We start from the raw sequence: 55,318 nt of genomic DNA on the forward strand, positions 1-55,318 counted from the left end.
TAAAACTTGAGAAAAGTGCCTAAAACGGTTTCTGATTTCCTGATAATAATCAAGTTTTAAACATTTCCACCTTATTTGGAGCGAATAAAGAGCCTCCTCAAAATGAAAGCAGTTAACAGAATATTTCTTATGCATAAATGAAGCGATAAAGTTTCATATAATGCGTCATCGCTTCATACGACGTATTTAGCTGAACCAAAAGTTGTATTTGTGAACCATGTGTGGTTCCTTACGGTATCAAATAAGGGGAAAAACATTCTCAGGCAATCAATTTGAGCCGCAAAAGCCTGCTGAGTAAAATCTGATGCTCATTAACGTCGACTTTGGATCAATTAACGTTCGGTTTGCGTACGTGCAGCCGATTGACGTTTGTTCCAATTACTAAGTATGAAGGCGAGCCCCTGTTCCTAAATATGTATTCGCAAAGAGAAAAAAAAAATCTGCTCCTTAAGATAAGCTAGTTTTTGAATATTTTCTCTAGCATACCAATAGAAATGGAAACAGAAATAACTATACAGTTTCCGACAAAGAAAACAAGAGATGAAAAGTGCCTTGTTCAAGTGGCATCGGTACCTAATGGGCAATGTTTCGTCCTTCTTGAAATCAACTGGAAAAAGTACAAAAGAAATCCTTCCCCTCACACGACACGTAAGGAAGGGCCGGCCTGTATTCTTCGATGGCAAATAGGGCAGATACACCCGCAACGGTGGTGGTAACACTAAGAAGGATTGACACAGTTTCCCAGTGCTGCTGCTGCTGTTTACTTTAACCTTGCTGGAAACGAGGTGGCAGAATGTGTTTGATGTTTATCTTCGCCAGCTCACCCCGGTGCCGTTGGTAGAATTAAACACTTTCCCAGAGGTCGAAAATGGACTCCGATACTCGACGTCGATGCCGATTCGATTGACCGTGCCGAGTCTAACTTCACATCAAATAAATCAATGTTGCCAGTTGGTTTCTTTTTTATGAACTTCCCTTTCTTTGTTAAAATCCTTCAGCGAACTGCACTCGGCCATTTCTAGGGCCCTGTTTATTTAGGCTTCCCGACCTTCGGGAAAGCGGCTAGCGGTAGGAAGAGGTCGGAGCGTCGTTCTTTGACCGCTTAATGATCCGTGCCCTTCGTTCACACCCAATCGAACGCAGCGAAGGAAGGCTGAAGAGAAAAAGAGTCGAGTTAAGATATAAAAAAAGGAAAAACATGCGTGTTCTCGGTAACGCACCGTTGCTTAATCTAAAGCCCCACATTCCCTCCTTGCTTTCCCGCCAAACGCTGCCACAACGCTCTTTTGAAGGCGCCATTTGCTACGGGGTGGGAAATTCTTCCCGACTCGTACGGTGGCTCCGATTGGATTCGTTTGTGTACGCAGGAAACCTGTGTAAGCGCGCGGGCTCCAGGACCTGTGGTCTGATAATTGATTGACTAAATAGACCGCGTACCTTTGCCTGGTAGGTGGCAGTTGAAGGCCCCGCGCACAGCGGGGCTATTGTAAAATGACTTCGTTTGTAGCTGACCTAGGCAGACGGCATGGGCTCCTGTCAGCAGCCAAGTTTTGACTGGCGTCAGATAAATGACTGAATTGCCCAGCAATGGCTTCATCTTCATGAGGAAGTTATTAAAATATCATTCACATAACGATACTGAAGGGTTCATAATCATAACAACGATTAGTTGAACTGTTTCCAACCGGAAATTCTGCTCATCTGAAACAACAAAAGACTTCAATGCTGTGAGGAACGGAAACAAACATCTTAAGTTTTATGGAAAACTATGAGATAAAGCTACAAGATGAAGGGCATGCTTGAAGCTAGTTGGAATATAATCTTGTCCACCAACTTCCAATCCCCTTAAGATATTCTTCAACCCTCCAACGAATCTAGGTTACTATTTCAACCAATTTTTCTTGCAACATTCTAGCCAGTGTTCGAACCAAAACACTAGACTGGTAAATTCCCTGGCAAAGAAAAACGAAACCAGAAATAATAAAGCAATTTGGAAACTGGGAAGAAACGGAATGAACGGATTATTAATAACACTCCCATTAATTTTTCGGGCGATATGATATGTGTCCGGCGGGAATCCTTTAAGAAATTAGGAAATGTGATTTGGAGAAAATGTGTTTTTTCGAAGACGCTTTCTTCCTACAAAGCAGAGAATAGATACATGACAACATGGAACTTCAACGAAATAATTGCTTTGCTTGGAGAAAAGTATCGTTGAACGAAGGGGTTTTGAAGAGAAAAAAACAGCATCTGGATAGAAGAGAGCGCATCGCGGGGTGATATCCAATGACCGAAAGAATCCGGAACCGATTTGTTCTAGCCAACAGCCATTCGTCGGACGACAAACGGACGAAAATTAAGCCCTAGTGGTCCCGCGTGGAGGAGATTTTTATCAGCAAGACGTACAAATTGATCGAGAATGGGAATTAATTATCAAGATCGTATCGTCGTGAGTGGTCGTGGAAGAAAGATATCAAGTCTATGTTAAAGGACACCCATGCGTCAGGGCACATCTATCATAACCTCCACTGAATAGTTCAACCCGACGCCCGGACGTCCTTTCGTGTTTGCGTTAGTCTTTGCGAGCGGCCTAGAGAAAAAAAAACATATTGTTTGGAAACGATGAAAAGAACACTGGCGAGAATTCATCCGGTGACGACATTTTGCAACGTGAGGACAAACGGCGTCTTATGCGTAGTTGCCATCGTTATGATTGTCTGCAATTTATGGTTTCGCATAAATACGGCATCACCTTCCTCGGGAACCAGCGGGGACCTAACCCGATGCGGAAATGCTTGGGCGCTCAAGATTCCAGCCCATTCTTCTCCGGCCCGTAAAGTGTGCGCGATTTGTAGGCCTAGAACGTGGCCACTTCTTAGCCATCAGCACACACACACGTGCACACATTCACAGAAGAGGGACAACCATCGACAGGGCGTGCAAGAAAGTGATACCCACTCGAGAAGTGCCTCTCGACGGCGACTTCCGGAACCGGACCATTTCTCCAACTGGGGGTTTGGCATTGGCTTCTTTTCTCCCGTTTCTCTCGCACTTGAGCGGAGAAAGTGTGTGGCGCGATTGGTCATGGAGGTGTTGCTACTGTTTCCGGCCATTTAACAGATTGGCACAAACCCGGTCGGCCGTTTGAAGTTGCAGCGCTCCGTACGGGACGGAGGTAACCCTGCCGCCGTACGGGAAACCGAAGCGAATCGCTCTAGAGGAGGGCTGAAAAGTGGACATCTGTCATTGATTTCCGAAATCGTCGAGCTCGAACCGGGGCGGGGTACGAATTTCCTCCGGCGACGGGTCCTATAACACCCAGGGATGGGACGCAGTTCTTTTCTCGAGTGGCTTCGCGGTTAGGGTTCGGCAAGGGAACCCGAACTTTCGATCGTAGATAAATTTGTCATAATCTATTAGCCGCCACCTTCCGGTGGATGGTTTTGGTTCGGTGTTGGTTGATTGATTGTACACGCTTCGGTTTCGTTGTGGCCTGAATCGACCCCGAGGTTTTGGGAGAAACTGAAACGAAACAAAAACTGGTAAGCCCAACATCATAAAATGCAACAATGATTCAATTTGTTGTGCGTTTTGTACAGGGCTGATTAAAATAATCAATAGTAAAAATCAGCATTATTTCAAAAGACAAAATGAAAACATGTTTAGATCGAAAAAGAAAAGTAACGTTCTGCTTCACTAAACGATGGCACACAACCTGCCGACAATGCCTTCCATTCAAGTGGCAATAAATGTTTACCGATGGAAGATAATTTTACCCCAAATGGTCGACACAAACGGTGTTCTCCCCGATCAATCGTGGCTGCTTGCGAAACCGAGAGTCGTTTGAACGAGTGCAACTGATAAAATAATACATAACGGCAGCATATTGCCGCTCGCTGCATCGTCTTCGCTGGCATGCGATAGGAAGTGAGGTTTCAATTCGCCGCTACCGAGACGAAGTGTTCCTTGAGAATGAACCAACGCGCGATGAGCCAGCCGTTTCTAATGGCCACCAACTTTAAAGACACTTTCAATCACCAGCACGCTTATCCACTCGATTTCAAGTGTAGGGAGCGCTACTAATCATTCGCCACCGCTAAATGGCCGCTTGTCGTTTTTCTCCCCCTGGTGGCGGTTGGGGTTCGGTCACGGGGAGGTCAGGCTCTCGGTCTCTGTGTTCTATTTTTTGTTAATGTAAACGATCTTAATTAAAATCATCAACTTTGGCGCCACTTCTGGGTTGTCTTCCCGTGGCTTCATTCGTCCCGGTTTCCGCTGCAAAGAATTGCATCAACCCTCGGCCGGGTCTTCAGAGAAGCCGGGACAGGACAACAAAACGGGGCGGAAAACAAAAGTAGCAAGCATCTACCTTCATGTTCTGTTTGCTTTTGTTTGGGAAACGTGTTAAAGATGGATACTTCTGCAGGACTGAACTAAAAAGCATCCGTCGTGTCGCTTAAAAGGATGCGGCTCGAAAAGAACTCTGGCAAAACGGGGAAGCCGAATGGATTGACTGTTAAATGCTTGTATCTCATCCTCCGCTCACCCGAAATGCCAGGAGTGGCAGAATGACACCTGAATGAGGGCTAACAAAGAGGTGTGGAACGGTGCATGGTACAAGTTCTAACAAGTATAGCAAAGATGAAAAACCGTCGCACAAACGGTTACGACAACGGCGACATTTTTGTAAGACTCACTTCTGTGCTCCTCTTCGATGGTTTGTCAGAAGTCATCCGCCATTCGGCTGTGCTGCGGGAGACAATAAAACTGTCACCGGCAGGACTTCTTTCGGTAGTCCTCTAAGGAAGGGTATGACTTACCAGTCGAAGGGTGTTTGCGACTTTACGGATTCGTTTCGAGGGCATATATAAATCGTCGTAGGTCAGTAGGATTACACCTGGATGTTTTTTTTTTCACCACCACGAAAGTCTTTCGAAACAGTCCGTTCATCGTTCGTTTTTTGGCGAAGTTCTGAAGGCATTAATTTGGCAGCCAGGGTATCCTAGAATTCCGGGGCTCACAACCTCGACGGCGTGGGTTCGAATCCCAACCGAGACCGGACCCTCCCCTGTACGAGAGGACTGACTATCCACGTACACATAGGGTAAAAAGTCTCGTAAGTCCTTTACGGGCAGGCATGACCAAGAGGTCGTTACGCCAAGAAGAAGAAGATATCCTAGAATTAAAGAAAAAGTAACGAGTTAAATATTTGTTTCATGATATTTTGAGTTGTAAGCCAAAGATAATAAGGCAGAAAACGATCTTTCCTTGAGGCAGCAATCAATTTACACTTTTATGCACATCTATCCGGGGAATATTACATGAAAGAGGAAATTAATTCGACAAATCTTAATGACGGTCGCAGGACACACGCTTAATTGGGACAACGAGGATTCCGCGAATAGTTTTACTGCATAAACATTACACTCATTCTCCCGAAATTATTTGGCTCATTGCATCCGGTCACCGATGCTTCTGTTGGGTTTCGCGGGTTCACTACTTCCGAGAGTTTGCTCGTAATTTTTTCCATTTGGTGCCGTCGACCCACCCCTCGTAAGGACACGTTGGGCCCATTTTGGGTCGATTGGCAGAGTGTGCTAATGGCAGTTTTATGCGTTCGGCAGGCTAGGCCTGGAAATCGTCGATTCATAAAACGGCTGGCCATCCCCGGACGAAACCACCATTGCGCAATGCGTTTTGTCGAACGGTATTGCGAACGGCTGGGATGATTTAGTTGAGAACTTTTATCGCTCCTCCCCTCGCGTGGCCAAGTTTGAGCGCGGTACAGTTTACCGATGCGCACTTAATGGAACAGAATCATTCGGATTCGATTTCTATTTGCACAAAGTGATAGATATTACGAGGTTTTTGAGGCGCAAAAAAAAAGTGCTAGCTCAATTCGAACAGACATGTTAAAAACCACTATTCAATTTGCGGAATCGGTCAATCGACACCTTGCATCCCGTAGATAAAAATCTTCGATAATCCGTTTAAAGAATTAGATTATTGTAGGATTTTCTTCCTATTCCCAGCCAATTCACACAATTGAGGGAAAAAGTACAGGCGCCTTTTGGAATCTTATATAGAAAGATGATAATCTTTATTGCTGTTAGCATTTCCCTTCCTTTTCTTAAGGCAGCTGGAGAGGTTTTAAGCTGCTGGAAACCATGCACTATCGATGCGCTGATGTAGCTAAGATAAGGAATTCCGAATTGATGGCGAAGGAAGAGAAAAGAACCACATTTTCGTGTGACAAGGGATGCATCAAACACGTCATTTCAGAGAGTTTGACGGCAATAAAGAGATCAGCGATGGACCCGGTTGACGTTCCGATAACATAATTCTTTCTATTCGCAGGATAACTGATGTCCTTCTGTATACAATGTTTTTAAGTTATTTAATTTGATTTCTTACTCTTATTTCAGCTTAGACCATTTTTTTCCAATTTTGTACTTTAAAGCTCTCGCTCTCTCAAGCTCTCTCGTTTGTTTGGTTAATTTCTGATATGAGAAGATTATTAAAAGTTTTGAAGCATTTAATTAAGAACTTTTTTTAATTCCGTTTGCAGATTCCGAACCTGCCTCAAGATGGCCGACTCCAGTGATTCCAATCTGGTCGGCAAACTGTTCTTCAACATCGTGCAGATGAAGTGTTTCGTGCTGAAGCCGGAAACGGTGTGCGTGAAAAAGTCCTGGTGGGGCAAGTGCGAAAAGAAAATCCGTCGCAAGCGGGCCCACCTGCGGGACAATCGCAAGTTCTAAGCATCTCTATAAGCTCCTCTCGTCAGACTGTGTTACAGAGCCAGAGCGACGCGTTACGTTACGCTGTACATGTTACGTGGGGTTTTCCTTTCCTAAACGTTTCTGCAAACCGGACCTGTTATTTATTGTGTACGATACATATTTATTGCCGCCGTGCGCTACGAATGCGGTTACACTCGGACTCCGAAGGGTGACACTATTTATTCTCTAGCAGAAGAAACATAGATGAAAACAAAACGCTTCGTTTATTGTAGTCCCGAACTCTGCTGGTCAAACGGGGAGTGCGCGGACAAGTGAAGATCGGATTCCTATTAGTTTTGTAAGCCAACAACTGACAAGCAGTGATCAAATCAAACTCGGGATAGTGAGTAGGAGGCTAAGAGCAAGCTAAGTCGGAGTAAAAGGACGTGATCATGTGACTGTAAAAAAAACGAAGTGAAGAAAAACTAGTATTCAGCAGCCTACCTAGTATACAGCTGCCAAGATCTGACATAGGGGTAAATTATAGAAGTACGAAGAGGTAGTATTAGTAAATGTATAGCTTATCATAAGAAGAAGACAAACACTGCAGGATAAAGGTTCACATTATAATAATAGGACGAATTCCATGACATAAATACATTGAAATAACATACATGCACAATAATCCGTAGAGAATTGCATCTTAAAGTCTTGCCCAAAACATTAACATATGGTAGCGATAAAATATCTCTACACGAAATTAAAAGCGTATTTAAAACAAACTAGCGTAGCGGATAACATGTATACTACTGGATAAGGCGTGTGTTAATAGTAGTGAAGCTGTTTTTTGCAACGTAAAGGCCGTTGTTCCAAATAGTTTTGGATGTTCGGAGACTCATACCCACTCGTGACGATATGCGTTCATATAAAATCCGTTGCTGCGGATAACCAATCAATAAGTTAGTAAAACACTAGGATACTATAAACACATAAGGTTTAGAAACTATTTTAATGTGTACATAACTATTGTGGAGCATGAAAAGGATAAGATAGATAGATTATTTGTAAATATAACCAACAGCTAGGCTACATGTAAATACAGCCGTTAAATATAGGGTGATAAAAATTATAATTAAAATTATTGAAACTACAACGTAAATGGTGTTTGTGAATGGTTGTTGATCGTGTAAGATACTGGCGTGTTTGGGAAAAATGTATGATAGGGAAATAACCCTAACGAAGGAGCTGTGTCTCTTAATTATCGCAAATCAAAACTGTACAGAAATTTCGCTTCTAACGATTTTTCTAACTCAACACATTTATGGCAGTCTAACAAATGCAACGCCGTTGGAAAATGTGGAGGAAAACCAAACTCAACTATAACCGGCACCCCTGAAACTGTTCAATAATCATGTTCCGCCAAATTTTGTCAAATGAAAATAAAACTTTTGAAACATGTAATCGTCTCGTTGGTATCTCCTACATATAAGCAAATCTTGAAAGAACAAAAGGTGACAGATTTTTATAACAAACAAACAGAACTAAAATTTGTTTTAAGACATCTTATACATGCTCCGTTTGAATATTTCTCTATTCATAAATATTCTGTGAATATGCTGTTTTCATATGAAGGCCCTGGATCTCGCCTTTAAGTCTTTGTGAATCAAGTGAATTCGAACATAGGACATAGCGGTATAAATCAGCCCTCAATAAAATAGAATGAAAATATATGTTATACACCCTACAATGCAGTTATTGAGGTCCCGTACTTCTTTACTGCTAATTCCATTACAGTTATAAAAGTTTTTAAATTTCATAAAAATTGTACACAACATAGCTAAAAGTTTACAACTTCACTGCGTACAAGTTAAGTGATTGCATGCAACCAAGCAACATTGGCTAGATGGCGCTAGCTGCCTTGATGCTAAAAATAGAACGGCACTACCACATACGCGTGTGCCGATTCGGAGAACGTGTAAACCTTCGAACGCGTCTCCGTTCGACTGGGAGCGTGGCGTCTCCTGTAACGCGGCTACCCGTGGGTCGGATTACGGACTGATTTGAGGGCGGGAGTCCTGAGCGCTGGACTAGGCCATGTTGACGGGACGTCCGCACTAAGCTGGCCGTCAATATGGGTGTCATGGAGGAGTCCGAGACATTCAGGTTGGCCAAGGAGAGACAAACCGAGCGAGGGGTGAAAACCAGCAGCTAAGAGTCTCCGCGGCAAGCAGTAGTGGGATCGCGTCCCGGAGTGGACTGCCAGCGCCAGCCCGACCAATAAAGTCACACTGTAATCTTTTGCTAAATTTTTACATTTTGTTTTTAACGATTTTAACATATTGCTGGAGAAATAAGCTACTTTTTATGAAATTGACGCGCTGGAGAACGAGTTAGCCTCCCCGAGAGATTGTAGGTTCAAATCCCAACACAGACGAAAGAGAACTGTCGCGTATAAAAAGTGTAGTACTCGAAAAGAACCCAAGAAGAAAATTAATTTTTAAATCCGTATTAGGTTAGTGAAGGAAAACTTAAAGTACCCCGAGACGGTAAGGTAAGTAGTATGAAACAAATTTTAATTTGCCAATAAAAGTATTCTCAATATTTTCCACCAAAAAGAACGTTACCGTGGATGTCTTTTTGTAACACAGTCCTCGTGCCGGGTGGGCTTTGCCGCCCGCCACGTTGCACGTATGTATATGTATTGTGAATGTTGTATATTGGTAGTTTTATAAGTTATCGGTTTGATTGGTTTAAATTATATTACGTCTGCGCTGCTCCGTTACCGTTATCCTAGTTCTTTAAATCTCCACTTCATCACTTTTCCCTTGCTGCCTTTCTTTGTTTCAACATCAGACTACCGTTTTCAGTTATTATCCTGCTTCACTACTCTATCCATCGTCTTGTCTTTCAACAGCTACACTCCGTAAGAGGGAATGGCTTAGTATAAACGCGTTACTTTTTTGTTGTTGTCAAAAGTCCTTTTCTAAACGAGAGGAACCTGAAGCCTCTATATAAGCTTACATTTTACAATCATATGTAACGCTCTGCTCTGACTTTCTCTCTTGGGCAATAGCAATATGGACGAGGAGTTTATCAAAAAATGGTTGGGACCGCGCTTCGACAGATAACTAAACAACTGACAACTTACAATAAAGCTTGATATCTAAGCTTAGCACTCGGTCAGCTCTACATTAAAGCCATTTGTTATTAGCAAGAACACGCGCATAGACGATCAACACAAAAATGACCTCGAGGGGAATTGTTGGAATTGTTTAGGGGTATATATCTCAGAATGAATTGTATGTCGTTTTATATTATACTTGTTTTCCTTTCAATGCCTCAAACGGAATGGTCGAACAGTTTCACTTGGACTCATCGTAGGGACAGGGGATTATTGTGATAGTTATATCAATGTTTGCTGCTTGCTCGTTTACAGGGCCAACGTCGGTCACCACTTTCGCTAGTCGGTATGATTGCACATTTATCATAAAGGCATAGATAATAATCACCATCCACACAGCACGGTCCGCGTGCACGACTTTTGTTAAGTGTTGGTTAGTAAGAGAAAGTGATAAATAAAGCATACCTGGCGAGAGCTGCCAAAGCGCACGGCGAATTCCTGCTTAGACACGCTGTATCTCGAACAGTTTCACCTCCGTGTCGTACCAGACGGCCGGATCGACGTTCCGCAGGTAAATGACGCCCCACATGTACGTCCGGAACCAGGCCGTGGTGCCCCCGTTCGCCTGGTACTTGCGGATGAGAATCGGATGTGGCACCGGCAGCAGGCCGACGAGCGTACCGTGCTGCAGAAACTTTAGTATTTCCGACTCGTCGGTAAGGCCTTTGTCGATGCAAATTTTCTCCACCTGCGGCACGAGCACCTGAAGCAGACGCATGATGGTTTGCAGCGGTAGCTTCGAGCGCCACGATTGAACCCACTCCGGAGCCGGTTGCCACTGTTTCGCCTGCGGACCGTGCACAGGGGCTGGCGTGACGCGAATGCTACCTCGCTGGGCTACAGAACGCCGCAGTGGCGAAGGTGTCTTGCTAGGAGACACATCGGTTTCCTTAGCGACACTGTCAGCTTCGTCGTCATCGTTCACCACCGACACTGTGCCCGTCGGGGCGTTTGCAATCGACTTCGCTTCACCATCGACCGGCGAGGGGCTTGTGAGATCGCTCGGGTGGGCCGATTCGCGTTCCGTTATCTGCGCCAGGTTGGGCGTATCGAGCAGCGTAACCTTCAGCGTGCCGGGTTCAGCTTCCTGCGCTGGATGGGAACCTTCCATCGATTCTTCCACAATGTCACTACGGGCATCTTCATCGCCCACCAAAGCCACCGGCACCTGGCCTTCGGTTCCATTAGCATCCCTTAGCGACAGCTTTCCGGTGCGACCGGCAACCGATTCCTCCTCGCTTTCCTCGGCAGCGCTAACCGATCCTGGCGCTGTGAGGGCCGCCTTGCGCTGCTGGTAGTCTGCAGCATCGTCCGATCCGGCCACACTACGGCCACCCGATCCATGACTAGAGTTGTTCTGTCGGTTGCCGCCGCCACCACCACCACCGGCCCCTTTGCGATTGCTAAGACAGCGTGCAATGCCGGCGGCATCGGTCGGCAGGTTGGCCAGCGCGTGAAACACCTGACGCTTGCGGATAATGGTGTACACCAGGTTCGAGTTGCCATCGAACTGGTACTGGATGATGTTGTTGAAGATTTCCAGCAGGAAAAACACCAGATGGTGGTTCGAGGGTGCCGAGTAAAGGAACCACGGCGTGCTGAAGGCTTCCAACAGGTGCAGCAGTTTAATACTCGCCACCATCGAGAGCGTCTTCAGGTAGGGTGACACGTTCACCAGGATGGTGAGCAGACAGTCGAACAGGGGCTGCAGCCGCTGGTGGCCGGTGGCGATGATTTTGTGGAACACCGTTATCAGCAAGTCGGCGTGCGTTCCGGTGAACACCGGTATATCCATCGGGACGGTAGCTGTGTAGGGTTTGTTCAGTCGAACGCCAAAGTTTCGCTCGCCGGACAGTAGCAGCAAGATGAATACTCCGATGTGCATTAAACCGACACGAGCTGGAACGTCAAGAAATGTTAAACATTGTTGCTATGGTAACAAATCACAAAAGGCTTACATTGATCGGCACGAGAATCGTTGAGATGGTAGAGGATTGGTACGAGGATGTCCAGCACATCACTGCTTTTCAGTACGAAGTAAAGGAATTTCTGAAAATAGAAAACAATCAATTACACTTCCAATATTTAAAAAATAGTTTCCATACAACATACCTTGTTGTAGTCACAGATCTTCCAGAAAAACACCAACAGTTCCTGGTGACAGTGCAAACGTTTTGTCGAATTCGGTAAATAGCTTTGTACGAGCGGATTGTTTAGCAGCCTCGTGACGCCCTTCAGGATGAACTGAAAGTCATCGTCCCGATGGATCCGGGACAGATAGTTGATGAAGAGATTGTCCGCGATGGTACTGTCATCGTGGATGTACGCCGACGATTGTGCCGGCCCGTTGCTCGTGATGTCGTGGTCGAGTGTCACGATTAGAATCTGCAGGCAAACTTCTACCAGCGGCTCGAGCGTGTCGGTAAACAGCAGGTGATTGTACGGCACACCGATACCGACCGGATCGTACGCACACACCGTATTCAGCAGCGAGGTGAACAGGGGCAATGCATGCCGGTTCTCCGCACTGGTAAAGTGAACAATCCACCGGTTTGGTTCATCGCTGGCCGTCGGCGGCCGGTACATGGTTTCGCTGAAGCACGTCAGCAGCAGCTTCAGCAGTTCCGTGCGCCGGGAGTCCATGTTTCCGTTGCGCGGTGGCGACTGGGCGAAACCGACACCCGCCTCCCAGATGTACTCGCAACTGTCGATCGAGTTCAGCTCTTCGGCCTTCTCGGGGCCCGACTTGCGGTACCCGACGACGGTAAAATCCGGACAGAACAGCAGATCGCAGATGGCATTCAGAAGGCTCTGGGCCAGCGGAATGGAACCTGTTTCCTCTTTCTCTCCATTGGACGAAGGGAGCGACGACCAGAAGAAATCCTTCCACTGAACGTCTTCGAAAACGTACGGAAGAATGCGCGTCAGCAGGCGAACACAGTTCAGTACGGTCTGCTGCTCTCCCTGCGTCCGACAGCTGTTGTCCACCGCGCGCACCATCCGTTCCGTCGCCTTGTAGCACAGAGTGGCCAAATTGGTCGGCATTACATCGCGCACTTTTCGTATTTCATTGGCCGGCACCAGCGCAAACACGTCCTGCACCGGCGTGTTGTGTTCACACCAGAATTGTTCCCAAAATGCGTCATCACTCGCATCGATCGGCTGTTGTGTCGGATGACCACGGTTGTGGGTGGGGGTGGGTGGTTTGGGAATTGATGACGCATTACAAACCACGCAGGGAAAAGGAACATATGTTAGAAATGGTCGTAAAACAAACGTTTGATAAGCGCAGCATTCGATCGGCTGGAACGCAATGCCACCGTCGAAGTTTATCCGAATTGTGCTGCAATATTGCCAGCATTTTCACGGCACGAAAACTCACCTGACTTTTGCTCGTCAGCTGCACAATGGCTTTGCGAAAGTTCAGCTTCGTGTCCGTATTGCCCATGTTTGTGGTTGGTTTTCACGACTGCCACTCAAGGCTAAACGGTATAGAACGAATAAAAGTAACTTTTTCTCCTCATGAGCGAAGTGGTTCGATTTAAATCCTCTCGAAACTAGCGTGAAACTGCACAATTTTCATCAGATGAAAAGAATCACGACTTCACGATTTCACCAAGGTACTTGTATTGAGGTTAGTTCACCTTACCAACTCGGGCTGTCATAACTTTTGTTGTTTCTTTATCTTGGTTCAAAAGTCGGTTATTTACGTGTTTAGAAAAATTCCGTTCAAAATGCAATGATATTGATTAATCTTAGTGAATTTACATTAAAATCTATTTTTGGGTATAGCTATCGGTATCTATTCGCCTGCAAACCGATCGGTACTATGAAACCGATAATAAACTCAATGGCTGCGGTCTTTTTTGGAACGTTTTCGTTATTTGAAACACAGAAAACCGTTACCCTGCAACTTTGAAGTTATTGAAACAAAACCATAGGTAAGAAAGCAAGTTAAAACCTTACCAAATTGTATAATGAAATTTACCGAATAAAACGCATTGATGACTGATGAAATATTAACTAAAAAATTATACAGCAGTAAAATTTCGGTTTTGGGGAATATTTGTTATTCAAAATTTCAGTCATACTTCTTGGTCTTTCTGCCATTCATAATCAATGCCACAACCAAAACTTTGGTGTGTGCCGTTATCGCTAGTCCGGTCCGATTCGAGCCATTGGCACATACTACAAGCGCAGCCATACGAAACGTGATGGAAACGTGCCCCACTACGAAGTTCTTGTGGACATTACAACACCGGCTATTGGATTCGTTGGCTATGTATTTCACGCGACGGTAGCCCCCCGTGAATGGACGGAGGACAAACTTTTCAACGTTGTTGAACTTTTGATAATGCGTGACCGCACCGATGGTAATGCGTAGTACCGGCGCGCAATGGCGTCGTTCGGAGCGGAAATAACCCCAATAATGTAGACCACCCAGGATGAAAATATTCCAACCAGCTTCAATAAATTCCAGGAATTTTTTTAAGTGATAACGACAGCACAGATCAATGAATGATTTTGAATTTGTTCAGATTCACAGATCAATGAATGATTTTGAATTCGTTAAGGAATCTGAAATGCTGCTAAGGCGGTTACCAAACACCTGCCTTCTTACCAAGGCGTACGTGGCATTCGCTATGACGCTTCCAACGAATAAAATGCATCGCCTGCAATTCTGCACTCCATACCCTTATCAGCAGAGTGGCGCGATAAAGCCTAGATGGTCGGTACTTGCGGTGAATTTCTTGAATGAATTTTTTCCTCCTCAGCGAATCGTAATCTTATGGCCGACGTTGCCTTTTTGATGTTTTACTATTTGTGGCATATACCCGCCCCTAGCGTACCGGATCGGATGGTGTCAATGGTGTGTTGTTTGTTTTGGCTCATTTGAAGGTATCAACGACCCCGATGTGGGATTTTCAGAGGCACAACAACACCGACCGATGATTTATGTTCGAGGAAAACATTTGGAGATTAGAACGGACTAACGAAGATAGCCGCCTAGCAGGACTAAGAGGAGGCTGTTACGGTGGAAGGTCGGAAGGAAATGATTATGATGGTGGTTAATTGCATCAGCAAGAGCCTCTGTCATGTGCGTGTGCCTGTCGATCAACAGCGAATGAACTTCGACCACTATGCTCAGCACAGGGTGGCGGCGACCCTGCTCCTGGTAGTCCATGCCTGAAATACGTCAATGAAGTATAGTAGCACGCCGGGCCTGATAGTAAGCATGATGAGTAGCAGAATGAAGAATGTTTCGCAACACGACACTACGGTGTACGATAGTGGATTATCATTGCTATGACACGCGTCCGTCCAAGCCTGTCCATCAAACAGGAACTTTGAATTTTATGCGCTCAGGACGTACGGAAGGCGAGGAATGGCCATATCACACTAATGGCGACATGGCAAAGTCACTGGACTGACAAACTTTGGTTTTGAGACTCAGTTTGATATAATGGTGCTTCTTGGTAGTGTGATAAGGCCACCTGGAAGTGGGAGTTAGCGTTGCCTATATTTGATTGCCAGTGAAATCAAGAAACATGAATCACTTTCAAATCATCTTAAATATGCCATAGACAGTAAATTCCATATGAGCAAGCTCATTTCCAGTGCCTTCGTCATAACGCACCAAGCTGTCATCAGCCGCACTGTGTAATGCATAGATCACTGATGCCTATCCGATCAATCGTATCAAAGTAGCCGCGATTTACGACTCGGCACGTCGAGTGCCGGACATTCACCGACGTGCGAGATCGATCAATCTGCTTCTTACAACTCTTGTACTGTAAGTACAAGTTTACTATTCGGGTCAACAATCTGGGTCCCCGGGGCGTGGGGAACTTGCATTATCTCCGACCCGTTTGTCATAGCAGATTACATTATCCGGTGCCGGTTAGAAGCTGTTCGAAGCCGTTTTTGTCGGTGAAGTCCAGCATGGCGGTGCGAAGTGGTGTCAAGGCTACGTTACCGTTACTCATTCATTCTAATCTGCGCAAAGCAATGCGTTGTTTTAACAAATATTATCGAAAATGTGTCTTAACTCTTGCTGGAATTTTCCAGGAAGTTACGCTAGTCACGTTTGCAGTGATTAGTAGACGTCAATTCAAAAGAAGTTGAACACAAAAAATAAAACATTCAGTATCATCATAGGAAGAAACAAGGAAGAATAATAAACACAATGTTCCTTTTAATGGCGCCGACATGTTTGTTACAAATCTTAGCTAGAAGTTTCGGATGGTTCGTTGTAACGGCACAAACAAAAACAAAGTCGTCCTTGCTGCTTTAGCCTTTGTATTTATTTTACCAGTAAAAATTTGTCACATGTCTACAACATCGGTAGTTGCTCGCAAGTGTGTTCGGTTTCACTATGGCTGTTCTCTAGAAGGGCCGTTAATGATGGCGACCGATTGTTGAACATGTTCCAGCACGGATAGCAAGGGTTTGTTGGAAGAAGTTACAATTAAATACTGTCTGTTGCGTTGAAGCTGCTATGGTAGCTATATGAGAAGGACTCTCTAACAATGGACAAAAAGCTGGAAACTTTTGGGCTGCCATTTTCGCGGATAACGATGCTTGTTATAACCTCACTTTGCAGCATGTTGCTTGGAGTCGTGTGTAATATACTGTCGATAGTGGAACGGCATTGGAAGTCCTGCGCAATTTTGTTCTGGTTAGTAATTGTTTGTTTTGGCCCTTCAAATGTTGATTATCATAACTAGTTTGCACTGTTTGCATCATGCACTGTCTTAAGTACGCGCGAAACTCTGCTGGTCCTTTCTGTATGTGATCCAACTGCGAGCTTATCGGTCGATTGTCCATTCGACGCCGTGAAGTTGTACCACTGCAGTTACAAGCTAATACTACCGAGCTAGGTGAGCAAAAAAACCGTGTTTTTGTGGTGTGGATGCGTTGAGATTTCGCTCAGCTTGTTTCCACCGATCGTTGGGCATATGGTAAGAGGATATAACAACTAAGTCTAGCTCTAACTGCCACTACTCTAACTGCCTTATAGCGCACTACAGCTAAACCCGACGGTTCGGTTACGGTGGCAAGGGATTTTGCGCATTAAATCAAGTCTTTTTTCAAAGGTAGACGGTAGGGTTTTTAACGTCCATATACCTTGGACTTTACTATTTCAATCAGGTATATGCTCGAGCCGTGTACAGAAAGAGGTAGGGAGGGAAGAAGTATGCAGAATCGAAGCATGGTTAGTTTTTACTGACCGCTATGCATGAGCTGCCAGTTTTTGTCAAAAACCAATTCTTACCGTAAACTAAACACTTTTGTATATTAAACGTAAAGAAAAGCTAACGTCAATATGACGTCGTCCTCGCAGTCGAGGCTATACTGAGCGCACTTTTTCCCTCGTGATAATTTAACGTCCGTGGATGATTGTATCGCTGTAATGGCTTCCTAGTACTTATTATAAGCAATATGAATAACATAAAATAAAAAGTAAAATAAAATCGCAAAAACATAAAATGCTGATATCGACTATACAGTAAGAACAGTGAGTGCAAAATAGTGCAACAAAACTTCATCCATCGTATCAGATACTCAACAATGAAACGAGATTCCCTTTTTTGTCGTTAAAACAAGAAACAAGTATGCGAATATAAATAAATTTTAAATATTGCTGCTCTCTCGCCCATTTTGGTGGCACCGGAAGGAAGAGATGTCGCGGTAGGGTTCGGTAGGCCGACCTCTTACTTTGCTAGGCTGCGCTTCTTAGAGGTCCTGCCGGAGGCTTGTCTCAGCGGTATAAGATAATGTTTATAGATTTAGTCATGTAGATATCGAGCTGTTACATTGTACACTCTCGCATCGAGAAGATCAGGGCCCGGCTTGGGGTCCCGAAGGGGAGTACCGGTAGCTTCCGTACAGGGTATCAGTATTCGTCAGTTGATCAGGATTCGGGTGTCGGTTTATTCTCCCGGCAGCGGTACACGTACGCGCTGATCGACACATCATCATCCGTGCGCATGCATTCGAGGGTCTTTTCGCATTCGCAACTGGTTTGGAAGAGAATTTAGGAAAAGGTAAATAAATGAATTGTGAAAGAGGTCTTAGGTACTCTTCCAAACAGAGTCAAAATGATCCCTGGACTAAGAACTTTAAAGGAGATTTTTAGATCAAACTTACGTATTTTTCATGAACTTCTCTATCTGCCGGGAAAATGGTACATAAAGCGCCCAACCGCAAGGGGTGTTGCTTTCGCACATCCTCTCGTTCAGAGTTTGGTTCGATGTCGAACGTTCGCCACGGGAGAGGAGCTGTAAAGTGTAAGAAACAAAAAGTTATAGGTTAGGTTTGTGCTACTTTAATACATCCGGTGTGCAATTTTGACAACTTCGTTTGACATTTATTCCTGTAATGGTGTTGATTCATCGATTCAGCTCTAACCAAGCGTCTTTTTCTTTACATCGATAGAGATTACGATGTGCAAGCACACCGCGATTAAGATGAAATCGTGTGCAGTAGTAGAGGTCTCGTGCAACAGATGAACCCGCCTTTCGTGGAACGCCTGCAAGGGTGCAAGTGCCCTTCCGACGTCTCAAAGGGCGTTATCAGAAATCAATACAGTACCCTAATCATCGTCCGGGGTTATCGGTTGATTCTCGAACGTGCCTCGTGCGATCGCCTGATGCTGACGCACGGGGCGTGCTCAGGATTGGCCCTTCTTCGCCACCGGACGTCATTTCGTTGTCTTCAGAAAGTACCAGAGCGTCCGGAGTTTACTTAAGAATCGAAATGTTTGAGATGTTCACAATATTTTTTAACACTCTCACACGGGGAGATATTGGAGTATCTCTGCTGTCGCAAGCGTCTAGGTATACGGTTCGCATACATTAGCGGCAACAAACTAGGAAGTTGCTTACGTGAAATTTTCCACAACCTGCCGAGGCGACATCAGACATCGAATATTCATGCTTGAACACATCACAGGCAACGCGAGGTGTCAACCGAGGAAAGGCAACGAGGTGGAATGGAAGCCGACACCAGTCAACTTTTCGCTCCACTTTTAGCGCCTCTGACTCGGTAGACATGGTTTTAGGAAGGTAAAATAAAAAAACATACTGCCACACTTCGCCGCCACTTTAACAGGTGGAACATGAAACCATATGCACTTTGCAGCAAAACAGAGACACAGCGCCAACGCTCGGTGTCGGTCGCCAGACTTCCAATGGACGCCGAGGGCACGACCATATTTGCATACGTACGCGTCGCGTCCAAAGGCAGACTCAGGCGGTCATAGTAAACAAGTTCTTCAGTTCATGAATGAGTGAGTAAAGATAGGAAAATTCACGGTCTCTGTTTGCGGAAGTACGCGTTGGCCCAGAGAGTTCCTAGAAATCCGATCTTAAGCCAAATTATGCTTTCCAGCCTGCTGGGTGGAAATTGTGAAGAAATCTTGTCCGACAGTCGATGGAGTTGTCTTCTCGGAACTAGGAGTTATGAAAAGTCTTTGAAAGTTGGTAGATAACTTTTTAATATCACGAAGCATCGGTTGGTTTTACAAAACCTTCAGAAAAAATTCGGAAATTCAAGTTTGATGGACTTTTCTATTTTAAAAACGAATAGGGTAAGTGGTTGTAGTGGAATAAAATCCTAGCTCTACGAAGAAAAAAATACAATACTCTTATTGGTCCTAGTTCTTCTACGGAGTGTACAAACGATAAACATTCCCAGTAATATAGAGGCTATAAAATTCCTCTTTTCTAAACAAATTGTGCTGGATTCCATAAGAATTTATAAGAATTGTGTATTGGTCTAACTGAAGCCGAAATATATTCAGTCTATAGAAGCCAACCACCATTTTAGGGACAACCTGCTGAGAAGAAATAAACGATGTGTTTTACATGCATTTTTAATGGTGTATAGTTTACTATTTTACTTTTGCATCTTTTAAAATTTCTTTTTGAGAAATGTTCATTAATTCATCAAAGAAAGTAAAAACAGGATAAGAAAACAGAGAAAAATTACCTGGCTTTATTCGTTACGGTCAATAGGCTATTAGTGGACATCAATTAGATTCGAGGAACTAACGTGGAAGTGGTAGATGGAATAAACCTAGATGGGTGCAATTCAGCGGTTGATATCAGAAACAGAGAGATAGAGAGATTGATTGGCACTTGGGACCGTTTTTATGACCTTATTAGAGCGTAGTAGAGTTGACTTGCACGAAAGGATGGACTTGGCTTACGCTAAGTACTGTTTTTATCCACTTTCCATCCCATTGCTGCTAATGAAAGCATTCTTCGGATCGGTTTTACCGTCTTGGCGCGCAACGCTTAACCGAGCCGACGTTAAGGGAGGTCATTGCTTGCAGTGTCAATATGGTGTTTAAATTGCATCAGATTTACAACAAGGTTTTTGTTCTACAACTTTTGCATCAGCAATAGCGAAATCAGTTCTTTCAAAAACACCGGTCGTGTTGTCGTGTGACTGTTTTGCTTTCACTCAGAAGCCGCACGAGAATGATAAATGTTTGCCTGTCCCGCCCTACCGGCTTGGGTGGAGGGCTTGGCATGGCATGGTTTGGGCCTAATTTTGGGCCTGTCGCAATTTAGCAATTGAGTCAACCCTATTACATAAACCAATCTGGTGCCGAAAAATAATGACCGGTTTGGCCCTGCAGTCCATCGTGCAGTCGTTTTCTCGCCCCGTTTCCGATGACGATACGCGTGGATATGAGGAATCTTTCTGATTTCTTTTTTTTTTAATATTTGGTTTTCCGTCTACACGTTTCGTGTCTGGGTTTGGGGTGCTGAAGAAAGCGCGGATGGGGGATCGCCGCGACACATAACGTGTAACACGTAGGGGATTTCACGGGGCGGCCAGGGAAGGGCGGTTTGTTTTGGCTTGGTTCGGACGAATTGGATCATCTTGAAGGTCAGACAAATCGGGCAACGCATATTTCGGGCGGCGCGCGAGCGATTATTGGTTTATTGCGTTGAAACCAAAGTCAAGAACATGACCAGGGATACGGCGTCCCACACAGGGTGGTTCGACGAGATCGAGCTCACTCTTAGGAGGTAGAATAACAATTTATTTTTTTCCCGCTCTTTTCTGTTCAAACAAAGCGCCATTTGAAACGTAAGTTAAGGTAGGCAAAGTAAAGTCAGGAACTTTAAAATTACGGAGCACCAATGTTTATCACTTACCTGAACCGAAAGCGAAGCTTGCCGGGACACGTTAACCACGCTGAGGATACAGAGCGTCACCAGCAGGATAGCACTGATCGATTTCAACTGGAGAGCCATCTTACGATCTCTTACTTTTCCGACTTTAACTGTCACAATAGTGTTTAAAAGCACTTTTGTCAATCTTCTGTGTTACGCTTCGTAACTCTTAATTGTTTTTCAACCACAAATTGATATCCTTTACTTTTCTTGTTTGTAACAAAGTTATTCGTCTCTTTGGCACCATAAACCGCACGAAAAACGATCACGTTCACTTTTGTGATTGAACTCGTTATTTTCACAACACTTTTGTGTCAAACTTTTTCCGTGCGTTCCGATAGAGGGTTTTCCGTGGGAATGAGCAGTTTTAAAATCAACTTCAAGTGGTTGGGAAAAAAGGCGCGTCTCTACCGTCCGAGGAAATATTGATGCAGACCGATCTGTTCTGTGCGCTGGGCGTGAATGCTGGCATGCTGGCCGAATCGGGCCAATTTATGCTGGCTTCGTGCTCGATGAGCGACCCCGGCCGGCGCTTCGGCGGCACGCGGCCCGCGATCTCGGCTTCCCCGCGCGAAAGAGAAACAGAGACGGCGATAGAGCGACACAGCGGTGGCGAAGGGAGAACGGTTGTGTTCATTCGGTTTTCTGCTCTCTCACTCACCGATCATGCTCTCAAATGATGCTGCTAATGGTTGCATAGCTCGTTTTTCTTCCCAACATAAATTTTAATATGTTGTGTGCCGCCTCATCCTGGTTCCTTCGCGTGCGTGGGAGTGGACATTTTCCCGTCTCCAAGAAACCCTGGTTGCGGGAACGGTGGGATGACATTTTCCTTTCACCCGATTTTCCCTTCCCGATCGACTGGGAACTCATTTTCCTTATCGCGTGGTGTCGGCGGGGTCGGGCGGAAACGATGCAACAGATAGAAAACGGGCTTCAAATGACGCTGAGAAGAGAGCGACAAAGAGGAAGGGAGAAGGGTAGGGAATAGATAGAGGATGAAAGGCGATGCGGATGCATGAAAGGCATGAAATGCATTCATCATCAACCGGCGAGGGTCGGCACACAGGGTTCGGTTTTCGTTGCATGCGCCCGATTTTTATTTTTTTTTCTTTTGCTGAGAAATTGAAGTACTATCACGTGCTCAACTGCACGTGTGACTTTTTACTCTAAGGGATTTCGGATTAGAGGGTTGAAGAATCGTTTTGCTTTTTTTCGTTTCGTTGTCTGACAGAGGTATTTCGAGCCAATCAGATTTAAGCACCGAAACAGGGTAGAACATCTTCTGTGAAATGTTTGAATCGAAGGAAGAAAAAACCGTTATAAACCGTCACGTTGAAAATGTACACCGCATTTTCAGTTTCTAGCTTTAACGTTATTTGGTTTACAGAAAAGTTTACTTAATCACGAAAATTCTTAAGTTTGAGCAACGATCAGACCTAGAATAGAGCTTGAGATTGATAAATCTGAATGAACATTTGTGTTAAGCGCGTAAATTCAGCTCAGATGATAAGATTTACAGGGTTTTCCAGTCCTTGATATGGCCCTTTATTGAATATTTAGCATTTTATACCCCTTACCTCGAATGTAAACATTAGATTCCAATGAGAAATGTTTCATGCTGATGCTTAAGGATTCCCCTACAACGTGACATATTCCAATATCGTTACGCTTTAGTTCGCTTTACAGTGTCTTCCTTTCAGACAGCAGTTCAAATTTGATCCGTTAACGCAGCTGCAAGCAACCCCTGTCAAGGGATGCCGTTTATTTTCTACAGCACTGTGAAGCGACTGTGTAGGGTTCTCCAGTCCCATTTCCGATCTTCGGATCCTACTCTTGAAATCGTTACCAGTTTCCCAACCATTTTTGTTTCTGTTCTGTCATTTTTAAAACTTTCTCACAGAACCGAGGATAGCGTATAGGGTTTTCTAACTGACTTTAACTTGAATGCCCTTTTTTCCTCCCGACAGGGTTTAGCATGTCAGGGTTGGCTTCTGAACCGACTCATTTTCATTTCTACTTCTTCACAAATTCTATGCCAGCTGTAAATCTATGACAACCCTTTTTCTCACGCAGTTTTTGTGATTTATTTCTGGGAAGAAACCCTGTGGCGTGTTTCAAGCTAGATATTCTACAGTAGGCTGTCCACAGTTTAGCTTAGATTCATAAGTAGGATGTACCCTTGCTTCTGTCAGATACTGTGTGAGTAAGATTTAAAAAAAATCAAGTTTACGTACTCTAAGATACACTCGTAGCAAGGCACAAATGTGAAAGAGACGCAATTCCTTCGTTTTCGTAGAATGTTCTCGTCGGGATGCTTATGATTTCAGTTAGTCTAGAAACAGCTGACAAAACGCCATGCGATCGTAGAATCGTTACCTATCAAAACAGTCTTTCGATTCGGTGATCATGAAATCAATAATCTTGTTTCTGGTACCTTCTGTTTTGCGTTTCGCTTATCGCCACGCTTCGAATCATCGTTTGCGGGTTGAGCATACTTCTTTCCGAAAACCTCATTCTTCAAAAAACATCGCCCTACTGTAATAATAAATAAGCCGCGGAGCGTTCTTAGGTGGTAAAATGTATGTAATTTATATGTTTGTTTACGTCCGGTTTTTTTTCGCCATCAACGAATCAACGAACTCACGTGTGAGAGGACGGTTGGAAAAATACAAACATGTCGTGGACAGGGTCTCCATCGCTGTACACGCACCCCTCATCCAGGCGTATATTTTTGGCGGACATTTGGCCCCGCGAGCAGTTGTTTTTTTCGTAGCATATTCTATGCTCTCTCGACACCAGCTCGATAGGTCGTTGATTTACGTCTCGATGGTGGTCCCATCTTGCGTGAGAATGTCTATGGCCCTCGCTCGGCTGTGAGTCACAAGTGATCGTGTGTCAACGCTTTTGACGCATTTAAGTTTTTAATTATTTAAAAAAATTGTCGAAATTTAAAAGTATATCAAACCTGCACCATAAAACAATCGTGCAGGAATGTTCCTCGCCATTCTGAACGGGTTTGGACTCTCTTGGCACACGGTTGTTGTTTATGTAAAATATTGAAAGTTCGCGTGTCAATGCGTGCGTATTTCGCCACACAGGGTAATTCCATAATTGGGAGAATGAGGCATACGAGCAGGACACACCATATGAACTGATCGGAATGCTCGATGCTGCGACGCTGCTGATAATGCGCAATAACACCAATTATCAGCAAGCAGGCGAGCGTGCGTCGATGGAATTCCGAATGCGTTCCCAAAGGGGGTTTGTCGGGGTGTTTTTTCCTTCTTTCGACCGTAAAGTGGAGTTCCTTCGAAAACACCGAATGTAGTCGAATAAAAGAAAGTATAAAATAAATAAATAAAGTCAGAAGCGAAATTCGATGACTAATGATGCATTCCGCGGATCTTGGAACGCAATCTGGGCCGGGAGGATGGGGTTCGCATACAGTGGCAGAATTCGGCGCACCCCCCATCCTGAACTCTGGACACTCTCAGGAGGCGTATATTTGTTGTGACAATTTTCTTATACCACCCAACCGGCTCCCGATGGGCGTTTGGACGCGTGAATTTCCCGCGGCAATCGAATCAATTGCGATTTTGCTGCCGCTGCTGCTTTCCCAACATTCCGGTGTGATCGGATGACGTGGGATGTTGTCGATGTCAATTGAATTATATCATCCTCTTGGGTGTGTATTGATTGGAACAATATTATGCTCCCAATTAAGAGGCATGCGTTGGTGGTTCGGTTGTTGGGAGCGGCGGGGTGTGAGTGAAGTGTTGACCATCGTTTTCGCAGCATATAATACTCATGTTTGTCATCCTCAATTGTTATGCTTTACAAACAATCTGCTGGCGAACCGAAAAGACAGTAAAAAAAATGACAAAAACAAAAAAACGACGGAGATAACGAATTAACCGGACGATCATCGGGAAGGAAAAATGAAGAAGTAAAAATATATATGAAGATTGTATGAGGTGCATTTTATTCGGTCCGGTTCCGTTCGGCTTCGAACCGGTGCGATCCGACGCGGAAGGCAAAATCCCACCCGTTCCGGCCCGGGGCAGTAACATTTGACGTCCGTAATGAGGCTCGCCACCCGCCCGGCTAACCCATCCGTCCGGGTTCGGCCATCTTCGGCCATCCTTGGCTTCAGCGCTTGATTGGCGCTGTCATATTTTTCATTTTCATTCCGCTCCCTTTCCTTTTTATCTACCGACCGTTTTACACACAATCACCCACATCCGCGCTGCATCACCTTCGCTGGCGGATTTTACATCATAATTATGCTCATTTGTGGCAAATGTTTTACGATCGCCAACGTCGGTCGTCATCGGCGTCGTGCAACCAACTACGCGAGGCACCGTGCAGGAAGAGGCAGGACCAGGACTCCACCGTACAGCAAGCGAACTTGCTTTCGAACCGAGGCGAGTCGCAATCCTGGTGGAAAACCCGTTCCCGGTCGGGTTATGCTGCGATCGGGACTTCGTTTGTGCGGGCAGTTCCGAGGGTTGGTTTTTCTTTACTACCGCGGGTGGAAATAATGATAAAATTTTGCAATGTTTACGATGATGATGATGAGCCAGACATCGTCGGCGGAATGCATTTCGACCGTCGCTAGGGACAGCTTCTGCCCGTACTTTGCTTTTATGTTTTTCTTTTTCTGTGCGACGGTTTCAGCAAAGCTGGTAAAAGTGATGCACCTTACGATGAAGTGAAGAAATTGTACGTAAATCAGTTTTACGAGACAACACCTAATTTTGTGTTACTAAGTAAATTAATAGGCGAGTTGTTGGCTACATGGTATTTGAGCGACATTCGTATAAATGCATTTAAAATGCGTTAAGCGCTCCTGAATAAACTAGGTTTACATTTGAAGTTTAACTGAATAAAATGATAAAACAAATTTTTAAGTTAAAACTAAAAAAATCAATTTGCTCCCGAACGCTTTGACTAGAAACTATTTGGCATCAAAATCTAGCTTAAAGGTGGTTAAGAAGAATTGACGCAGGAGTGTAAAACGCATATGACAATTTTTTTTTCATTTCACTCGTAGTCGTAAGTTATCTCCAAGAGTTAAATAGTATCCTTCTTGAATGAAATGTATTACATCGCATTTTTCTCGCATTTTACACGCGGTTAAAGTTTCTTTAGTCACCTCAATAACATAAATATTTTCATATTCATGTATTCATTAACTTGTCTTCCGCTTGCTCGTTCTAGTTATATTATAATAGTGGCGCTATGTTCTACTTTATTTTATTTTCTTTACATTTTTTGTGGTTTGGCAGGTGGCGATATACAACTTCGATATTATACAAAAGTGATCTAAATCAATCCAATTATTTTCCGTTAAATCAACCAAGTGTTCCAAGTTTGAAATAATAAACCATATACTACCCGAAAAGCCGCTCGAATCGTCCTTCATTCCTCGCCAAATGCGCAGTTAAATTTCGAAAGTAATCCTCGGCGGATGAACCACGACGTGAGTTACCATCCGTTGATAGCTAGGTGTGGTAGGAACAACCTTTCTCTTCCGTAACGTTCATTTTCGAAATTTTCCGATTCGCGCCAATTCTTGCTATCCTTGGCCGGCATGCATGTGCAATCCCACGGTGCACGTGCGTACATCGGGATGATGCAACAACAACGTGCCCGGTTGTCATACGGTCCTACCTGGCACTGTCCGACGTTGTGCAGTTCAGCTAGTCTTCCGTTTTTTTTTACTTCAACGGCTGAGCTACACAGAATTGGTTCGTACCGGCTTTCGGCACTTTGACAAATAGAAACAAAAACGAAACTAAACCCCGTGAGGCACATTCCAATGTTTGATATGCTTGGAACTGTACCAATTCTAGGGTAAGCAAACATTAAATTGAGGTAAGCAACGGGACCGATGGGGTGTAAGGTAGGGCAATTTGAAGGGTGCCATGGAAAGGGTCTGTGAATGCAGAGTGTACAACATTCTGTCAGGCGTACCGGGGCGTTCATTCACAAAACCCATCCAACGGTTGCCGAAATGTTCGAGCAGGTAAGAAGAAGTAGATGCCAAAATGGTTTTTATGAATGTAACACGGGTAAAGTAAAAACCTATTTGGAGGAAGAGAAAGGGAGAGAGAGGGACATGACTGTAGAGTTGGTTGGCTGATGCAACCTGGCACAGGATTGAAATCATAGCCACTGTGCACCAAGGCGGTGCGGGTAGAGGAAAAACCACGTGATCTACGGGCATTAAAAGGGCCCTTATGGTGATAGACACCTCGCAGGAATTAAAAAAAGAACCACCAGCAGCAGCAGACCCGATCGCGTGTGATCGCGTTTTGTCTACAACGTCGACTCACGGGGAAAAACCACACGCGCAGGACTCGCTCGTGCTGAGGGAAGGGCGGGGGTTTTTCGTGGAAAATGGTGTCACATCGTCTGCGACACGTCTGATTGCTGTATAGACAGTGGGTGTCGGAAGCTTATAGAATCACAGCAACCGCTGAACACGACGTACGCCACACGACGAAGACTACGTCCGTTGCATAGTCGATAAAAATAGTACTCCGAGGGGCCGTAGAACGCCCCGCGTTTTTAGTAGATGGGATCGTTCGAACGTTCGGTGATGCCGTCGATTGTCGGGCAAATTGCCCGACTGCTCGACCTCGAATTCTTGGCATGCTCAGACACAATCAATCGAATGCCCAACAAAACCCTCATGGCATCGGTAAAGTTCCTTAGGAGTTTAGGAATTCAGTAGATGTCGTGGACCAACCTGGGTACTTCCTGGAACAAGCTGGGTGATCTCTCTCGATGATCTAAAGTTGCTCCCGGCTAATAGGCCAAAGCGCACTATCGAGATGTAACACGCCGAAGGTGTTTCCTGGAAGTACTCCACGATCTACCTGAACGGTTCGCAATCTGCTAGAGATGCATACGTTTCATTCATTCCCAGAAGGAAATGGAAAAGTACTGGCTGAGTACAGTTTCGCAGACCACGTGGTTTGTTACTGCTCGAGATGTAACGGCCAAAGCGGATCAGTAGGTAGACAAAAAGGACAGAAGAAAGCCGAAAAGAGTTTTCCTATTAAGGGACGGTCATGTTGTACCTTTCCGGATCTTCTGGTGGTGATGGTGCTTTTGGCTTTCGTTCGAGCCCTGTGCCCATTCGTTCTCCCTGGTGTAGGGAAAGATCAGACCATACAAATGCTGGTCTCCGATTGGCTAAGGCTCCAATCTCTTAAGTCTGGTGGCTTCTTGCCGTGCGGTACCACCCGGAGCGGGTGCTTAGCAAACAAGATGGAAAGCGTCGGGTGTGAAAGGTTTCGTACAAAGGAAGACTTTATGACCCGAGGTTAAGCCCGAGGTTGCCGTGAGCAATAAATAGCCCATCGAACGCGTTGTCGGCACTTCTGTTCTACTCAAAAGGATCAACAAAGGGATGAGATGAGGTGTTTGATGGGTTTTTTTTCCAATATCTTCCAATGTTTAACTTTGCTTTTCGTTCTTGTTAGCAAGACTACAGTCATTCCGGTGAGTTTGTTGGCCACTGTTGAATTCTTGGCCCCGGGTGCAATGTTTGCAACAAATGGCGCCATCTTAGGGCCACGTGAACTATGTTGCTTCCGCAACTTACTTTCACGAAGAACTTTTTTGTCTACAAAATGAAATGTAGTCAGGAAAAGGGTTTTCCAACCAAAATTGTTGATCAATGAAACCTCAATCAGCGTTCTAGGCGAGTATTTTTCCATCAGCTGTAGGGGTTGAGTTATACGCAGAATCACAGAGGCTAGTACGGAGCCTACGCTTAGTCTGTAATTATCTCGATGACTAATTCTTTCCAACCAACGGTTAACAACTCATGAGAATGTTACGCCGTAAAACAGGTCATATATGAGCTGTAGTCGAATTCGAGGAATCGCACCGAAGATACCGGTTCCGCTACTAGTTGTTGAATGTTATTGTACCACTTTTCAAGAAACAAGCCCCCACGAACGATCGCGTGAGACTTGGGGGCCCGACCGTTCGAGAGTACCCAATCGCGACGCAGCAATTACATTGGGTAATACAACATTTTTGCCCTGTCTGATTGCGCCGCTGCACTGGGAACTACGACGCCATCCGTAGGGAATTCACGGGGAATTGATTGCATCAATGCGGCGATGCCTCACGATAAAGATGTTATTGGTGAGTTTAATGCGTCATTTTTATTGGTCCAGATTCGTTTGTTGTGGAATCCATCACAGAGATCGTCCTGGAAGTTATGGCGTCGACCGCATACCGTCCTAGATAGGGGAACATTGGGCAAGTTGCACCGATGGGGTTGAATTCACCGTTATGCTTTTAGGTGTATAATTTAAATTGAAATGGAATAAGATCATTAAGAAATGGAATAAGCTCATTCTTAAGCAAATACCACAGGTTTACGTCAACATTTGACATAGAAAAGGAGATAAAAAATTGAATATGAAGTCTTGTTACATTTCGCACCATATTTTAAATCATACCAGGTGCTCAAAAGAGATATTTCAATCGAGCACATCTCCATCAAGTAAATAAATACGTTATTAAACACATAGTTAAACGAATTGGATAGGACTGTAAAGCTAAAACTAAAACTGGCTTATAAGAATAAAAATGCATCGATGTTAATGTGAAGTAAAATATCCAAATTTTGGAAGATTTTAATTATGAAACTGCAAAAATTGCAAATAAATAACTTAATAACATACATATATAATGTACACATTGTACATGCGTAGCACAAATACAAATTGTCCCTATATAAAGTTTAAAATGATAATGAAAATATGTAACAGCAAAATGAATTTTCATTACGTATTGAAAGCAACTTTAAGCGTAGTTACTAATAAAATACGAAAACAACATCAGCATCAATAGTTGAGTAATTATTAATTGCTCCACAATTTTCAATGATGCTTGAAAAAGAGTGATACTGCAAATCTTGGTTTAAATATCGTTTTGATTTTTTAAATCTTATTTTGATATTTATGTTAGTAAAACGATCGAAATGAGAAAATTTTTCGCCCAAAGAGTACATACTGCCCTATCTTGCCTTATGGTAACCTTCGAGCCCCTTTTTAGGTAAATAACCCAAGGACAAAGAGGGTTCAGTGTGGAAGTTAAGCTTCAGAAAAAGGTCGCGCAATTTGAGCTACTTTTGTTTCAACCACAAAGAACGCAAAAAAAACAGAAACATTGGGAAAACACAGCAATTAAATGCAGTCGTACATTCCCTTTGTGTGTCAACAGTCGCCTGGCCTCCGGAAGCTGATAATGGAGGTGTGTCGTCGTCGTTACTACGAAGTCAAGTCGTTGTTGACATCCTTGCGTCATCCCGGGGCGACTGTGGGGTGGTCTTGCTGCGCGATTTGTTTTGCTTGAATTGCGATCAGGAGTAAACAAGTTAGCGATGTAGGATCGCTTTAAAGATCTAGATTACTGGAGGATTATGCAACCGTAAAGAATCCTGCGTATGTACCTTCCAAAGCCTGTTGTCTTTTGATCTCGTCGTTTAGAGCGGATTTGGAAGATTTTGTTTTTGGGGAAACGTAAATATCTTCCAGTCCCAATTGGATGGTGAAATCGGTCGAACGTTTCCGTATCTGGCTTCCCATTGGACAAACATCGATCGTACGATCACTTTAACGTCAGCGTCGGTTGTTTGGGAAGTATCGAAAGGGCTCGCCCTGGCAGGGGTTGGCCGGGAGTATGGACGTCAATGGTGCGCGGAGATGCAGCCAGCGTACGATGCGTTGCGGCAGGGCAGCCAATTAAGAAAGATCAAGTAATGCTCGCGATCTCCCATGAACTTGATCGCGTTGACCCGTATGCGCCGAACAGCATAAAGGTGCCCTTTACAAACCCGCCGGCCGGCCAGAATCTTGGCGGGAAACTAGCTGGCCGGACTATCGGCCACCCGGCCACCCTACCCTGCCTGTTCCGACTCGGAACTACCAACCAATTGATTCGATTGGAACGGCGGGAACAGGGAAAAAGTACGGGAAGGCCAGAATAAAAAAAAGCACAAGCCACGCAGACGATAGAGTGTACGTGCGCGGTTCTAGCGGCTTGATGGCCGACAGTCCGTGCCAGCATCGGCCAAGATTGTGCACCGTCGCTGGCTGGTCACGGGAGACATACTGTCGGCGATGTTGGTCCCGTCGCCACGTTTTCCCACCTCCGCACCACTGGACCACTGCCAATTGAAGTCGCCAACCGTGATCGATTGATCGTCCGATTGCAACGGCCAAAGGAATGCCGAATGTGTGCTGTGGGCCCTGTGGGCGTGTGGGTGACTTCATCGTCAGCGATGAGGCACGCCAATACACGTGCTACTCGAGTCGAGATGAGCATGGTAGACATTCGGACGCTTCGCTGGGAACCGCATTGGCGATCGATTCTCGCACTGGCAGAAGATTCCCCTGAAGACTAACGACTTTAACTACAATTAAACCATTTGAATGAATGTGAGATGGTTTTATATTTGATGCAGTGTTTCATCAAGTGGGATCTTGCATAACTACAGGATAGTTTCTTGTAGAGATTGTTTGATAATTGACATTTTAATATTTAATTGTCGATGCATGAATAATGTTCTAGCTAGCTGTAAATACTATAAACTAAACTCAATTTTATCTTTCGTAAAGTTAAGTTTAACTAATAAAAATGTATCAAAATCAACTGGAGCAGACTTATAGCACGAAATAATTTCAAGTATAAAATAGAACATTTTAGTAAAATACGAGGCGAGCAAACACACACGACGCGTGAAGACAGATGAAATGATAAACATAAAAACTACAGAAAGTCTTAACAGGCAAATATGACAAACGATGGATATAGGAGCATTATGACCCTCAGTGGAAGTTGAACATTATTTTTGTCAAGAAGATTTCTTATGAGAAAATCTTACACATCTCACATAAAGTTTACAAAAGAAACATGCATTTCTTCAATAGTCTTTTTGTTATTTTGAAAATGTTTATTATTTAGAAAGAAATAGCCATCTCCAACCAATGAATTGATTAAATTGGGAATGGCTAATTTATTTGAACCTTCGTGTGGTCACTTAATCTGTCAATCGTCCAACACCTTTGCTTTTGATGATGACTGATTTGGTTTCCCTTATTTTCCCATTGTCCAAAAACACAAGTAACGATAGACAAGGATTTCCAGGTGAAATGCTCCACTGGCCCACTGAATCGCTTCACATAAAACCATACGATGCTCGTAAGTTCAATTGGTTGATATCGGCCCAGTCCTGCACAATACCGCCCGTACCGCCCCATCGTCCGCGAAAGGCCTGCACTGGTTTTTACGCCTCATCATTTGATCGAATGGCGGTGATCTTCGGTCAGATGTTTGAAGTTTCTTGTTCGCTAGATTGATGTCTTCAATTAGCTACGTTTCGTTAGTTGGTTGGTTTCACCTACGGTTCCAGCATATCAATTCCAGGAATGGAGCGTGGAGTTCGGAGATTGAATGGCAAGAATGTTGATTTCCAATCGACGATCGAACGATCGATGATTCGATGTTGTTATGAAGGAGAAATCCATAAATGAGAGGGCGAGGCGTCATTCCTGCTCGCGAAGTTGCGTCTTCAAAGCAATGATCACAAGAAGGTTTTTTTAAGTTTAACAAAATCGGGATGTTATTATAAACATACGTTGCATAAGTGAATCCTCTTCGATGATTGATTATTACAGCTTTATTTTACCATTTGCAAATGTTTCTTTTGTTTGATGTTGTTTACATGGTTACATTTTTTGTTGTTGTAGCACAGATTTATTTCACTTATGTCGCTTACTGTTTTGTATGTATTTTGCATTCGTTTTATTATTTCTTTTCGAACCAGCCTGTTTCTTCTATTATTATTATATATTTTCTTGCTGTCCTACACCTGCTTGTGTGCTTATTGTATGTTTATCCACAGGATTCACTCTGGCTATTGGCAATAACTGGTATTTAACTCTCGAACCGATCCCTACCCCCCAGATGCCAAACTTTGCTTGCTTGCCAATAATATGCGTCGACTGTGGACAGTGTGCTGTTCTTTTGCCCTTTTCCATGTATCAGTCATATTCTCACAGACTTGTTTTCTACCATTTTACACATTCCATTTGAAATAAATATGATGAGCAAAATATATGTATTTCGACGTTTCGCAGATCGTGAAAGCGTTGTCCTTTCCTCGACAGATCGATGCTTTTTAGTCCATTGCGTTTGCGCCAACAACAGTTCTAGAGTGTTTTTATGTATATTGTTTCGCATTGGGTATGTGGTTCATTCTTTGCATTAATTTTTTTAGATATGTCGGTACCATCGTAAATACAGCGTTTGCTTGAAGATGCTTATAAAATATATCTTGTGTTACATGAGCATTTGATGTCTCGATCTCGAAAGAAATCTCGGTCTGACACGCTTCCATACACTCGAGCTTCCAACAGGGCGACGCTTTTCCCGTTTTTTTCAATGCTGAATCTCAGCATAATAATGCGTGAATGTCTGTAAACGAATAATTCCGTCGTCTGTGGTAGGAAAATAATTATATTTTCACTAATGTTTTGCTTCAGTTTCGCTTCGATTAATAATGCTCCAAAGTTTTCGTTTCAATTATTTCGGATGGAAACATCGAATCGGTAACGATTCACACGGTTTATTTGTTGCAGTGAACGAACAATTCGTTACTAAACTATCGCACCACAACCTGTTAAATGACAGTTGGTATGTTGTATTGTGTAATAAGGATTTTTTTTTTCTAGTTTTTCCAGCGTCTACAAGTGACAATGATCGTGTGTCAAATAAAATGGGTCTGGCCATACATAGCCTTGCTCTAGCTTGTTTCATCAGAATTATCAGTTCAAAGGTTCAGTTCCATGTTTGGAAAGTACAACGTGGTACTTTCCTAAGCCAGTCTCACGCTCTCAGCCATAGTTTACCTTTTTGTTTTTTTTTGTTTTCCAGCGGGTTATTTGATTTTAATCAACTGCTTTCCGTAACTGCCATTAAACTGCCCTAGTCTGTGCTCGATGTTTTGCTTAATTCGCATGTAATTGTGTCGCCATACACGTTATTTTAATATTCGTAATATACTCTTTTTTCTCTGAATTTTGTTTTTCGAACATGAACGTTTTCGTTTGTTAATATTCTTTTTATTAATTTAAAGCTCCGAAACAGTGTTTTTCTAAACTAACTCTCGTGTTTTTTTTTTACTACGTATATTTTGTTTATGTTCACTATACTGCACTTGCAATTATTTGAATTAAAGATCTTTCCACGTTTAGTATATGCAATGCGGATGCTCGTTTGTGGTTTGTATGTATAGAGCATGCCTGACGGCGCGACGTCTTGGGTTGGTTGATTGTGTCATTAAGATTCTGCAAAGTTTTCCAAGTGTGTTTTACTCTTCTTCTATTCCCTTTTTACCGTTTCTTTTTTACAAAATAGCCAAAGGCGAGGCACATGTTTTCTGTTTCATTATAATTTTACTACCTTGTTTGTGATGACTCTATCGGTACCGAAGTCACGACACACTTTTTTTGGTTTTGAATGGTTTTACTCTTTTTACTACCGTTTTGTTTGTTTTGCTCCAGTCGTTTGTATGCTTAGCATTTTTTGTGTATTTTCTTTGTTATCTATAATTTGATATCGTTTCTTTTTCCGTTTTGTGTTTCGTATCCAAAATATATTTGCTTCATTATGCGTTTTCACCACTTACTTTTTTTGCGAGCCTTTCATATCGATCGTTCAGTGCAAGTTGCGACAAGGTTCTGTAACATGGTTCCGTTGATTCATGTATTTAACGAAAATATATGACCGAGTTTAAGAGTGCGTACTATCAGGACTATATGCTACCACCGGAACAAAACATCGAGCTTCAGACCAGTGCAGTCAAAAAGGTTTGGAGACGAGTCTGTCTGATTCAATCCACATTTCCAGTACAGTTTATGCTTGAATGTCAGTACGATTTCGCCGTATACCTACCGTTCTACGGATAATGTTCGTGCTAAACTATTTAAATTAATTTTGAATACTGACCGAAGCAATCGCTCATGTCTTCCCGCCACTATCAGGCAGTAAAAGTAATGCTTGAACATTATTCCAAAATCAACAGGGAGGGGGGCTTCGTTCAGGAATGCCAAAATGGTTGATTTTAGTGGTCGCCCAAATATGTAACTAGTTTTTCGTTTAATTTACTTTTTTTACTCGTTTTACTCTAGTCGGGATATAAATAACAATTTCATCTCACACATCGGTTTCGCCAATCAAGTATGTTAACAAAAATATATAATAAATATCTTTCTGTTTGTTCTCTTTGTTTCACTTATATTCGACTGTTGATAACCTATTCTAAATAATGTATTTCATTTTCGCAATATTATTCCTTTTTGCAGTCGTATCGAACAAGTGTAGAACAGTCACTGATCTTTCCGTTGCTAATTTCGAGTTTTCGTGTAATAAATTGTTGTTTTGCTTCGCTAACCAGTTCTTCCCGTCGATGGTTAAACGCTCGGTCATGCGTGGCGAACAGGTATTTGAATAAAATGTGGAGATTAAAATCGATCATCTAGAGATAGCATTAACATCGCTTGCGCCGAAAATGTGTCAAGTAATTTCGTGTATTCTTGTTTTAATTTTCTTTCATATCTAAAAATGCCAACGAGAGTTTATCAGCGGAGAATACATCGATATCAAACGCAACATCGAGAAGCTCTAAAGTCCAAACTGTATACCGAAATACACCCAAAGAACTCGTTCCTAACAGTTGCGCCCATCGATTATCGTTTGCGTGCAGTATGGTGTTAAACAATATTATCTTATTTTGTTTCGTTTTATTATTAGTAAGCTCTATGATCGATAGAAAGCTATAGCTGAGAAAAAAATGTAATTCAGTAATGAAATCAGTTCAAAACACATGAGAAACAAAAATAAAACACACTCGATTCTGCAAACATAAACGTTTAATAGCTTTTTGGGAAAACATTGGATAGAAAAGATAAACATTCTTTGAAGGCAACTACCTTACGTGGGCTAAGATTTACAAGCGATTAAACTATATAAAATCACAACGGAATCAAGCAGACAAACAGTAATAATATATAATAAAAATTGAAAACTAACATAAAATACAAAAGAAAAAACCAAGCTATGCAATAATATCGTAATGCGCAGGTCTTAGTAGCAACACACAGGTGCTTTTTCTTGGATTTTTAATCGGTATCAGTTATTACGATACTTTGTAGTGGTCATTTGGTTAGCATAGCCTTGTTTCTGGTGACCTTTTCAGACCCTTTTATGATTTGGCTACGTGCACGGATCTTTTAAGCCTGCTCGAGGCTCGAGCTGTCCTATGTTCAATTATCGCATTTATTTCCTCTGCCTTTCGTGGCGTTGATGTTGATCGAGGGAAACGACTTCGTTTTGCGTCATAGGCTGTTCGAGCGCTCCTTAACGTAAATCCTTAAGACGATTTATTTGTACATTATTTATTTGGGAGTTGTAGAACTGTTACCGCTGCTAACACCACATTCCGTATTTGATGGCATTAGTCGACCTCGCCTGTTGTAAAGTATGAGTTTAACGGATTAACGGAAAACATACGAAATAAAACGTTAAATCTAATGTTATAAAACTTATGCACGAGTTATTTGAAACCCCGGGTTACACGTGGGATCAATATACGCTTACCAGAAAATTGATGTTAACAAAAAAAAAAGGAAAAATGTTGCCAGATTTCCTTGCTGAAAACTTTGTGAATTTCAACAAATTATACTGGATACTTATATAAGAGAAAGCTGCTATTTCTGACTGTATTGACTCTCTATATAAGAAAAAAAAAAATGATCCAGCTTTTAATTTATTTCTTAGCAAATTTTTTCATATATCTTGGAAAAGAAATTCACTTTTGGTTTATTATATTTCATTCTGTTCCGTAGATGAGTTGTGTATGAATCTGTTACCGAAAAGGAGGATGTCAAAGTACTGCGATTTTATGTGCAGTTTATTTTCGCATCGCCTTACGTTTAGTGTTCTATTGCCCTAGGTGTTAGTGTAACATTGAGAATCCAATGCAAATGAAATGTTACGTACATGGCACAGCACGGCGGGATGTGCATTGCTCGCCTATCATTGACCACATTTTCAATTCACAAAGGAGATAAAAAAAAAGATCGCAGCGGACATAAAATAAAACAGTGCTGCTGGAATGCTGGCACAAAACAAATTGTAGTTTATAATTGTACTGGAGATTTGTCGCTGGGAATTTATATGAACTAAATACTTCATCAACAGTATCATATCGCCTCCATCCGGAATCCGCTTCGCTGACCGGTAGCCTCTGGTTTGATGGTTTCGTTTTTAAATCATCATCTACTAATGGCGTCTGTTAACTGTTATCCGCGGATACTGTTTGATGCTTGTTTTCTCGTTTTACTTTGATGCTGCAGTAGTATAATAGGATTATTGTTTCTGAGTGTTGCCGAACGCAACGTTCGGTACGTGTGTGGTTGTGTGCGTAATGGGTATGTACTTTCGAATAGAAAAAATGCCTTCCAAAAAATGCTTCATGAGTTCGTTTGCTTGTTTGCTTATTGACATGACGTGTGAATGTTCACTCTCTGCTGGCTTCCAACCGTTCCGTGGTGCTTTTCGCTTCGATTTGGCCACCTGCTTTTCAATTTCTGCCCATTCTTAGATGTATTTATTACGGATTTCATGCATGTATTTTACAGTTGCAGTATGTTTTCGGGAATGCACTACGTATCCGTAGTTCTATTTCCACTTTCTGTTGCTCCATTTGAATTGTCTTTGCTTTTGTTGGTTGAAAAATACAAATGACTCGCTGTGTTGCTGGTCTTGCTTTACTTCCACTTCGGTTTATAGGTAAACCGAAACACATTTGATGCTTTCCGTTCAAAAATGCCATACAAAATGTTTGTATACTATTCACATGCGTATCTTTTTCTTGCTTTCTCCCTTCTATATATTTCTCTCTCTCTCATCCGTGTAGTTTATAACTACTTTTTCTACCTCAAAGTGCCTTAAATCAATTGGCAGAAGATCGTCAATATTAATATAAAAAGTAAAATGAGGGTATTGAGCCCAACAAATGTAAAAAGTGTTTTAAACAATCGTAAATTAGACAATTGTTCCAATGAATGAATGTATGAAAAAAAAGAAAAGACAAAGATCATGTTACCTCACGACATTTTTTAGAGAGTCTTTATATATATATATATATATATATATATATGAAGTTTGATAAGTAACAAAATGGCAACAGCAATCAAAATCGAAGAGAAATAATTCAACACAAATCGCCTGCTTTCACGAGCAAGTCATACTATGGGCTTAGCCCGGGTAAGTTTTCATGTTTCCCCTACTCCGTAGCGGATGTTTCTGCTGCTTCCGTCGATTCCGGAGCATCGGCGGTGGTAGCAGCCGCACCACCATCATCACCGTCGTCTTCCGGAGTAGTTATGAGCGTCGGCAAGGGTTGCAGCGGCTGGAATGCGGAGCCTAGCGATGGCTTCAGCTGGAATGCGGTGGTGCACGGTTTGAAGCATGCCGTATTTGTACTGGTATCGGCTTCAGTGAGTTTAAGGTTAACCTACAGCGGGAAAAAGGAATCGGTTAGACGGTAAAATAAAACCTTCCAAGTGAACGTTACCTTTTCACAACCATCTGGAGGTTCACGGGCAAGGAATTTGTTGATCCTAGGCGATGCACTCGTCGTCACGGCGCCCTCGTCCGGCGAGGTGCTTTGGCTGCCGTCGTCCGACGAAAGCGTGTCGCCCAGCGGCGTTTGCGTGTTGACCGACCGGGTGTCACCTTGTCCGCTCACCAGCGAAACGGTGCCGGACGCGTGGAAAAGGTCCGCCAACGGTGCCCGATGTCCTTCCGGTGTTCCCCGTGAGTACTAAACGGGGAAGGGGCAATAGCATTAATTTAGAAATACTTGTTACCACACACGATTCCAAAACCTGCTGCGTACCATTTCCAGCTCAGACCGGCAGCTGTGCTGTTGGCCCGGAAACAGAACCAACTTTTCGATCTCTTGATTCAAGCCTTCGACGGAGTTGCGCATTGGCCGTATGTGTACGGGTGGACAGGTACGTGGTGGTATCGACACTGGGCTTGCTTTAGCTGTGTAAAAAAAAGGAAAAAAAATACTATAAACTCGCTTCTTCCCCGATGCCTCCCCGGGAGCCATCCATTACCGTGGTTGGGGCTAAGCGTCTGGGAGCTAACGGAATGTTCGCCGCGGTGTGTACGCTGCAGTCTTTGTCTTATCACTTTCTCCATCTTCACATCAGTCGGTGTCGTTACGTCGGTCCGCGTGATCACCGGCGACGACGAGTTGGACGAACAGGCGGGAATCGCATCGTGCGGCGTTTGCGCGGTCGATCCGGTCAGCATCGTCGTACCGCCTCGCGATCGCTCGAGGAACGAGTCCTCCGTTTGTGTTGCCTTGTCCAGCTGCAGTAGCGTCGGCGTGATAAGGCTCCAGGCCGGCGTTGGCCGCAGGTAAAGTGCATCGAGTGATGCCGTGCGTCTGATGCATCCCTCATTGATGTTGGGGAATTTCCCTAAAACCGAAACGAGCAACATTATTCGTATTGAGGGATGTCTAGTAAAGTAGATTTGTAATAGAATCATGTTGTTGAATGGTTGTAAACATCGAGTTTGTTTATGCCATTGTCCGACCCAAAAATACAAGATTTCCTGTAATTTCACAAGTACAAGAAGAAGTAAGTAATGTTAAAAATGTACAAATAGAACAAGGGTACTATAGAAGGGTAATTACTTAACACGTCCCATTTCCTGGTCAACTGGTTTCTTATGGAACTAATCGACGAAGGAGCATAAAATGTCACAGAAAGTTAGAGTTTTTACTTCCTATAAGGAATAACCATCGAATAGTGATATAATTCTTCAAGAAGCTACTAAAACCAAAGTTTGTATAAGAACCTTTAGAAAAATGGTCATTCATTTTTGAATGATGCGATAAGGAACGTGTTAGGGCAACTTTCATTATGTGCATATTATCGAGAGGCAGGTTTCATTGGGCAATAAAGGGGTGGAAAAGGTACACAATGTAGTAAAAATTGAAGGAAATAAGCGTAATTTCATGACAATTTGTTACTGAAACGCAGATCTTCTTACTTGTACGATTTATCGACGAAACCATTTGACCACACAAAGGCATGTTGTTGAGGGTAGACATCCATTTTAAAAATATTTTCCATAAATGCTCATTGCACATGTTTTATAAAACCACCAGGCATGATTACCCACCCCAGCACAATCTATAATCCATCATTAGGGGCAATGATGCTAAAAATATGCTTGAGCAATGTTTCTCGTCCTTCAAACTAATCTACCGTTCCTATCGTGCACAGACACACGCCTACAGAGCCATCCCACCCTCTGTGCACCGTGAAGTACGGAAGGGAGGATTATTTATTTTACCACTTTACCAGTCCGCTAGCTTCACGAACCTCTTTGAACCCCTAAACGAACGCTCCCGCCCCCTTCCGGTTGCATTACATGCATGCAGGCGGGATGGCAGGCGATGGCGTTTTGCAATCGCTTTCCACAGGTTCTTTTGAACGATAAACTGTGCTAATGGTATGCATGCGTAAACCATGGCGCTGCATGTGATGGTGTGTATGCTGCCCATTCCACCCAAGCGAAAGGATATTACTACGCGCAAAAATAACTCTATCGCCCTCTGGTTGGTTCAAGGGAAAAACAGGAACCGGAATCCAATCGATTACCGGTCGGGACGACCCGCGTGTTGTAGGAGCGTACAAGTAATGGTACACACATACCGGGCTTGCATTCGGTGTTGTGGTAGTGGAACCGCTACCGGCTTACACTATATGCTGGTGGGGGAGGGAGGACGTGGCCGACCCATTGCATTGACGTGCATCCATTCACCACAGCCGGTGCATCGGGAGTGACAACAAAATGCACCCTCACGTGTGTCATTTTTGCCCGTTTCGTTTCGTTTAGGAGCAGCCATTCCACGTCTACCGAGAGATGATGCTACAGGACCACAGCCACCATCGTATCGCACATGATTGTGCTGTTTAATCGGCATCGGAAACCATATCCCGGGGTACATAGCATCCACATATACCACCAGGACATACCGTTACGGTTGTGTGGTACTCTACAAACAAACAAACCAGGACGAAAAGGATGTGCCGTACCGGTGTGTGCGCGTGTGTTTGTACCCGTAGATGATAACACGGAGGGAGGGTACTACCCAAAGGAGGAGCGAGAGAGAAAAAGAAAGCGAGAGCGTCCATATCCTGAGAGCCTTTATCATGGCCATCGTGGACGTACGCGTGCTTTTAGTTTTGAAGATCAAGGACACTATTTTGTGCGCGGATTGAATGAGTGCTGCTTGGGCAAGAGGCTTGCTAGTCGTTGCTTCTCGGGCATTCTGTCTCCCTTTCGGTCGGGTCGTTCAACATGATACCGGCCGTACCAGCCCGGAGACATGCGGCTCTTTCTTTCACCCTGATGAAGTATTTCAATGTCGATTTACGGACGTGCGTTTCATACATTTCCATTATTCAAATAATTGTACAACCTACTGTAAAATTTTGACATTCATTTCGCTTCGGGATGGGAAGAATCCTCATAAAGGTTGACTTTGGTTTCCAGGAGCTCAACTTCGGCTATTTCGAACAATGTTTCCTGAAAGTAGGAAAGCAGATTACCATCGAGTGAGAGAACATTTGTGTCTCGGTTTTGAGCCATTTCATTATAACTGGTTTGACTTAAAAAATTTATAAAATAAAATTTTCTACGGCGTTATAAATTTTCTACGGTAAAAACACCTACGCACCAGCGCAAAGTGTCCCCGAATGTGGCCATCACTACCATCACGAACATCAACCTGGAGCCCGCCGAATCGAGGAGTTGGTGGTGCCCGGGTACTGAACGAAGCGGTTGAACGGTTTTCGAAAATATACAATTTCCTGTCACAACCACAACGATGCCAAGCGGAGGCCCGGCCGAAGAGAAGAGACCGGGCACATGCCCTAGAACACCGTGCCTAAGCACCGACGGGAGAGCTCGATACTATTCGCTGCGCTTCTGCCGGGGCGGAGAAGTACGCCGTACGTTCATTGATAAATAACACTCTGTGTGTTCGAAGCCGAAGCGAAGCGTCCTTTCGGGCGTTTGTGGGCGCAAGAAAAGGACATCCGGTCGGCAGAGCGCTACGCGCGCGTCGTAGCCATCTTTGTCGTAGTAGCAGCGCCTGTTCAATCGCAGCAGGCGCGACTTGTGGTATGGGATGAAGTTGAATGAAAAGGAAAGCTAATGAGAGCGATAGAAACCCCCCCGCGGATCGGAACCGGTTCGATACGATAGCTGGTAAACTAAAAGTATTTCTTTGACAAGCCTCAACTTATTCGAAAAGATGTTGCTAAAACCTGCCCTTACGAAAGTATTCGTGTGAGTCTATTGCTTTGTGCCATAGTTCGTTCTGTTCGACGGGCAAGAGCTTTTCGGGAAACCATTGCAATTCTAGCTTTATTCTAAAATTAGCAAACGGTTGCCTAGCTTATTGTTATGGCACATGATTGGTATAGTTTTTTTTTCTCATTCTACATAAACTGAACGCAACGTTTCCTGCGATTCAAGGATACCGATTATTTTGGGCTATTCCTGGGGCTCACTGGACCAGCAAAAGTAAATATCCCAGTACTATGAATTCTAAATGCATGCAGGTACGGTACGGGTACAGGGGAATCTATAGCAGTTAAACAACGTAACAACGATGTTTTATCCCGAGAGGATGTAAGTGAAAATGAAAGGAGTCAAGTCGTTTACGGAACTTCGACAGATTTCTACTACGCTTGATGTCGGTGCGATGCGAAAATGGGATGTCGTGTTGGAGGAAAATGCGTTTGTGAACATCGGAGAAAGGTGCGTTTACGAAACCATCAAAGAGATTTTAGGCAAGGTAGGTGGGAACAGTAAATCTTAGAACAACTAAAATAAAAAAAAAAAAGAATTGTCTAGATTGGGAACTTTATCCATGCTTGGAAAAGTCCCACCGGATTTCAATGTCACCAATAGGGTGTTAAGTTTATCTGGTTACAATTACCTTTGCACGCTAGTGCCCCAGGACTCCGATTACCGCAAATGGCATGCTCCGGCGAGATGTAGCGCACGGGCGGAGATAGAGTTGCCGACAGGGATTTGCCTCCCGAGGGGTATGAGCTGCCACCGGCGTTACTATTGAATCCGATAGGGCTGCCCGTTTGCTGCCCCGTGTTTGTTCCGCTTCCACCGGAGCAGTGGATCGACCCGGTACCACGCAGCAGAAGGGAGCTGACTGGCACGAACGCCTTCATGGGCTCGTTATGCTTCCGGACGCGACTGGACATTGTTGCGGCAGCGACTTAATCGATACGGGGCTAGCGTTGCAATCTTCCGGCAAGATTTGTCTCACTCGATGTGCACGGAGGTTTCGATGGCCGGTACGGGCCTTGGCACGGGCGTTTGGACTCGTAGACGGTGTGGTGTGTTCTGCATCCGGCCACGGTACCGGGTACGGTTCATTCGGCCGGGTATCACTAGTATGTTTCAAGTGTCACACGTCGAACCGACCACTTTTGGGAGCGGGTGTGCTGAGGGATGAATTGGGGGAAAACAGGAGTGGGTGGGAAAGATCGATGCGTTCTACCCGTGGCTCACAGTGCAACTGTTCCGAAACCCTTTACGGCGGGACTGGAACTACTATCCGAACTGATACGCTGAGAAACACACGACACGAAAGAAGCTCCGGTCCACGACGGGAGACCGGTTTGATGGACGACCCAAAACGATGGAACAGCTTTTGAGAAGGCGATGGAAAACCTCCCTCCCACAGAGCAGTGCACTTTTCCTGTCAATCTGCAATTGAAACGCAGCGAATCACTCCTGCCTGTCAATGCATTTCACCTCAGGTGACCACTGAAAACTGATAGCACTGGATAGGTGCTGAGAGCCTGTGCTTGGTATCAACTGCTTGAGGCCACAATCTTTTCTGTACACCACCTAGTGTAAAGCCGTCTGAGATTTACAAACGACGGCAAACTCCATACTGAAATGCACCTTTACACAATCGACACGACGGCGAGTGCATCGTCTTTGTTTGCAGATTGACAGTCCGCTAGCGGCGGGGATTTCCCTTCTTCTCGCCCTCGCCTATGTTTTTGACAGATCACCAATCAAAACAAGATTCAAGAACCTTGGTAGCAATTAGAAATAATGGCTGAATTAAGCAATTTGTTGATATCAGCCAACTTTTTTGTACCTAAACTGACTTGATAATAGACCTCTTGAATGAAAAATATGTTTAAAATGAACAACTGTGTTTAAAAAAGGGGTTTCGGTCCCCTTAGTTTAGGGGGAACTTAATCGTACAGAAACCTTGGTTGGCATTTAACGGATTGCAATTGATTAATAACTTTTTACCTACTGAACCGATTTTGATGAATGATCCTTCAAATGAAAGGCATTTTTATGACGCACAATAATGTCTCAGGTAATATTATTCTGTCTTTTCTAGTTTTTGAGAAAATAAAGAATGCTATTGGTCAAAAGAAAACTGTGGTTGAATCCGTCAGGTTGAAGCTGGTTTGATGTTCAAACATGCTTGACTTCGGCTTTTTGTTTTTGCCAATGTCAAACTTGGAAAACCAAAACATTTCTCGAGCGTTTAAAGGGCTTGTGCGTACGAGATCGATTTTTTAATTTCAAAATCAGCTTGTTTAATCAATTTTATTTGATCACACCGGTGCTGGCAGAAGTTGTCGATGGAAAGTCGCGAGGACGAGCCATTGGCTCCGACGAAACCGCCGGAAATTGACCCCGAGTTGAACGCTACCGCTGCGACGGCCGTCGAGCAATGGAGGAACTATCAACAAGCATACGCCGCGTACCAGCAGCAATATGCCGCCTACCAGCAGTACATTCAGCAAAGACAGTATGCCCAAACGGTGGAGCAGCAGCAAATGGCCTACTCGCAGTATCTGGAGCGTCACAGCCAGTACCAGTACCAATTGCAGCAGTATGAGCAACACCACCAGCAGCTTCCTCCAACCGATGCGGTGGCCTCCTGGTCGGGTGAATCGTACGGCGTACCGAATCCGATGATGGTGCAGCAGCCCGTAATGGCTGCTGTGGAACCAAATGCTAGTCAAATGAACGGCTACAGTGTGATGCCTACGCGGCAGGACGCTTTGGCCGAACAATCCGCGTTTGCGAAGACCCGCAAGCGCCCCCGAGAACCGCGATCCAAAATCCGTTCCAATGAGAAGAAGTCGGAATTGCACACGAAAACGATTGTGTATGGTAAGTAGAAATCGATAGGGTTTAATGGATGATGAATTTATTTATTCTTTTTGTGTTGTGTCTCCTTTAGTCAACCCAGATGACGAAACAATGCTGCCGGCTGACTTGAAGAAACTGTTTATGGAGTTTCAGTGCGATCTGTGCCGCACGCGGATGAACTCCCACATTTCGGCCAACATTCACTACCAGTCGAAGGCGCACGAGAAGAAAATTAACCAATGGTTAAAGGAGTACTGCGCGGCGACGGGTACCCCGATGCCGGTGCGTGTTCGGCGTCAGCCGGAACTGGCCACCGAAGCGATTGCCGCCGTCGGTCAGTCCGTGTACCACTGTGAGGCGTGCGATCTTCCCCTCACCTCGATACAGCACGCCAATCAACACTACACTGGCAAACGCCACTGGATGGTGGTGAACGGAAAGAAGCTTCCGTCTGGCAACGGGTTCTACAACGCCGAAGGCAAATGGATACGCTCGTGAGTATCGGGGATTGCAAGGGAAATATCATCTCCGTGGAAAGACCAACCACAGGGCAATGGGTGGGAGGGGAGGGTTCCATTTCCATCTAAACCGCTGCCAATCGGTAGGGATCATCGCTGGTCGAGAAACATTGGGTTAGTTTGTCCACCGGTTTGCCGTCTCGCCCACTAACCCTATGTGAATTTCGATTCGCCGGCGTGTCTGTACGACAAATGAGACACACAGTCCGAAAACATCCCTACGGTTCAGCTAACGAACCAAAACATGTATAATATGGAAATTGTGTTCCCTTACATATATTTCCCTCAGCTCCGGCATGGAATTCGCTTTGATCATCTCAAGCTCTGTCTCTTTTTCCCTTCTCAATCGTACTGTCTACGTGCTGTTGTTTCTTCTATCTTTTAAATATCTATCACTTTGTCCTGCGAAGATTTTTATGTTCGTTGGTTGTTCATTAACGAGTGCATCTGCAAATGTTGTCATAAACAGTGCACACCAACTGTGTGTACAAGGAATTGAAAAACTGTTCCTATTTCCCAAAAAAAAGGTTTGTAGCAAACGCACGCAGTGGTACTAGGTACGAAAGGTGAAGCGAAAGGAAGCGGCATTTGTGGCTTTCGTTTTCCGGTTTCAACTGTATGTTGCCAGCGGACTATTATTCGATTTGAATTTATCGTAACCTTAGTAAAGGAGGTATATTTTCTAAATGTTACACTCGAAGTAATCGATTGTAATTTTACTAATCAGGTTATAGCCATGCTTCCTTTTTGGCGTGGCTGTATGATTTGTTATGGTATGGTAAGGGAAGAGGTCGATTCTTAGAAATATTTCATTTGCCAATATTTTTTAAAATATTGTCCCGGATCGTTTTGCGTAGAAGTGATACAATCTAGTTGCCACATATAAAATAAATAATTAATAGATTGAAAAATATATATAGATAAAATAATAATTTGTTTATTTAAATTATTGAAGAATAAGTCCAAAACCTTGTTTATTTAAGGCAAGATTTATACGGAGTTTTATACAGATATTGGAGTATGGAAAATAAGGATCAAATTTTAGTTTGTTTAGAGTAGGTTGATTAAACCCGTTCGTGAGGTGGTTTTTTCACTTTGTGATAGAATAAACCAATGCCGTTTCCAGTCCCAATTTACGGGTTACGATAAATCGACTGAATAAGAGCGTTGAAAAACAGCCAGTGCGATTAAACGAAAGCTCAAAGCGAAAACGCGCGTTGGTCAAATGAATTGATCACGAGGTAAAGAAACGCATACGCAACTGAACTGATGAAAAGAGCAAACCACTTTTCAGAAGCTTATAAAAAAACTCTGTGACAGTAAGCTTCTACTCCGTGGAAGGGTATGCGTTTGTACGACAAGTGGTTCCAATTCCAGCCGACTGTCCCCGAGCCGAGTGTCTGTCGAGGCTAGGAAGAATATGAAGTAACGTCTTCGTTTTATTTCGCCGCCATATTCTTTCCAGTATCACACCGTTAGATACTCCATTAGTTCTGCGCCTAGCCGGTTCATCGTTGCTGTGGCTTCTTTCAGGCGGTAATATCCCAACGAATGGTAATGGGTTAACTTTGCAAGTGAAAGCCTCTTTTCTATTCGAACGTTTGAGGAGGCTTGTGGTGAAGTTTCAATATCATGAGTGTGTTGTGTGAGCCCAGGTATTTGATTTTTCTAAAAATTAAAATGAAAATCTTCTCAGGATCATGCTGTCGACCTAATGTGGTACTGATATCTTCTTTATGTAAGCAGTTATACTTACGTTGATCACTCTCTTTTCCCGTAGCGGTAACATCGTAACCGAACAAACGGACCCAGTACCAAATGGCGCTAACAAACGACCTGCACATCCGGTGGTGCAGATTAAAGCAAAGCGTCGTCTACTGGAGCCCCCGCCCGTTCCACCGACGGAATTGATGACGGGTGTCAATTGGCTGGCGGATGCGGTGCCCACTTCGTCGATAAATGGCGTCACTACTCAACCGACACCGGTGCCGGAGGTCAGCACTGCGGTGCCAACACTGGTCATATCGGTTACACCGTTCAACGAGCCTAAGCCAATTCTAACGATCAACGTGGAAAGTGACGAAGAGGAACCTAAGACAGTGGTGCCTCCGGTTGTAGAGACAACGATTGTTGGTGCTCCAGCTGTAGCTGTTCCGGGACAGGTGGTGGTTACGGCTCCTCCTGAGGGTGGCCCGAATACGTCCATCACGACTAGTGCCCCCACTACCACGTTGGAGCAGGAGATACGGAAAAAGGAAGGGCTCGATTGCGTTGACGATTCGGGCACGTTTTGTTTGATCTGCGAAACGTCCGTTACGTCACGCTCGGAAATGCTGATGCACATGAAAGGTGCCAAGCACCTCAAGAAGGCCCGGCTGAAGGGTTTGGCCGTGCGCACTACTCCGTTCCGTCCGGGTGACACGATCCTGAAGAGCCTGTCGAGACCGGCACGCAAGACGGACTGGTCGTTGTATCGCATGCCGTCCGGTAAGTTCTACTGCAAGCTTTGCAATCTGATCGTGGCCGATGAGAAGATGTTCAGCATGCATTGGTATGGTAAGAAGCACAAGCTAAAGAAGCGCCAAGAGCAAGCAAGCGAACAGAATGGCAACGCTACGACGACGACGACCACGACGATGGCGACTACGAGCGTTCCCAGCACGCCGGTGAATCCGTTCGCCTCGGATGATATCGAGCTCGCACCGGCTGCCTACGATCCTCCCGTCGAAGCGGTTGATGCGAATCTGCATCAGATAGATCAGGCCCTACCGCCCTTTAAACGACATTTTCGAGCATTTTACTATGGCAAGCGTAATCGATTTGGGAAGCCACGAAAACCGTTCCCTGTTTCGAACTGAGGCGAACAATCTCAAACAGTGTATAGAAAAAAAAAACAATAATTGACATTATTATCCTACGTAAACTCTGAAAGCGTAGTTTAAGTGTTTTAAAAGCTATTAATAAACTTTCTCAACTTAGTCGTCGTTTGTTTGATGGAATGGATTTAACAGCGAAAGAAATGGGAGAGATAACTATACTTACTTACATGGGTAAAGTTTATTCAAGCATTTGTTTTTGAATATTTTTTATTGTGTGTACACATTGTTTTCGTACATTTTATATTTTTCGCCGCTATATTTCGAAAACTTGGCTTGCATCATTTTTTCGGCTCAGGTGGAGTGTGTAATCCAGTGATTCTCAACCGGACTGCCGTGCGAACTAACTGCATCGGAAGAATATTTTACCAGCGTCGAATGTAGACTTGATCAAGTTTCGTATTTACAAAATAATTTAGAGTATTTTTGTCAAATTTGCTATTTTTTCCATTTGAATTTATTTACTATAATAATTCCAGTAATTCCAGTATATGTGATTCATACACATTCTTAATTATTTTATCTGAAACCCATTCGTGTGATTATGTGTGTCGCCGAGTGTCGATGAAAACAACCATTTTGAAAAAAGTCTCCGCGGAAGGCTTTACTCAAGAATCTGATCCGGGTTCTAAATCTTAACCGCCGCTACTCTTATCTATTCTTTCTCAAAAAGACAAACAACTGAAACAGGATGAAAATGCTCTTTGCATTCAAAAACATTCGTAGGGATAGGGTTGCATAAAAGCAGGTTGTAAAAACTGTGCGGCATAAAGCGGAAACAATGACCAATAAATGCTGGCCAGTAGTAAAACTTTTGCTAGCCCTCTGATCGAGGCCCATTACACTGCGATGAGGCACCAACCTGGAGTCATGGCATCCTCAAGCATTCCACTACGAACAGTCGTTAAAGGAGCATCCGACTCAGTTCCATAACCATTAAAGTTAACGAAATTGAAGGACATGCTGCTGCCATTGCTTCTAACAATTACGGGAGCTAAATTCAACGGTAAACTGTTAACCTCATCGTTCAAGGATGGTGGATAGCAATATTACCAGAATTAGGAGTTTGAAGGCTCCTAGCAATTTCTAGTCCGGCCGTTTTTCGTTGTATTGAATAAGAAATGTCGTCGTTTTATTATTCTTCTCGCTACGCGTTATCACAGCGCGAACGTTTAAGATGCGTTGGTTGCATACCAAATGATAGAATGCATCAGTTTGGTATTTGGGGTGATAAAATTAACACAGGCATGATAAACATCTCAGCTAGAGTTTGACTTATTGTTTCCTCAATGACTTTTGTTTTTTAACGGTTTTCCTCTTGGTTTGAGCTGGCGATAAACATGATATTGCTATGAAATAATAGCGTTTCAATTTTGACTTAATATTCATGCTCAAACGATTAACAAACATTTTTGTCTACTTTTGTTTCAATTGAAAAACGATAACATCTTCTGTTTCTTCTTTTACATAAAACATTAAAAAAAAATATTTTATACCGTTTTCCAATCATTTCCAATTGTGTCACATACAAAATGTGTATAATTTAATTTGCTCAATTTCGGCTTATTAGAAAAAAGGTCTCATGGGATCTTCAATGAGGGATTAAGTGATTGAATCAAGCCCGAAAAAAAATGACACATTCGACGGCTGACTCAGCCATGACTCATCCGGTAAAGGTAATTTAGCGATCCCGGCAGATCCGGTGATTTCTTCATCATGCGCCAACCCCAAGCTCCGCGGATTATTCCATGGCCGAAGGGAACGTGAACGAACTTCGATCGACTGATGAGTCGTACCTAGATGCATATTGTTTCCACTTAAGTAAGAGATGTATTACGTAAAAGCTTTACGCGTTTTTATAAGATCGACTTTGCTTAATTATTTTAATTTGTATTGCCATAAAAATCACTTCAATAAGTACCGTTTTTGATAGAATATGTCCGCTGCTAGGGAAAAAGCAAACAAACCATTCCAACATTGATCATATCGCTTCGGCGTAATTGAAAAATCAACCCCCTTCGCCCCGTACAATGGCTGGTAGTTCATTGTTTAAATATTTACATAGCTTCCAGTCTCTCTATCCTAAGGCGCCGATTCGTTAAGGGGGTGTGTCAGTTAAACGCTGCACAGTGGCTGCGCGTGGCTGTAGCTCGCGATGCATTTTAATAACAGTGCCATACGGTCAACCCCTTCCACGAGCCGAGCAGCATTACGATCGCCCCGGAGCAGTCAATAGGATGATTCACATGATGCCAGCAAGTATGCACCTCGGACGGTGGGCTCATGTAGCGTTGGGGCTCCATACACGGCTGGAAGGAGATTCTGTGAGTCAAAGTGGAATTATAACGTGGGTGGGTTTTTTGTTTGGGGACAATTTTTCCAACCTGGACAGTGACGTCGATCGGGTCAGTAGCATAGGCTCGAAGGATATTTGTTAAGATAACTCGTCATAAACTGATAACCAGAACTGGTTTTACTTAAAACCTGTTCGGTATCAAGCATTCGCCGATTGTACTTTGCAGCAAATGTTCTGGCATTCTTTCATCCTATTCCAGACAGATTTAAAATAGTAGTTTCACATTTGAATGAAACAAAAATTAATGTCTTTCGCGTATCTTTTAGGATTTAACACAAAATAGCAAAAATTAAAGTAAATTCTTCGAATTTCTAGAAAAAATTAAACTCTCACACATACACCTTGTATTGAGTATGGAAGTTGATGTATGTAAATGAAATGTGTAAAAACTGATAAGAGTGTCGGCAGTGGTTCAATAATCGAAAAGGTATCAAACTCATTGATCACATATTTAATTTGAAATTCATGGGCGTATGTTGCAGTTGATATCTCGATGGAAAGGGCAAAACTGAATCTGCCCTCCGACCAAGCAGATCGCAGTTAGTTTGACTCAGTTCTCTCCAGGATTTTGATTTACGAGCTGGTCGTAATGATCGTGAAAAAGGTGTTTATCAGACGAAATAATGAGGCTAAGCAAAACGACACAACCCCCAGTCAAAATTGCTGTTGTGCGTGCACAAAACCGATTCTCTGTTGGTAAGTTAGTTAGAAGTGTGATTTTTTGTTGTTCTTAAATCATTCGTATTCGGTTTCTTCCAGTTGCTTCAGTAGCATGTGCCATGTGGTAGTTCAACTGACGATGACTGTGGTATCGAGCTTTTTGGTTGTGTATTTGATTGAACAACACGTCTTCAACGTGGTTGAGCAGCAGAAAAATTTTGTTAGAGAAAAACTCAATTCATGGCTTAGTTATGTTGGCTTTAACTAACTAAAGCAAATGGAATACATTGTGGATTCAATCTGAATGAAATTGTTTTGTAACTGCATCGTGCATGGAAACATTGTGAGAATAATAATAAGAAAGCACAAAACGCTTATCATGCAACCATATGGAAAATGGAACCAGTCAGTTGTAAATAAAAGAAACAACAATCTTTTTTTTTTTATCAAAAAGTGTATGATTTCCTACGGTATACTTTTGCCTGTTTGTCTAAAAGTAGAAGTAAAAGAGTTTAATTTTCTATTTGAGTTGAATTTGTAAATTACTCATCGTTGGCACTTGGAATGCAATCGATCTCCTGACCAAGCCGAATATTCCTCACGACACGTTCCAATTAGAAGGTGTTATATGATCGTCTTTGTTTATGTCTTTAGTCACTCACAGGAAATGTCTTTATAGTTGCTAAGCGGCAAACAATTGTTGGCAAAATTGAGGTTTAGATCTTTAAAATCGCTAAATTATCGAGCATGATTGTAAAAATGGAGGAAATGGTAAGTAAATAAATGGGAATAAAACAAAACTATTAATAAAATATGTATAACCTTTCAACACTATCATAATTTAAAAAAAAACTGCGAACTTTTTCATAATGATATGAAATTCTCTAAATAATGTTCTTCGCTAATCCGCTGAGTTATTTTGGGGGGTGTGTCCGATTCCCTGGGCACAGTGACCAAGCAGTTTATCTACATTCACACCCCACCAAGCAGTTTATCTACATTCACCCCCACTGCGAATAGAGTATCTTGATCGTAGTAACTACCATGATTCACAGCGTGTCGTTTTGCTGATAGAGAAACCAAGACGCGTGCGCTCTACTCAAGCATTTTATTATGCTTCTCGAACGGTGTTTCCTGGCCGCGTAAGGCTCCATCGTTGGAGGTCAGTCCGATGATAGAGACTCCGTGAGTCAAAACGCAGTTTGGAGTAAACGGTGGGTTTTTTGATTGGTGGGGACCTTTTCCAACCTGCTGATGGTGACGTTGTCGAGAGGCCGCCGTTCAGTGGATGATAGCATAGATCAGCTGAGCACTGCAAACTGCAGCAGGAACTGATTCTGTGCGAAGTTGAAGGCTGTGCGATCAACGTCGGTTCGTCGCAAACCGAGGAACGGAACTGGTTTTGAGTGGTTGAATTTATACAGGGGTTAATCGAAACTCCACACTGAGGGTTTATTGCACTTTGTTGATTATTGGTGTGTGTGTGTGATTTATCTAGGTAGCAGTATTTGGGTTTTGGTGATGTTTTCGATTAGGTTCTGGTAAAATAACGAAGTCCTAGTTTATCTTAGCCAAAGCATGAGCGGCCAAGCAACATAACATTGTTTCATATGAACAATATCGTAACTTACTTGACGTACAAAAATGATAATAATCCGAAGCACAAGTCCAAAGTTTTTCTAAAATGGCTACCAATTATTGCAGTATTTTTGAGGACCCCCCGTATCTTATGTAAAACTTGTCCATAGGTCATGGTCATGGTTTGGTATTTTATGGGTCGAGGATCAAGTAATGCATCTCGCATCCGTGTTGGCATTAATGTGACCCCCATAGAAGATTCATTAAAAAAAAACAATTAATAACATGCAACTTTCTCAATGTGTCATACAGTCGTTCGAGATTGCGTTAAAGTTTGTTCAAATCATACACTTTTAATAGGTGGTTTCTAAAGTAACCACTAGTATTTGAAAATGTTTGTGTTGATATGGAGAGTGAATGTTTGATCAATATAAATTCGATAACGATTATATAAGTTAATAATGTGATTTTGAAAACAACTGAATAATAGAGAAATGCACACTTTGTCGAAGATTTGAAATTAATGTTTTGTTTCCTAAATGTGCGACAATGTTAAGCAGAAAACAGCAACATTTATTTGCAATCATTGAAATAATACGCCTAATAACGGTTCGAAACAACTCCGCACGGGAAGAGAATAGAGCAAGCCTATATATGGTAAAAATATCAATCTGCCAAACACGGAGATTCCCTTGACATTGGATGAGGTGACAAAAACAAAGGAGCTCGATAACCGGATAATCAAGTAAATATCCGGCCGCGAGTTATCAGTACGCAACCGGTTCCAATGTGGGTCACATCAACCGTGAAGGCTCGAACATGTGGCTGCATTCGTTAGGGTGAGTCACGACTCCTCACGGCATGTTGCATCGAGATTTGAGTCATGTCATCACCCCCCCCCCCCCCCCCCCCCCCTCCCTCACTTCTCTTCCTATCCTAGAGCCTCGTTGGGATGATTTCCCACCCGTTGCAAAGGGATTCCTGCTTCGGTATGGTAATGGTACGGCGTTCGAGAGCTAATGCGTGAATTATTTTGATAATTGATCCCCACCAACACCAGCTCCGGCCGGGTGGCGCGATCGCGTCAGGTAGTTCTTTCTCTTTTGCATTCACACATTCATGCGTCCTGCCAAGGGAAGTGGTGAGGCTGCGCACGTCTCGCGGATGACGGCGGTGACGACTCTATCGGCGCTGACAGGCTATGCGGCTATATACAATATCTGCGCGCGCCAACGACGAGCACAGTACGCGGTTGACTCTAAGACCTAGTAGATCTTCATCCACCCCAGTGGTCCGTTCTCGTGTCGAAGCAGCAAGAAATTTGGCGTAAAAAAATGAAAACCAGACTACGAGAAGAGCAAAGTGAAGCGAAGAGTCGCAGTTGCCTTTGTCAGTGCATGGAACCGATTCTGTGTAGGTTAGTAGCCAGTGGATTACCTTAGTGAAAACTTTTCGCTGACACACGTTGTCTGACTCGTGGTTTAGTGCTTCATAGTGCCGCAAGTCTAACGGTTTTGTTTGTTTCAAATTGTTATTTCCAGCTGCTACAGTTGCATGGTGTGGCTTCTCGCCAAGGTGTTCCTTACGGTGTTTATGTTATTTCTGATTTACTTCGGCTTCCTAACCATACTGCAACGACGAGAACCAGCGGAAGCTTTCAGCATGGCGATCAAAGATCTCGTGAACATGTTCTACCCCAGTGATACCGCTAGACGACCGTATTGAACATCGGGAATCTCTTTATCTTAAATTAGTCTTTTAAGATTGAAATGAAATCTTCCCGTTGGATGGAACACCTGCTGCGATCTTATCAATTTAGCCTAGGTTTAAAAGTGGTCCAGGAGACTGGACAAGTTCTCATATGTTATCTCACAAATGTCATACCGG

At 43.6% G+C, this 55,318-nt stretch overlaps 5 protein-coding genes across 5 annotated transcripts in view; 2 read left to right on the top strand and 3 right to left on the bottom strand.

Moving 5' to 3' along the window:
* Positions 1–6,761, top strand: part of LOC131265500 (uncharacterized) — a 23,494-nt gene extending 16,733 nt beyond the window's left edge. Inside the window, exon 5 of the mRNA XM_058267776.1 lies at positions 6,569–6,761. Within this exon, the coding sequence (XP_058123759.1) occupies positions 6,569–6,761 (193 nt within the window). The remainder of the gene's footprint in view (positions 1–6,568) is intronic.
* A 2,593-nt stretch (positions 6,762–9,354) lies between these two features.
* Positions 9,355–13,420, bottom strand: LOC131271536 (protein HID1). Its single transcript, XM_058272996.1, has 4 exons — positions 13,286–13,420; positions 12,016–13,065; positions 11,862–11,952; positions 9,355–11,802 (listed from the first exon to the last, which is right to left on the bottom strand). The coding sequence occupies exons 1-4, from the start codon at positions 13,349–13,351 to the stop codon at positions 10,346–10,348; spliced, it is 2,664 nt and encodes an 887-aa protein (XP_058128979.1). The 5' UTR covers positions 13,352–13,420; the 3' UTR covers positions 9,355–10,345.
* Positions 13,421–17,811: 4,391 nt separating this feature from the next.
* On the bottom strand, positions 17,812–21,176 carry LOC131271547 (uncharacterized). The gene is made up of 3 exons (XM_058273011.1): positions 21,078–21,176; positions 18,055–18,185; positions 17,812–17,924 (listed from the first exon to the last, which is right to left on the bottom strand). The coding sequence occupies exons 1-3, from the start codon at positions 21,174–21,176 to the stop codon at positions 17,819–17,821; spliced, it is 336 nt and encodes a 111-aa protein (XP_058128994.1). The 3' UTR covers positions 17,812–17,818.
* Positions 21,177–38,362: 17,186 nt separating this feature from the next.
* On the bottom strand, positions 38,363–44,244 carry LOC131271543 (protein FAM117B-like). Its single transcript, XM_058273003.1, has 5 exons — positions 43,231–44,244; positions 39,320–39,688; positions 39,094–39,245; positions 38,770–39,018; positions 38,363–38,709 (listed from the first exon to the last, which is right to left on the bottom strand). The coding sequence occupies exons 1-5, from the start codon at positions 43,511–43,513 to the stop codon at positions 38,479–38,481; spliced, it is 1,284 nt and encodes a 427-aa protein (XP_058128986.1). The 5' UTR covers positions 43,514–44,244; the 3' UTR covers positions 38,363–38,478.
* Positions 44,245–44,877: 633 nt separating this feature from the next.
* LOC131271538 (uncharacterized) lies at positions 44,878–48,914 on the top strand. Its single transcript, XM_058272998.1, has 3 exons — positions 44,878–45,464; positions 45,535–45,937; positions 47,742–48,914. The coding sequence occupies exons 1-3, from the start codon at positions 44,927–44,929 to the stop codon at positions 48,817–48,819; spliced, it is 2,019 nt and encodes a 672-aa protein (XP_058128981.1). The 5' UTR covers positions 44,878–44,926; the 3' UTR covers positions 48,820–48,914.
* The last annotated feature ends 6,404 nt before the right edge of the window (positions 48,915–55,318 follow it).

Source organism: Anopheles coustani, chromosome 3 (genome assembly GCF_943734705.1).
Source record: "Anopheles coustani chromosome 3, idAnoCousDA_361_x.2, whole genome shotgun sequence".
Taxonomy (NCBI): Eukaryota; Metazoa; Arthropoda; class Insecta; order Diptera; family Culicidae; genus Anopheles; species Anopheles coustani.

Bases quoted from the DNA above. Each gene is read 5' to 3' on its own strand.
- LOC131271536 (XM_058272996.1), bottom strand. From the start codon at position 13,351: ATGGGCAATACGGACACGAAGCTGAACTTTCGCAAAGCCATTGTGCAG. The intron at 11,953-12,015 runs GTATGTTGTATG...TTCTATTTTCAG, and splicing joins AGATCTGTGACTACAACAAG to AAATTCCTTTACTTCGTACT. The intron at 11,803-11,861 runs GTAAGCCTTTTG...TTGACGTTCCAG, and splicing joins CGATTCTCGTGCCGATCAAT to CTCGTGTCGGTTTAATGCAC.
- LOC131271547 (XM_058273011.1), bottom strand. From the start codon at position 21,176: ATGGCTCTCCAGTTGAAATCGATCAGTGCTATCCTGCTGGTGACGCTC. The intron at 18,186-21,077 runs GTAAGTGATAAA...TACACTTTACAG, and splicing joins AAGCTTCGCTTTCGGTTCAG to CTCCTCTCCCGTGGCGAACG. The intron at 17,925-18,054 runs GTAAGTTTGATC...CTTCCAAACCAG, and splicing joins GAGAAGTTCATGAAAAATAC to TTGCGAATGCGAAAAGACCC.
- LOC131271543 (XM_058273003.1), bottom strand. From the start codon at position 43,513: ATGTCCAGTCGCGTCCGGAAGCATAACGAGCCCATGAAGGCGTTCGTG. The intron at 39,246-39,319 runs GTAATGGATGGC...TTTTTTACACAG, and splicing joins GACGCTTAGCCCCAACCACG to CTAAAGCAAGCCCAGTGTCG. The intron at 38,710-38,769 runs GTAACGTTCACT...TTCCCGCTGTAG, and splicing joins CTCCAGATGGTTGTGAAAAG to GTTAACCTTAAACTCACTGA.
- LOC131271538 (XM_058272998.1), top strand. From the start codon at position 44,927: ATGGAAAGTCGCGAGGACGAGCCATTGGCTCCGACGAAACCGCCGGAA. The intron at 45,465-45,534 runs GTAAGTAGAAAT...TGTCTCCTTTAG, and splicing joins CACGAAAACGATTGTGTATG to TCAACCCAGATGACGAAACA. The intron at 45,938-47,741 runs GTGAGTATCGGG...CTTTTCCCGTAG, and splicing joins GAAGGCAAATGGATACGCTC to CGGTAACATCGTAACCGAAC.